General features: G+C 36.4%; 3 protein-coding genes and 2 long non-coding RNA genes across 5 annotated transcripts; 2 read left to right on the forward strand and 3 right to left on the reverse strand.

Moving 5' to 3' along the window:
* Nucleotides 1–1,184: 1,184 nt before the first annotated feature.
* LOC130996044 (uncharacterized) lies at nt 1,185–3,996 on the reverse strand. The gene is made up of 3 exons (XR_009092372.1): nt 3,829–3,996; nt 2,042–2,108; nt 1,185–1,436 (listed from the first exon to the last, which is right to left on the reverse strand). It is a non-coding gene; the product is annotated as an uncharacterized LOC130996044 (long non-coding RNA).
* A 7,371-nt stretch (nt 3,997–11,367) lies between these two features.
* Nucleotides 11,368–14,172, reverse strand: LOC130996045 (uncharacterized). Its single transcript, XR_009092373.1, has 3 exons — nt 14,012–14,172; nt 12,225–12,291; nt 11,368–11,619 (listed from the first exon to the last, which is right to left on the reverse strand). It is a non-coding gene; the product is annotated as an uncharacterized LOC130996045 (long non-coding RNA).
* A 29,179-nt stretch (nt 14,173–43,351) lies between these two features.
* On the forward strand, nt 43,352–45,390 carry LOC130996048 (dynein light chain 1, cytoplasmic). Its single transcript, XM_057921551.1, has 2 exons — nt 43,352–43,852; nt 44,899–45,390. Exons 1-2 carry the CDS (start codon nt 43,616–43,618, stop codon nt 45,052–45,054), a joined length of 393 nt encoding a protein of 130 aa, XP_057777534.1. The 5' UTR covers nt 43,352–43,615; the 3' UTR covers nt 45,055–45,390.
* A 529-nt stretch (nt 45,391–45,919) lies between these two features.
* LOC130996047 (F-box protein SKIP28) lies at nt 45,920–47,665 on the forward strand. The gene is made up of 3 exons (XM_057921550.1): nt 45,920–45,995; nt 46,070–46,409; nt 47,030–47,665. The coding sequence occupies exons 2-3, from the start codon at nt 46,083–46,085 to the stop codon at nt 47,573–47,575; spliced, it is 873 nt and encodes a 290-aa protein (XP_057777533.1). The 5' UTR covers nt 45,920–45,995; nt 46,070–46,082; the 3' UTR covers nt 47,576–47,665.
* On the reverse strand, nt 47,572–51,144 carry LOC130996046 (glucan endo-1,3-beta-glucosidase 3-like). The gene is made up of 4 exons (XM_057921548.1): nt 50,812–51,144; nt 48,268–49,521; nt 48,065–48,092; nt 47,572–47,960 (listed from the first exon to the last, which is right to left on the reverse strand). Exons 1-4 carry the CDS (start codon nt 50,873–50,875, stop codon nt 47,801–47,803), a joined length of 1,506 nt encoding a protein of 501 aa, XP_057777531.1. The 5' UTR covers nt 50,876–51,144; the 3' UTR covers nt 47,572–47,800.
* Nucleotides 51,145–72,089: the final 20,945 nt, after the last annotated feature.

A 72,089-nucleotide genomic window follows, 5' to 3' on the forward strand; every position in this document is an offset into this window, starting at 1 on the left:
CAATGCTGGGGCTTAACGAATATTATTATGAACTTACGGCATAAGTATGTTCGTCTGTACATTCATTTGTTTTTTATATGAACATATAAATGAACATTAGTATTTCATTTATTGTTAATACGAACACACCAACGAACGTTAGTACGTTCGTACATTGATATTAATATTCGTCGATTCCCATATTTGGAAAATGATGAATTGATGGGATTTTATAAACTTGAAGAATTCGGAATAATCTGGTTCATTGGTTTGGGTGAGATGAATTAAGTATACCTGTATTTATTCAGTATTCTATGTTCACACCGATGTTCATATAGAGCTATATTTAATCTGGTCTTTATTCTTGATATAAGAAAGTGGTATCCATTGAAGCCGACAAAACATATTAAGTATAACTATATTTGTTCAGTATCCTATGTTCACATCGATGTTCATATATATATGATATTCATACCACTTTGTGTTCGGTGTGTTTTAACAATATAGCCATTTCTCGCACTATACTTAAATTAAATATTAGTTGTACTATTGAACTTGGTTTCCACAAATCACGATAAATGGTATCTACGAATAATAAAATTCCCATATACTCAAACAATAATATCATATGATTTATTCCATATTTAACACTAGGCGCATAAGACCATGATATCGTGAAAAATTAAAGCATGCATATCATTATTGGGGCGACGTCAGTGGTTAAACAAATACTATTTAATATTATGCAGGTTACATAATCGCATGTAATCAATTACATTTTATGTGCAATCAATTACATTTTATGAGATTTTAATATTAATTATTAGTGTAATGTGTTGCTATCATTATAAACATTAACGCACTGCTCATCTATTCCTCCCTACACAGGTATAATTAATGAAAAAATCGCCGCCATGTTTTGCTAGAATCCGAATCGCCTAAGTTTTTAATATACATTTGCAGGGTATGCTTCAAAATAATTGCAAGTTTCAGATGGTGTATAATTAATTTACATATAGGATTCAAAAAAGTTACTATATGTAAAAAAAAAATGTGCCCATATTGTCACAGCCCGCTCTAACTATGGATAGTTAGGCCGAGTGATCCACGACTAGGGATGGGGTTAAAGAAGAAGGGGAAGAAAAAGGGGCGTCATTTATAGCCGTAAAACTTACTCATCTTAATAAAACTCGTCATTTTTATTCATTAATACTCAATTGAAAACAGTCTATGAAAGACAACATAAAACTTAATTAATATCATTAATCAAGTTTTACATCATATGAAACCATTCTCTTAAGACTCAAAGTATGACATAACATACTATAACATCAACAACATCTTGCAGCGGAAAGTAGCTAGACATATGTATGAAGACATATTCTAGACAGGTTAACTATTTATTAACAACCCTGGAGACTCCGCTCATTGCAGCACCATCATCACATCAGCTCAACCTGCACATTTAGAAAACATATGCAGGGCTGAGTACAAAAGCACTCAGTGGGCACGTATGCCTAGGTATAAAAATACATGCTTCAAAACTATAAATTGTCATGCCATCATAATCAGTACAGCAAGGGAGTTTTTCGCTAAAAAGGCCCAAGCTTACTAAGTTCATTTGTGATTCTTAAAGTTCGTCTGATCAGACTAAGTTCTTTTGTAATCTATCATATCTGGAACTTTGTGCCGGAGAGGTGGCCACCTCTCACGGTCACTTGACCGGCCAACCCACTAGATGACTCACGGTCACTGGTGTACACTAGTCCTGGCAGGATAGCTATCAACTGCTCAAGACCCGAATTCGATTGCATCATTGGCAAAGCCAAAGCAGATAGATATCATACTAAAATTTAAACATTTTATGGCAAGACAATACTTGAAATAACTTTAACTCAAATATTTTGTAACGAAATAACTTGCTCAAATGTAACATTAAACTCATTTGATAGATATATATAAAACTGAAATTAACAGTTAAATCATCTCATGCATTCATTCGTATAAGAGGCCTACGACACGCAGGGGATTTCTATATACGTATAGTAAAAGTAATGCCCACCTCGTTGTGTCTCTGTATCAATGAGTAACGTCACTCTCTCCCTCAAGTCGTTACTTCCCAAAAGGACCTTCATCGTTATGAAGAATTGGTGAGAAGTTATAAAAGAAACCTCGATTAATAATCTAATTTCTTTTATGAAACATTAGTATCTCTAATGTTCATCTCTCTTGATTGTTAATCAATATAACAATTATTATCTCTCGTCATTACTCATTAATTATAACATCCTTATGTTATAATTAGCAGCGCTTCAATTAAAAGAAATATTTAACACATCGAAAAGTCCACTTTCTTAGCAGATCTATTCGCTCTCATCTCGTCTAATTAACCAATTAGAAAGTTAAACTTTCCATTAGGTATGTATTTGAGTCACAGGTCAACAAGAATTGACTATGCTCAAATTCTAATTTCACTAAAAATTTCGACATGACCTATTCATATATAATGTCAGCCACGAGATTTCAACGCGTGAATCTCACTACGTGAACTCGTCTCTCGACTCAAAACTTAACATCTTGACATCTTTTCAACGCAAACCAAACAATTCAAAATCATCAAAACTCTTTATCAGTAAACTATCATTTATACTCGACACCAATTGTTCGAGTGTCAGATACCAACATTTATGTGCGTTAATCATAACTCTCATACCAATTGATCTCAAAAACTCCATGAAGTGTAGTTCACTCTAAAAATGGTAGTTAACCAAAAAGGTTAAAGGTTTTTGGAGATATTGCTCTTTTAGTGCAGGCTGTCAAAGATTGACAGTTTCTGCCAATTTGGTTTAGGCCATTAGAAACCAAGGCAAACCTTAATAAAATTCCATCAAATTTAATCATCCAAAACTAAAGGTATCCTTGAAGATTTGGTTAAAATTTCACAAGAGAAAACGTTCATATGATCTGCCAAATAAACAATGAAACTCATACACTTTTACTGTTGGACAAATATGACAGCAGAACAGGGCATTTTTGAAATAATAAACTGCTCTGTTTCAGAGGTCATAAAAATCGAAATCTTATGTTTTTAGAAAAGTATTGAAGTCTAGTTTCGTTTAAAAAAAACGGTGATGCAAAATCCTTCATGGATTAATAGATATAAACGTTTTTGTGAAGTCTACCAATAGTTGACAGATTCTGTCAAGGATTTTTCAAAATATCTTTAAAATAGCAAACATCATCCAAAAGACATGAAATTTTGCAGCAACGAAATACACATATCATAGATAAACATACTAAAATTTCAGAGCCATCAAGCAATGAAAACTCATCGAAACATAAGCTTGAAACTGCTGTAAAATTTTGACAGAATTCCAGTTTTAATTTCGTTCAACAATTATCATCCATAAATTGTAAATCAATTAGCATGCTCATGTGATATCGTAGAACACATATATGCAATAATATTCATCATGCAACGTCCCAAACTTCACGAATTTAAATAATCATATTCTAAAAACTTATACAATTTTCGTGCTTGGAAAAATACGAATTTAATATATATCGATCCTAGCATACCCCTAAGCACAAATATCAAGTCAAAACGATCAAACAAAAATCGAAAGACAAGCTAATATGTGAAAAACGGGGCTGCCCTCATGGGTTTCATAGCTACGGTTCGTTCCGTTCTTACTCTCTTCATTAAACATGCTCGATATCTACCCAAGAACATCATACTAAAATTTCACGACGATCCGACGTCGTTTCAAAATAAAGTCGAGAATCGACGTTTTTCGACGTCGACGAAAATCGAAAAGAAAACCATCAAAACGTAGGTAGAGATCTTACCTACTTAGATACGTGATCGAAAAGATGATCGGCGCTCGTCTCGGTGCTCAAATCGGAGCTCAAAAGCTCAAACTTCTCAACAATGGTGTTTGCGTGAATTCTAGTGTGTGTTTTGGGTGTTTGTGTGTGTGCTGCGTGAGTTGTGTGTGTGGCTGCGTGAGTTAAGTGAGGGGAAAGGGGTTTGGGGGGTGGTCAAGGGTAGGGTAGGTAGATATTTAGCCGTTAAATATCTCGTCTCGTCTCGTTTTAACGACTAACTACCCGTACTCTTCGTTACTCGCCCTCTCAACCTCTACTCACTTTCATTAAACTCGTAACTCTATATAAATATAGAAAATACAAGCTCGTTCTCGAAAATCTGATAAACGAGATCTGCACGTTTATCGAGAAATCCCGATTCACTATTCACTCGTCGTCCAAAAATAAAAACTTTCATTATTGGACTCGTATCGAAAAACTAAGAATATTTCTCGACGACGTGCACGTAAGATTTTGAAAGTCGACAAAAAGACGAAATAGCAGTATTTTACTATTCATCATCAAAAAGTCAAAAATTTCAAAAACGTCTTAACGGACTCAGATTTCACTTCCGAGTTCACCGTTCTCATTCAAATAATTATCTCGAATTATTCAAATACTCAAACTCAAATACGGATATAAAATCCCACATCATCAAAAGAACATCTCAACATCTTTAAAATATAACAACAAAACTTCATATAACTCTTCATCTCTTTACAAAGTAAATCAAACAAGGGATCTAAACCCTAATTACTCAAACTCAATCAATTAAACACGTCATCAAAAGCCCGGGTATTACATACCCTCCCCCTTAAAATAAATTTCGTCCCGAAATTTGTACCTCCTGTAAATGTTTCGGGTACTTCTCTCACATCTTATCCTCAAGCTCTCTTTCCACTTCTTTCTAAGTATCATATCTCCATTGGACCTTATCCAATGCAATCGACTTATTTCTCAATTGTCGAATCTTATGATTTAGCATCATCTGAGGTCTCTCTTCATAACTCAAGTCTGGTTCTAAGATCATTTCTTCTTAGTAAACCACATGGTTTGGATCGAAAATATATATCCTCTCAATTGTGACACATGAATCACGTTATGCACATTTCCAAAGCTAGGTGGCAAAGCCAACCTGTACGCTATTGGACCTATCTTTTGCAATATCTCGTAAGGACTTATAACTCTGGGTCTAAGCTGTCCTTTAACTCCGAATCTATTCATCCCCTTTGAGGGTGAAACCTTCAAGAAAACTTCGTCTCCTATCTCAAAACTTTGTCTCACATCTTATAGGCAAACTCAATTAGTGGCAACACATTCTCCCGATGTACTCCTCTATCAAGGATAGTAGTTCTTATCATATCTTCTATCGTCTGCTATGCTAAAATTCATCCTTGTACCCAACTCTTTCTGTAAACTCATCCAAAAACGTGATGTAAATTTTGGATCTCTCTCTGAGGTGATCTTACATCGGTACTCAAAACAATCTTATAATCTCACGAACGTACAATTGTGCTAACTTATCTGGTCCATACGCGATTAGGATCGGTATGAAATGTGCAGATTTTGTTAGTCGATCTACAATCACCCAAATTGTTGTATTTCCTCTTTGACTTTTTTCGGTAAAGCTATCACAAAATCCATCGCTATATGATCCCATTTCCACTCGGGAATCTCCAACGGTTTTAACTTCCCATAGGGTCGTTGGTGTAATGCTTTCACTTGCTGACAAGCTAAGCATCGCTCTACAAACGAAGCTATGTCTCATTTCATTTCGTCCCACAAAAATCTATTTTTCACAACCTGATACATCTTTGTGCCTCCTGGGTGGGCGGTGTAAGGCGTGTCATGAGTCTCACTCATGATCGTATTCTTAAGTTCATCATCGCGGTGAATGCATATTCTCCCCTCAAATAAGATAGCATTGTCTGATGTTTTTTTGTAACTCTTGAGATCTCCTGCTCTTATCCTTTCTCGTAACTTGTTCATTGTCTCATCTTTCCTTGTGCTTCAATCACCATTTTCCTCAAACTAGGCATCGTCGCAACAATACTCGATATCGTCACCGGTGGTTTTATCATCTCTATCCTCATCTTGTCAAAGTCCTTTATAAGCTCATCCTCTCTCATGAGAAGACATCCTAACTTTGACGAGACCTTTCGGCTCAATGCATCGGCTTCTACATTGGCCTTGCCGGGGTGATAATTAATGTCGCAGTCAACATCCTTTACTAATTCGAGCCATCTCCTTTGCCTCATGTTAATATCCTTATGCTCGAAAAAGTATTTCAAAGTTTTGTGGTCCGTGAAAATCTCACATCTAACTCCGTAGAGATGATGTCTCCAAATTTTCAGGGCATGCACAACGGCTGCAAGCTCTAAATCATGCGTTGGATAATTTATCTCGTGGGGTCTAAGTTGTCGTGATGCATAGACTATAACTCTCCCTTCTTGCATCAAAACACATCCTAGCCCATTCTTTGATGCATCTGCGTAGATGGTATACTCTTTATCCATTTCTAGGACTATCAGCACTGGTGCTGTAGTCAATTTCCTTTAAGCTCTTATAAACTCTCTTCACACTCCTCTTTACAATTGTACTTAGCTTCTTTTCTAAGTAATTGTGTCATCGGTCTTGTTATCGTGGAAAATCCTTCAATAAACCTCTGATAGTATCCTGCTAAGCCTAAAAAGCTGCGAATCTCGTTAGGCGTAGTTGGTGATCTCCACTCATGTACAGCTTGTACCTTGGCAGGGTCAACTTTAATTCCTTCGGATGATACAATATGTCCTAGAAAAGTTACTTCGTTCAACCAAAACTCGCACTTGGTGAATTTGGCGAAAAGCTTCTCAACTCTTAGCGTTTCCAACATCGTTCTCAAATGTTTTGGCGCTCCTGCTCATTCTTCGAATAGATGAGATTATCATCTATGAAAACTAGGACAAATTTATCCATTTATTGATGAAAACTCGATTCATGTGATCCATGAAAACTACTGGTGCCTTCGTCAAACCGAATGGCATAACTATGAACTCATAGTGTTCATACCTCATTTGAAAAGCTGTCTTAGGTATATCATTCTGTCAAAATTTGAACTGGTGGTAATATGATCTCAAGTCAACTTTCAAGAAAAATGCGTTCCTCGTAATTGATCAAACAAGTCATCTATCCTCGGCAAAGGATATTTGTTCTTGAGTGTCAATTTATTCAGCTCTCGATAATCTATGCACATTCTCAACGTGCCATCCTTCTTTTTGACAAAAAGGACTGGTGCTCCCCACGGGGATACACTAGGTCTAATAAAACCTAACTCTAGCAGTTCTTGTAGCTGAATCTTCAGCTCTTGTAGCTCCTTAGGCGACATTCTATAGGGTGCCTTCGACACTGGTGCTGATCCAGGTTCTAGGTCGATAGTGAACTCCAACTATCTTGTTGGTGGCAATCCTGGTAAGACCTCGGGAAATACATCTCTATGTTCCCTTACCACTGCTACATCCTCAAAGTTTTTTTTTTTTTTTTTACTTGATTCTCCTTCATCATTCAAGTAAACTAGGTAAGCTTGTGCTCCTTTCTTCTTTACCAATTTCGACGCCTGAAGTGCCGAAATGATTGGAATTCTCTTCTTTCTATCAATGTCGTGAAAACATGTCTGTTCCTTCCCAGGTGGTTGGAAAGTTATCTGTCTCTTCTTACAATCAATTGGGGCAAAGTTCTCTGCTAACCAGTCCATCCTTAGAATAATGTCTACGTTCCACATAGGCATTAAGTGCAAGGTTCTTGCTTTCATCTTTAGTGATCCTAACTCAAGCTCTAAGCTAGAAATCATGTAAGAAACTGTAGTAACTCTTCCTACAGGAGTGATTACTCTCAACTCGGGACTAGCTTGTTTTGGTTCGAGTTTGAAGGTAACATGCTTCAAACAATTAAAGAATGCGAGGTTCCTGTATTAAACAATATTCTAACTGGTGCATCCAATAACCTGCCCATACCTTTCAGGTTTCCCTGATTTTTCTCTCGGGCTGCTTCCGATTTAGCGCAAAGGCTCTCTGATGCTGTGGCGGCTGTGGAAGTTGTTGTTGCTGCTGCTGCTGTTTCTGTTTCTGTGGACATTGCGGTTGACGCTGCTGTTGCGGCGGTTAGGGATATCCCATGATGGCGCTCACGGGTTGAGCCGAATTCTAATTGGGCTTCCCTCCCACTATTTCTTGTTGTCTACCCGGGCAGTGTGACGAGTAGTGACCAGCTTGTCCATAGTTGAAGCAACTATTAGCCCCAGCTTCGCAAACCCCCAAGTGCATCTTGTTGCACTTGGCGCACGACGACGTCCTCTGTTGTCCTGATGACTGTCCAAGATATTGTTGTTGATGGACATGTCCTTTCCACGGCTTTTTGTTGCCATGTGCTTTGTCTTCCCACTTTCTCTTTCCATTACGTCCTTGAGGTACAGTCTGTTGTCCTCAAGGTGTTTTTATCTGAGTCAACGGCAGTGCGGGTGACTGCAGTACTTTCTCTGGCTGTGAAGCCAACTCCATATCCAAAGGCTCGATTCAAAACCTCGGTGTATGACAATGCACTCTGACTTGCCAATACTACTTTAAAGTTCTGCTTTAATTCGGCACATAAAAACTCAGACATCTTCTCATCAGTATCCATCTTCTGGTGAGCAAAACGTGATAGCTCACAGAATTCTCAGTTATACTCTACAATCAATTTCTTTCCTTGCATAAAACTTCGATAATCAACCTCTCGCTGCTTACTGTACCCCTCGGTACATACTTCTCAAGAGTAGCCTTGAATTGTTCTCAGGTGTAGTTTACCAGTTGCTCGGGTGTTAAAGTCCTCTGACGTGCCTCTCACTGGTCTTATACATCAAAAGAATCTACTAGGATAACTCAAAAGTTGTAAGGGTTCAACCCTAGAATGACATCAAAACAAATTGTTCAAGAGACTCAAATGAATGACCAAAGGGTAGAATGAAGTAACTACCAGGTCGAACAAAAATGACCTAGAGTAAGAACCCATCTGGCTTTTCAACCAAAAGTTGAAACACGTGGGTTTATAAACCCAAAACACGTCTACTGAGATTTGGATCATGCGGACTGGCCAGGTCCAACATAATCACTCCCCAGTCACACGGGATATACTATCCCGAACTTGGATATTCTGTATCTTCTAAACCCTCAACATACTATACATAACAAAACTTAAGTTCGCACCAGCAAGCTAAAAGCTTAAACTCAGGGTCCTATGTTCTATACTCGTGTTCCGAATGCTCAACATTTTCAACTCTCCTCTCATGTTGCGGTAGTGGTGGCGGAGTATTATCCCGCCTATCCCTCACATCACACTCTTGACGACATCTTTGAGGCATTTTGAAATCACAAAAGGAAAACTCAACTCGACCAACGCTCTAAGCATCCTCGAAACTCAAGTTCAATTTACGAACTCAACTTTAAGGAAACCCTCACGGTAACCTTAACATTCATCTGTAAGGCAATAAGCACTCACGAAAAGCTAACATAAAGACCACTTGAGTCCACAAAATATATCCATCAGTAGAATGCCTCTTTATAGAGGACTTACATAAAGGGGTTATATAAACCCTACGAAAACCATAGTATCTATCGTAATGTCCCTTCTAAACCGACACCATTAATAGTACTATGTCTCGGTCTGGACCTCCTACGGTAATTGCTACCAGTTAACTCATCTAGTTGCTACTTTAGCACACTAGGAACATCCATCTATTTAACATCAGTAGGGTACTATATTCGCATGCTCATCTATCATCATGTCAAAATCTCAAGTATCAGTATCTCCTAAGTAAGTTATATACATCGCAAAGTAATTGAAACTAATCAAAAACGAGGGTGTACCACTCATACTCTCAAGATCATCCTTAGCTCCAGCCTACATCGGCTTCTCTTCTCATCCTCATCAACTCTAGCCCTCCTCGGCTACTTCTCATCCTCATTATCGTTTATCATTTTATCATCTTTGGTAACTGATACTCAAGAATCGACTCGATATCTACTACACTCTTCTGGAGTCCCTGGTAGAAAACAGGCATCTGGTCAATATAATCGCATAGAAAATCTGGGTATCTGTAACAATTCTCATCTCCTGTGGGTCCAGCGCTCAAAACGACACGTCCCATCATATTGAGAGGCTTTCTTCCTTGCTCAATCCTACCACTCGATTGGTAGCACGGGGACTAGGTGCACGATGCCATCCAGTCTAGTAACAACCATAAGGCTTTCATCTTTTCATAGTCTATGAACATGTGTTTGAAAATCTGCTAGGGTATCTCTGTACCACATACTGTACGCCTCGTCCTCGTATCCGATCTTTCCTGAGTTCGATCTCACAACAGTCCACTTTCGTGCAGTGCCAACAGTCCTGGCCAACCTATAAGGAGAACTTAAAGGTGACTCTAGGAACTAACTCTACTTGGCTCCAGCAACAGAAATAAACAAAACATAACTTAGCAAAACTCCTATTAAGTAGTACTGTTATCTTAAAACTCAAGCTCAAAACATCTAAATTCTCATCTCGTCCCGTCTTTACTTAGTAGGGAATCTCTCTAAACAATGATATTAGATCCCTTAATCTAAATCATCGTGACTCAGTAAGACAACTCAACAATTCTCTCTCAAAGCCATCTCCAAAGACTATGGCTCATGATACCTCCTCAAGTACCATTAAGGTTGCGTGAGCAAAACTCGCGTCACAAAATAACTCAACATATCGTACAATATCTCATTGCAGCATGCTAATAACTCATCATTAATCATGCTATTATACTCAAGCTCATAACTCAAACTCATAACTCAAACCAACAAGTACTTAAAGCAATTGCTAATTCTCTCAAGCTTTAGCTCTAAGTTCTCATTTCATCCTTCTACTTAGTAAAAAAAATCTCTCTTAACAATGACATTAGATTCCTTCATCTAAATCATCGTGACTTATCACAACTGCTCAAACAATTCTCATCACAAAACATCTCAAATACATCACATCATAACTCATAATTATGCATCCTCAATCATATAACATCATATGATATAAACGCTCTCATGATTCATCATGTAACATCAACATATGCTCTTACAACATAATAACTCATTATTAATCATGTTGTCATCCTCAAACTCAAACTATGCACCTTTAAAGTGTAACATCATAACTCATCATATAACCTCAACATCATGCTCTTCAAAATTTAACGTCAAATAAACTTTGAAATTTTACATACCTCGTTGAGCCTGGTGTGATGGTGCGCTGAGCTCACGGTTGTTAATAACTATTAGTCTAGTGACTCATTCTAGACTAAACTCAAGACTTCTAATTCAGAGCTTTCCTTCGCTCTGATACCACTCTGTCACAGCCCGCCCTAACTATGGATAGTTAGGCCGAGTGATCCACGACTAGGGATGGGGTTAAAGAAGAAGGGGAAGAAAAAGGGGCGTCATTTATAGCCGTAAAACTTACTCATCTTAATAAAACTCGTCATTTTTATTCATTAATACTCAATTGAAAACAGTCTATGAAAGACAACATAAAACTTAATTAATATCATTAATCAAGTTTTACATCATATGAAACCATTCTCTTAAGACTCAAAGTATGACATAACATACTATAACATCAACAACATCTTGCAGCGGAAAGTAGCTAGACATATGTATGAAGACATATTCTAGACAGGTTAACTATTTATTAACAACCCTGGAGACTCCGCTCATTGCAGCACCATCATCACATCAGCTCAACCTGCACATTTAGAAAACATATGCAGGGCTGAGTACAAAAGCACTCAGTGGGCACGTATGCCTAGGTATAAAAATACATGCTTCAAAACTATAAATTGTCATGCCATCATAATCAGTACAGCAAGGGAGTTTTTCGCTAAAAAGGCCCAAGCTTACTAAGTTCATTTGTGATTCTTAAAGTTCGTCTGATCAGACTAAGTTCTTTTGTAATCTATCATATCTGGAACTTTGTGCCGGAGAGGTGGCCACCTCTCACGGTCACTTGACCGGCCAACCCACTAGATGACTCACGGTCACTGGTGTACACTAGTCCTGGCAGGATAGCTATCAACTGCTCAAGACCCGAATTCGATTGCATCATTGGCAAAGCCAAAGCAGATAGATATCATACTAAAATTTAAACATTTTATGGCAAGACAATACTTGAAATAACTTTAACTCAAATATTTTGTAACGAAATAACTTGCTCAAATGTAACATTAAACTCATTTGATAGATATATATAAAACTGAAATTAACAGTTAAATCATCTCATGCATTCATTCGTATAAGAGGCCTACGACACGCAGGGGATTTCTATATACGTATAGTAAAAGTAATGCCCACCTCGTTGTGTCTCTGTATCAATGAGTAACGTCACTCTCTCCCTCAAGTCGTTACTTCCCAAAAGGACCTTCATCGTTATGAAGAATTGGTGAGAAGTTATAAAAGAAACCTCGATTAATAATCTAATTTCTTTTATGAAACATTAGTATCTCTAATGTTCATCTCTCTTGATTGTTAATCAATATAACAATTATTATCTCTCGTCATTACTCATTAATTATAACATCCTTATGTTATAATTAGCAGCGCTTCAATTAAAAGAAATATTTAACACATCGAAAAGTCCACTTTCTTAGCAGATCTATTCGCTCTCATCTCGTCTAATTAACCAATTAGAAAGTTAAACTTTCCATTAGGTATGTATTTGAGTCACAGGTCAACAAGAATTGACTATGCTCAAATTCTAATTTCACTAAAAATTTCGACATGACCTATTCATATATAATGTCAGCCACGAGATTTCAACGCGTGAATCTCACTACGTGAACTCGTCTCTCGACTCAAAACTTAACATCTTGACATCTTTTCAACGCAAACCAAACAATTCAAAATCATCAAAACTCTTTATCAGTAAACTATCATTTATACTCGACACCAATTGTTCGAGTGTCAGATACCAACATTTATGTGCGTTAATCATAACTCTCATACCAATTGATCTCAAAAACTCCATGAAGTGTAGTTCACTCTAAAAATGGTAGTTAACCAAAAAGGTTAAAGGTTTTTGGAGATATTGCTCTTTTAGTGCAGGCTGTCAAAGATTGACAGTTTCTGCCAATTTGGTTTAGGCCATTAGAAACCAAGGCAAACCTTAATAAAATTCCATCAAATTTAATCATCCAAAACTAAAGGTATCCTTGAAGATTTGGTTAAAATTTCACAAGAGAAAACGTTCATATGATCTGCCAAATAAACAATGAAACTCATACACTTTTACTGTTGGACAAATATGACAGCAGAACAGGGCATTTTTGAAATAATAAACTGCTCTGTTTCAGAGGTCATAAAAATCGAAATCTTATGTTTTTAGAAAAGTATTGAAGTCTAGTTTCGTTTAAAAAAAACGGTGATGCAAAATCCTTCATGGATTAATAGATATAAACGTTTTTGTGAAGTCTACCAATAGTTGACAGATTCTGTCAATGATTTTTCAAAATATCTTTAAAATAGCAAACATCATCCAAAAGACATGAAATTTTGCAGCACCGAAATACACATATCATAGATAAACATACTAAAATTTCAGAGCCATCAAGCAATGAAAACTCATCGAAACATAAGCTTGAAACTGCTGTAAAATTTTGACAGAATTCCAGTTTTAATTTCGTTCAACAATTATCATCCATAAATTGTAAATCAATTAGCATGCTCATGTGATATCGTAGAACACATATATGCAATAATATTCATCATGCAACGTCCCAAACTTCACGAATTTAAATAATCATATTCTAAAAACTTATACAATTTTCGTGCTTGGAAAAATACGAATTTAATATATATCGATCCTAGCATACCCCTAAGCACAAATATCAAGTCAAAACGATCAAACAAAAATCGAAAGACAAGCTAATATGTGAAAAACGGGGCTGCCCTCATGGGTTTCATAGCTACGGTTCGTTCCGTTCTTACTCTCTTCATTAAACATGCTCGATATCTACCCAAGAACATCATACTAAAATTTCACGACGATCCGACGTCGTTTCAAAATAAAGTCGAGAATCGACGTTTTTCGACGTCGACGAAAATCGAAAAGAAAACCATCAAAACGTAGGTAGAGATCTTACCTACTTAGATACGTGATCGAAAAGATGATCGGCGCTCGTCTCGGTGCTCAAATCGGAGCTCAAAAGCTCAAACTTCTCAACAATGGTGTTTGCGTGAATTCTAGTGTGTGTTTTGGGTGTTTGTGTGTGTGCTGCGTGAGTTGTGTGTGTGGCTGCGTGAGTTAAGTGAGGGGAAAGGGGTTTGGGGGGTGGTCAAGGGTAGGGTAGGTAGATATTTAGCCGTTAAATATCTCGTCTCGTCTCGTTTTAACGACTAACTACCCGTACTCTTCGTTACTCGCCCTCTCAACCTCTACTCACTTTCATTAAACTCGTAACTCTATATAAATATAGAAAATACAAGCTCGTTCTCGAAAATCTGATAAACGAGATCTGCACGTTTATCGAGAAATCCCGATTCACTATTCACTCGTCGTCCAAAAATAAAAACTTTCATTATTGGACTCGTATCGAAAAACTAAGAATATTTCTCGACGACGTGCACGTAAGATTTTGAAAGTCGACAAAAAGACGAAATAGCAGTATTTTACTATTCATCATCAAAAAGTCAAAAATTTCAAAAACGTCTTAACGGACTCAGATTTCACTTCCGAGTTCACCGTTCTCATTCAAATAATTATCTCGAATTATTCAAATACTCAAACTCAAATACGGATATAAAATCCCACATCATCAAAAGAACATCTCAACATCTTTAAAATATAACAACAAAACTTCATATAACTCTTCATCTCTTTACAAAGTAAATCAAACAAGGGATCTAAACCCTAATTACTCAAACTCAATCAATTAAACACGTCATCAAAAGCCCGGGTATTACACATATAGGTTCATAACAATTACTATGAAAATATCTTTGTAATCCCTTTCCAATGGTGAATTGGACATTGTAAAAAAAAAAACAGTGACCAAATACTTGTAGAAAAAAAAATGACCGTATATAAGTAAATCTCAAGGAAAACATAACTAATAAGACGGTTATTTTCTGGATATGCATAGGATCAAATATATATGCAGCCAATATAATTATTTCGCATCAAATGCCCATATAAAATATATGAATATTATCATCATTATTTCAAGTTAATCAAATTTTTGCATTGGATGCCTTTATATAATTGCGATAAAATATCACTAATTCATAAGTATTGTTACACACTTGAAAAATGCATGGCCATATAAATCGATTGTAAATTTACTATTTGTCGACGTATAAAAGAACTCTTCAAATTATCTTAACAGACATAAATGCTTGTCCATATTAACGAACTTCATAGTTTTGTCGAAATATTAAATAGTCCAAACAAATGCTCGTACAAACAAACGACAATGTCAATATATTTGTTAAAAATTAAACATGCAAAGTTATTATGAAAGTTCGTTAAAAATGTTCGCACGACCGCTCAAATCCTAATGTCTTCTGTATTATCGTTCTTCTAACATGTTCATGCAAGCGCACTGTTTTGAGCAGAGCAGAGCAGAACTCCGACTGCCAGAGCAGAGCAGACCGCGAACGGCCAGACTAGAGTGTAGCAGCGTTTAGAGATTTTATTTTAATTGTCTTCTCCAAAATTCGTTAACGCTGATTCTGAAGATGAAGTCACCTACATTCAGTAAGCTGCTCTGGTCTGTTCGTCCGAGCTCCGATCTGCTCTGCTCTGGCATGGCGTTCCGAGCTATGATCTGCACGGGCCCCGAGCTTCTCGGCTCAGGTACGGCCATCAAAGCATAGTTGGGGTTTTTGGTAAACCATAAGTCCGAATCATTGTTCGTGAGATAAGCAAATTACCATGTTAAAGAAATCACATGTTCATATACACGAGCATACAAATTTCAATAGTCCATCTGTAATTCACAACATTCATTAATTAACCTGTGTTTATCTATATTGCATTTTCATGTTCACACGAACTTCCACTCTTGTTCATACGGTATCTTCATGTTCGTAACTTTAAGTCATACGAACTTCAAACACATGTTCACAAAAAATTTATGTCCATATAAGTAATGTTTATACTTAACCATATCATACCTATAAAACACCAACAAAAAATCAAACCATAATATCTCGTAACTGTCTCATAAATTAGAATGAATTGTCTATGTAAAAAATCAACCCATAATATCTCAAAACTCTCTCGTAGATGTTATAATTTATTATCACCATATAAGAACTCCATCAAATTTTGCTGCATTCTCTGCCAATTCGGCCTCATATGTTGCAGATGACTCACGCAAAATATCATCTTTATACTTGTTATTCTCCCACGATACAATCGTTGCACAATATCTCACCCTCAGCAATCTCAGTTGATGTCCTGATGCATTAATTAATCCAGTACTCCAATTCTCAGATGTATCTCCTTCGAAAGTCTCCATATGCCTCATCACATACAACCCAACATCCTTTGAATCGACGCTGGATGACAAATTAAGGTCCACAACTTTTACAGTCGATTTTGAAACGGATGCCGAACTTAAAGGTTCATTGTTGTTGGTTAGAAACTCCACCAATAATGACCGCTAAAATTAAAGTAACAATGTATTATAAAACAAAATTTTTCAAAAAATTTACTAAACCATTTCAGATTGGAAACTTACCATAATAGAACACAAGTCCTTGTAGTTGGAACCAACAGTATGTTTCTTGACGACAACAGAAGTGTCTATGATGAATATAACCTCCTTCGGTAGGTCAATACATAGAACATATGCCCGGTCGTCGGCAAAAATAGGGAAAACGAACTGGCAAGGAGATTAACAAAAAATGACATTTGATTGCAAATAAACATTAAGAGTAATTACAAATCATTACCATATCAATAGAGCCAAGTGCATTTGTTTGATACAAGCGCAGCTCACGATCCATTCCCTCGAAGAATAGACTCCACCGTGATATATATGACATTCCAGTCTGGGATATGCAATCGATCTGTAACTCAATATATAAAAAAAAGGATACAAAAAAGTCCATCAACATTCCCATCACAAAATAAAGTAATATTTTAACAACGAATACTTACGTATATGTCTGTCGAGGTAAAGAACCGCGTTGGTTTATTGGAAGAACCAGTTGTAGAAAAATGATTCAGGATCGTGGACCATGCGTTAACTATCGATGGTTGGACTACAGCCCCTATTCGGAGACAAACTAGATCGAATCTACACAACTCTGTGTCCTTGAACATGAAAATAACCTTCCCTCTGAATAATAGGTTAAACAAACAAGTTAGATATATAACATACAGATGCAAATTTGTCCTTAATATAACTTGAATTGTCAAAGTACGTACTCCGCAAGAAAATCACTGTATAGACAATACATGGCAATGGCTTTCTCTCTAATGCTTAGTGGTGTCGTACAGCAGGGGCGGTTCTGGGGGCGTGCGAGGTGGTCGATCGAACAGGGCCCCGAAAAAATAGGGGCCCCAAAAATATAGATCCATATATATTATGTATATATTACATAAAACCTATAAAATCAATAAATTGTGTAAGGTAGTGCAGTTGGGAAGGGCTATTTTCTGGACTTTGTTTATCTGTGATCGAATCCTACTTGTAGCAAATTTTTGCGATTTTTTTTTCAGCTTCTTTTTTTCTTTAGCGATTTTTCATTTCTAATTATTTTTGCGATTTATTTATCATGGCAACACGAGGCACATTATTATTTTCTGAAACTTTTTTTTTCAGCTTCTTTTTTCTTTTAGCGATTTTTCATTTCTAAAGATTAACAGCAAGGTAATTTCTTTAAAAATTTTAAGTAGATCAACACTTTGTTAGTGAATGACATAATTTTTTATTTATTAAGTGAATTCGTGGGACGGAAGAAAGTATTGTTTAATCAAATATTTTTCTTCCATCTTATCTTTTCTTTCAACGATTTTTCAATTCTAGAGATTATCAAGGTAATTTCTTTAAAACTTGTAAGTAGAGCAAATTTCTTTAAAACGTGTGAATGACATAGTTTTTTTATATATTTGTTAAATAATTTGACAAAAAAATATATTGTTTAATCAAATATTTTTATAATACATTTTTTTCTTAATTATGAATAGAGGACCCAAATTTAAGAAGTCGCACAGGCCTATGTTTCCCCAGCCCCGCCCCTGTCGTACAACATACAACATTATCGATATTGTTTGCTCTGTAATGCAATTTCCTAACAGGAAAGTCCTTCCTCACATAACCATAGATTGGTGATTCTCCTCCTATAACCTTTCATATTCATTAAAAAAAAACACGTGTTCCAATGAAATGAAAACATAAATCACTTCATAGTTAACTTGATTATATGAATTTAATAAGAGCTTTTATATTTAATCGTACATTGGATGGTGGTTCAGATGAATTCTCGTCCAACGGACAAAGGGCTGAACGCAGCCTATTTCCATATCCTGCCTGCTTTTATAAATCACACATTATGATTAAAATACAAAGCTTTATATTGATATAAAAAATTAGTATAAAATTTAAGTTGTGAATCCTACCGTTTTAGATGGTGTACAACAATCTTGGTTCTTTTTGTTTCCTATGTTAGCACCATTGTAGCTCACCTGATTCATACTCGACATAATTTTAAATTCAAAACTGTATTTCCCACGATATATTTAAATATATTCCAGACCGAAGCAACTAGATCCGGACTTGTATACTACATATAAAATTATAAACATACAACTCACAGCAAATAATATATAATAATATTAGTTCAAAACATACCTGTACAACACCTTGCTTGCTCGACGAGGGAGGCGTTTCAAACGAAACTGGCACCTATTAAGAAACAGGAGATGTGGCTAAGTTAATAAATTATTGAAAGAATTATGCTGAAGACAATACCTGCGAGATTTATACCTCACTCGGAATAACAAATTCTTCGTCCGCAACAGATCGAAGCTTGGGATTTCTAATTTATTTGTGTCGACAATCTTTGGCTTGCATAATGCTTCAGCCGACGTAGCATCCATCCATGCATAGAACTCTTTTGGGTATGTTATATCGTCTTCCAAATCCATAATAACTGTTGGTTGTTTCTCTTTCTTCGGCATTGTAATCTCTATACGAGCCCCAGTCAGTTTAAACACTTCACCCAAGCTGTCTCTAAAGAATTTTGATCCCTTCTCCTTTGTTGATGCACTGTTTGCAAGAATGCCCAAACGAGCCATACGATCAGATATAAACTTAGCATCCTCCCTAAGTTTTTTCGATATACTGTAATCATCATCAGCTCCTATTTGTTCTTCGCACTTTTCTGGGTTCTTGACCTTCACACCATACCTATCTGGCAATGTCAGCGGTCCACGTAATCTTCCAATTCCAAATCTTTGTTTCGTCATCTCTATTCGTTGACGTTCACGTAGATCACTGCTTGACCAGTTCATCAGAATAGGAAAAACTCTCTTAGTAATGGTGCCGGTGATGTTGATACGATCTACATAAAAAAGCTGCATCAAACAAATTCCAAGCATTATATAATATAAAATATGATTATTATCAGTTAAATAAATATTCATATACATACTCACCACCAAAAAAATCGAGGGCCCTGTATACATCTTGGTCTCATCGCCACCCCAGGTATCTCTATTCTCAATCAGACTTCGCACCATGTATTCTGCCCAGTCCCATTGAACAAGTTTGTCAACATCACCAAGTGTATTCAATATATGAGGGTGTACCGTGCCATTCGAAAAGCTTTCAAATATGGAGAAACACATAGCGATCATAAAATGTCGCTTAAACCAAGCCCCTCCAGTCTTGCATTTCAGCATTTCGTTGACTACCAAACCAATCTTGATCTTATCTCGATTCTCAACACGAAATAGAGAAACCCACTCCTCAAACAGTTCATTACTCGTTTGTCGGTCGAATCTTTTGATCCTCCGAAATCCTTTGGGTATACCAAACACACGATATACATCATCTTTCGTAACCTTTACTCGAAAACTAGTACTAATCTCAATTTCACACGTCTTTGGGTTGAAACTGTTTAAAACCCAATATGCAAGACGACCAGGGAGCTCTTTCACCCTCAATTCAAGGATGTTACCAAATCCTATATCCCTAACTGCATCCTTCTGAGCAGCATTAAGTTTCAGCAACGCATCGTGGAAAGAAGCAAGGGTTGTTCGTGTATTCAGAGATAAAACTTTATTTCTCGTTTCAGGCTGTACAGACCCGACTTGTTTGCTTGAGGCTACAGATTGTATGACAGGAGCATCATCGATTATAATCAAATCAGACATCGATTTGGACGCTTGGTGAAATTTGGTACTGGTCTTCGAATGGCGTTTGTAGTAAGATGCACTATTGTCTACAAAAGTTTGTAAATATATTTGAACTTACAGCGACCTCAACATCAAATCCGATTTGTTAAAAATGCAGATGAAAGGATATTAATGAAAACATACCCCTGTTTAGTTCAATCTGAGATATACGACTAGCAGCACGGAAAGAAACTTTTTGTTTACCTATATATACATATAGCATACAATAATTACAACAGAGTATAGAACACATGATTATTGAATTGAAAAAAAATTTATATCTAAACATACCACTTTTCAACAGCCTGGACTGCTGATTAGAAACCACCTTCTTTCTTTTCTTTTCTGGTGACATAGAGGAATCACTTGTTGTATCTGAAGATAACAAAAAAACATCCCTAGTTACTATCAAGGCTGAATAATATTCAGCAAAAAAAATATTAAATACCTCGAACTTTTACCTGGTACAATAACCTCATTGCCATGAGACGATTCCATAACTATGACAAATAATATAGTCAGTATTCATAAACAAACTTGTAAAATTTCACATCAATTTAAATATAAATTTCAAAAAGTACATTTTTACGGATCATTATGGACACAGACTGAAACAGAACAAGTCAAACTAAGCTCAACAAGCATCGCATCACACAAAAATGAGTTCAAATGTGCTCATAGTATCATATGGACCAAACAATCTCCAACAAACCAAGAGTTAAAATATGTTGAATAAACTAAAGCTTATTACATTCGTAATTCATTGTGAAATAAAAAGTTCCCCAAACATAACTTTGCCAGTGGTATAGTGCAAAAACTAGATGGAATTCAGATTCACAGACATCAAGATTTAACCTTTCATATAGTTATTTTTCGCAATGGCGTCTACCTTACAACAACATCCTTTTTCCTTAACTCATTAGGCGAATTGTCTTAACACATTCAAAACTATTTATCGAACGATAGAATTAATCAATGAATCATCTATCGGATATTAGATTGGATCGAACCCTAGAATGAATTACTGAAACTAAATTTCAACAATTCAAAGTAGTATACCTCAACCAATTCATTGAATTACCTTAATGTAGACGGTGGATGAATTGAACTCCTTGGATTTTTTCGATCGTAAACATGAATTGGAAATCCTTACTCGTAAGAATGGTTCAGTATATATGTCGATTCTAATCTTCTGTTCAGCTTTAGGATTCAGCGAAAACCCAGAAAATCTTGCCATTGAATTCATCTAAGAAAGGAATGTCGTGGATTCAGGGATTTCATAAACTTACCAAAAACATAGAATTTGTCATGACTTGTTTGCCCTTATACATTAATTCAGAATAAATTTCAGATTAGTGAAATTCACGAAAATTATTGCAGTTGAATAATCTGGTCCGTTGATTTCGAGTAATCTGAAGGTTATAAGTTGGTCTTTATTCTTCACCTAAGATAGTGGTTGTTGTAGAAACCAACCCTATATATATATATATATATATATATATATATATATATATATATATATATATAGTGTTTTGGCAGGATTATTATTGTAGTTTTACAGCTTCCGTTACATATTTTTTTTATATTGGAAAAGAGAAATAAAATTTTGATAATTTTTCTATTACACATATAGTATATTTTAATAACTCATTGGTTAAGTATTATTAATTTTAATAGTAATATTTATTAGATTACTATATTATCAAAAAGGGAATTCTTTTTCTATTTTTCTTTATAACCTATACTTAAATTAACATTAGAGAAATGAAATAAATGAATATTTTTGGTAGCATCTCCTATTCGCAAGGGATGGGGGCGTTACATCACCCTTCATTCTCCAAGGCTGATGTCTTCCTCTCATTAGCCCAAACATAAATGCAGGGTTGGAAATTTCCTGGACGTTCTTGGCAAGTACCGAATAAGGCTATCAGTTCTGCGAACGAGCGCAAACATCCTTCTTCTCAGTTCCGAAAATCGCTCGAATAAACTTAGTGCAGGAATCCATGTTCTACGAAGAAGTCCCGAGCATGGCCATTTTAGGATCGTAGCAGAGCTGAAAATTCCTGCTCGAAGGAGTCCCGGTCAGGGCTGGAATCTCGGGCAATCCGAGCAAGGCTGGAGACCCGAGAGTCAGCACGTACGGAAGACTTGAATAACAAAGATAAGCAAGACTGGAACGATAGAGATGGAATATTCCAAAATATCTGAACCTAACCCACAAAATGATCTAGGCGAACGAATCCCTAAACCCCAACGTGTAGTTGACGCAGCCACTCAGGGACGATGAATGACACGTGGCGAGGGATGGTGAACTCGCCGTTACGTCGATAAATGAATTCGTTCTTGGCACAATCAAGAAGAATTCGATAATCTCAAGAGAGAATACTCACAATTTTCATATATCAAAGTCGGTTAAAAATTCGTCCAACAATTAACAGCCATATATATAGGCAAAACTAAACCCTAATCTAATGAAGAAAATAACGTAAAACAAGGAAACTAAAGAAACTTGTTCCGCAAACATTGACAACTCTGGCGAGAAAACCAGCTCTGGAAAAATGCCAACTCTGGAAAACGCCAACTCTGTTCTGAACGTTAGCTCTGCACTACACTTCAGCTTTGCTCTGGACTTAAGCTCTGCTCTAGACTTCAGATCTGCTTTGTACTTCAGCTCTGTTCTGGACTTCAGCTCTGCTCTGAACTTTAGCTCTGTTCTGCTCTAGATTTTCAGTTCTGAAAGTTTGCTCTGCTCTGGCTCTGGAAGTTTACTCTGCTCTGGCAATATATTCTGCTCTGCTCTGAACTTTCTACTTTGCTCTGACATTCTACTCTGCTCTGCTCTGACATTCTGCGCTGCTATGCTTTGGTATTCTGTCCTGCTCTGCTCTGGCATAACGACTCCAGTTCTGGCGAGCTTGGCTCTGTTCTGGCGCGAGTTTGGCTCTGTTCGGGCTGCATCATTCCCCTCTTCTTGAAAAAGATTTGTCCTCAAATCCAAGTCGTCAATACAAATACCTGGATCAAAAACAAAATCTTCGTTTGTTGCAAGAAATGATTGTTGGGCCATAGTTGTTCCCTCGTGTCCATCATTTGTCTTGCCGGGATCAAAAACCAGATGCTTCGGCTCTAACTCTGATATTTCTTGGACCTTGAACATGAAGAATTTGTTGTTGAAAATACCTCCATGCTTCACGTCTCTTCCGAACAGCCATGGTTGCTTCAACCATTTGTATGTAGCGTGGGTGCTTTCGAACAGCCATGGTTGCTTCAACCATCAGCGCTTCATCACCAAAAACTACACTGTTATACTTGTCTATTTGAAACGGAACCTTCACCAACTTCATCAGCTTGGTATCTCCAATATCATGCTTCCATTGCAGCGTAGGTTGCTTGAACAAGATCAGTTCAAACTTATTTGCACCATCACAGCGCTGCTCCTTTTCAACACCCTTATCTTGCGTCAACGCCTTTGCTTCCAAAGTAGATGGAATAGATTCCTCAAGCAGCACTTCCTCACGTGGCTCCAACTTAGGATTAGACTCATCAATGTTGATATCAACCTCTCTATCAACTACCACCAATTCTTTTGGATGCAGACATGCCTCATCTTTGATATCCACCTCGACTTCCACTTCATCCTTCATCTCGTTTGAATTCAAATAGTGGCGTGGCTGGGAAATATTGACAGTGTCGTCGAGTTGTGGCGTTGGCAAAGGCTGATTCTCCCGCTGCTCGCTCTCAATGGGTTAAGTTTGGGTACTCAAAACTTCCGTATCTATAAAAAGCTTGCCCATAGTTGGCAAAATCTCCTCTACCTCCTCTTCTCCGTCTGATCCCTCCAAGTTTGGTATATCGGGATCGGTCTCCTCACCATCAGTCACCACCTCGCCATCATCTCTCACGATCATAACGTGTGTGTTCGGACACTCACTCATAGAATGCCCGAATCCCAGACACTTGAAACACTTTTCATCTCGATAGCAACCATCGGAAACTGTCGGATTGCCCCAATTTGCTGAACGCATACCCTCTGTTTGAAACCGAAAGAACGGCTTGTTGTCATCACTAGGCGGTGCCTCTTTTGTACATTGATTTCATTTTGATGAGAAACCACGAGAAACTGGTTGAGACTTTCTCCAATTACCTGGATTCTGGCGCTGATTGCTGGTGTTGTTGGTGCCATAAAAGTGTCGACGAGCAGTCTCGAAGTCTTCTTCTTCACAAGGTTGAGACTGCCTCCAATTGTGTTGATTCTGGCACTGATTGATGTAGTTGTTGGTGCCATAAAATTGTTCAGCGGGTCTGTCATAATCCCTTGCGCCACTTCGTCTTGTCTCGCTACCATAAAACTGTCGACGATCATTCTTGAGGTCTTCATCCCACTTATCCCACTCTCCTCCAAGATACGATGGATGATGGTGTTTCTTTCGGATTGATGGATTATTTTGTCACTTCATATCCTCACGATCCCTTGCTCCAAGTCGTCTGTGCATTCTGCCATCAAATTCTCGATCTAACCTCTCACGTATAGGCTTAAATGCATCATGTACCATTCTCCGCACCTCTTCCCTGGATACGAAACGCGGACAAACTGATACCAAATGATATGATCATCTCCGGTATTGGTATGAACTTTGCCGGTCCGATCACACAAACACGCACGGAAGACTTGAATAACAAAGATAAGTAAGACTGGAACGATAGAGATGGAATATCCCAAAATATCTTAAGCTAATCCACGAAATGATCTAGGTGAACGAATCCCTAAACCCCAACGTGTAGTTGATATGCAGCCACTCGGGGACGATGAATGACACGCGACGAGGGATGGTGAACTCGCCGTTACGTCGATAAATGAATTCGTTCTTGGCACAATCAAGAAGAATTTGATAATCTCAAGAGAGAATACTCACAATTTTCATATATCAAAGTCGGTTAAAAATTCGTCCAACAATTAACAGCCATATATATAGGCAAAACTAAACCCTAATCTAATGAATTAAATAACGTAAAACAAGGAAACTTGAAAACAAGGAAACTAAAGAAACTTGTTCCGCAAACTTTGACAACTCTGGTGAGAAAGCCAGCTCTGGAAAAATGCCAACTCTGGAAAACGCCAACTCTGTTCTGAACGTTAGCTCTGCTCTACACTTCAGCTCTGCGATCTGGACTTAAGCTCTGCTCTGGACTTCAGATCTGCTCTGAACTTCAGCTCTGTTCTGGACTTCAGCTCTGCTCTGAACTTCAGTTCTGCTCTGAACTTCAGCTCTGTTCTGCTCTGGATTTTTAGCTCTGAAAGTTTGCTCTGCTCTGGCTCTGAAAGTTTACTCTGCTCTGGCGATATGTTCTGCTCTGCTCTGAACTTTCTACTCTACTCTGACATTCTACTCTGCTCTGCTCTGACATTCTCTGCTACTCTGCTTTGGTATTATGTTCTGCTCTGCTCTGGCATAACGACTTCAGGTCTGGCGAGCTTGGCTCTATTCTGGCGCGAGTTTGGCTCTTTTCGGGCTGCATCAGAACTTGAGAAGGACGGGGGTTGAATATGCAGGTTGGGTGAATTTGCAGATCGATGACGATGACGATGAACGGTTACCTGGACCAGATGAACTAACTAATTGGTTAGTTCTGGTTATCCCGTTGGGCGCTGCAGCGTCACTTGTGAATATTGAAGATTATCAGCTACTACCTCGGGAGCTGTCAAAGAATTCTTATTTTAATGGCAAAGATGATCCGATCGTTTCAGTCGGTCTGTGGAACATGAAGCAGGGCAAGGAATCTTCTGTCACCAAATCAGACAACAGACGTATTTACTTCAAATGCAAGCATTCAGATAAGTGCCCCTTCAAGCTCAGTGCATCATCTCAAGATGGATCAATTTGGGGTGTGTATAAGTTTACCAATGAGCACTCATGCGACGGTGATTTAGGGCGCGTAAAGCGAATAAAGGCCCACGCAAAAATCGTTGCAACATATTTAGCACAGAAAATACATGACAATTGTGAGATCTTGAAGCCGAAGGCCATCCAGCTGGAGCTGCAACGTGAGTATGGTGTACACATCAAGTACGATGTGGCATTGCGAGCTCAAAATCGAGCGACTGAGATGGTTTATGGTCGACATGATCAATCCTTCGAGATGCTGCCTAAATATTTATACATGTTGAGACAATTCAATCTCGGTTCGTTGGTGGAGTGGGAAGTTGACCCTGATAGCCGATTCAAACACTTATTTGTTGCTCTTAGAGCTCCGGTTGGTTGTTTCATGTTCAACTTACGGCCAATGATTGTAGTCGACGGCACACACTTGAAGGGCAAGAATAAGGGTATTCTGTTTGTTGCAGTGAACAAGGACGGCAACGAGAGTGTATTCTCACTCGCGTATGGTGTTGGCCCAAAAGAGAACGATGAATCGTGGATGTAATTCATGTCGCGCATCCGACGAGTTTATGAGTAAGCCAATCCACTTTTTTTTTTCAAAGATTCACTCAAGATACAATGCAGCCTTGAAAATCTTAACAAATATAAAGTGGTCAATATTTGCCTATTAACACTCAATATTTTGTCCTTTTATGGGTTGGCTTCATGCTTGGATAGAAAGAAAAATAATAATAAAAAAAAAGAAATAGAAAAAGTTAAAATTGCATGCCTTTATAATACACGACCGGACACATTTAGGGATGGCAACGGGCCGGATCTGGACCGGGTCTGGCCAATACCAGATCCAGATCCGTTTTCATATACCAGATCCAGATCCGGATCCAGATCCGCGGATCTGAAAATTTTGGATCCAGATCCAGATCCGTCAGATCCACGGATCCGCGGGTCCAGATCCATGGATCTAGTGTTTTCAAATTAAATTCAAAAATAAATTCACAAAATTCACAAAATCAACGACGGCGGCGGTGGAGTGCGGCGAGCCGAACTGGAGTGATAGAGGCGGCGGCCGAACTGGAGTGACAGAGGCGGCGACGGCGGTGGAGTGCGGCGAGCCGAACTGGAACGACGGCGGCTGGAGTTGCACGAACTGGAGTGTGTTGCACTGCTGCTGCTGCTGGCGGGCGAGCGAGCCGTGACTCCAGCGGCGGGCGATGGAGGGAGAGAAGGAGGGAGCAAGCGAGCGAGCGTGACTCGGGCGGGCGGGCGAGCGAATCGGAGAAGGCGACCGGCGATGGAGGTGAGGCGGCGTGACTGAGGCCGAGAAGGAGATGGGAGTGAGTCCAGAGATGGAGGTCAGGCGGCGGGGAGTGAGAAGACCGAGAGGGAGAGAAGAGATGAATTAGAAATTAGGTTTTCAAAGTTAATTCTATTTTTTTTAATATATCTAATATTATTAATAAAATAAATATAAAAAATAAATAATATATTTTTAATTAAATCAGATCCACGGGTCGGATCTGGGTCGGATTCGGATCTCAAATGTCAAGATCCAGATCCGTTTTAGAAAATGAGATCCAGATCCGGATCCAGATCCGCGGATCCAAAAAATTGAGATCCAGATCCGTCAAATCGGATCTGGATCCACGGATCTGGACCGGGTCCAGGATCCACTGTCATCCCTAGACACATTGCATGCATTCAAAATTTAAAAGTTAATTCTAAATAGGGTCGACTTTTATACATGCATGAGTGGAAATTTAAAATTAATTCAAAAGTTAAAATTTCCATCAAATTTGAAAAACCAAATTCGGTCAACTGACTTGTTTTTTATTGGAAACTTTAAAAAAATGACATGTGTAAGAGCTCAACATTGATGTTGACATGTAGGGGTAAGATAGACATTTAGGGCATAGAATACTTTGTTTTATAACTTAGGGCATTTTTACCATAAAACTTAAGGAAGTGGGCATTTTAAATTTCAACTTCATTATTATTGGGACAAAGAAAGTACTATTTAACATAATATAAAATAAGTGAAAATAAGTTTATTTAAGAAACATTTTATGCAACTCCAAAAATAACATAATATTTTAGGAAATATTTTTCTTTTCTCCAAGGGGTGACAAGTTTTTATTGGAAAAATTTAAACAGTCGAAGTCAATTGTTATTATTTCCCACTTAATTTTTTAGAGTAATTCTATTCATAGTACTCATTTTATTACTAAAAAAAATTAACACATCCAACTCACACTTAATTCAATCACAACCATTTATATCATACTTCCTCCAACTCGTAAGAGTGTATCCTTATTTTTATTTTGGGACGTCCCACACACAAGAGTGTGCATTTCCTATTTTTGAACGTTACCTCATCACTAACTCTTTATTTTATACTCTAATTTTATAATAAAGTAAATCATTTTCTCTACTCTCAATGCATTCATCTAACATTTTATTAAAACTCGTGCCACCAAAAATTATGCACACTCTTGTGGGACGGAGAGAGTATAATAATGAAACTTTTTATCCACAACATAAAAATCATTAAATATTGCATTAAAATTATGGCAAAAAAATGCACGAACTTTGAAAAAAATAGTAATTTTCACCTGAAATTTCAATTAAGCCAAAAACTACATGAATTTAGATTTTTGTTGTAATTTTAACCTAAGTTTAATTTTCGGCGAAATTAGAGCTTAGTTATTAGTCAGAAGTTCACTTTGATATTGGTCTAAACTCTGATGATGAGAAGTATTTAGAAGCTCACAGGTCTAAAAAGACAAAAAAATAATATATTTGACTTAATTTCAACTGTCAACTAAACTTTAATTTTGTTGAAAGTCAAATTTAGATGAAAATTACAATAAAATTATTAATTTATATAATTTTTTTGGCTTGATTAAATATTCAGACGAAAATTGTACTCCCTCCGTCCACGAAATGAGTACTCATATTTCCTTTTTCGTCCGTCCACGAAATGAGTACCCATTTCCCTTTTTGGCAAGTGTACCTCACACATCTCTTTAATTAATACACTCAAAAAGTGGGACCCTTAAACTATTCACATTACACTCCATACATTTCTTAAAACTCGTGCCGTCCACAAATGGGTACTCATTTTGTGGACGGAGGGAGTAATTTTTTTCTAAGTGCGCATATTTTTTTGGTATAATCCCAAAATATATGCCCATCAAAATTGTCTCACTTTTTATATAAGGACGTAGGAGTATATCATAATCTCTCAAATTAAAATTCCAAGAAGGGCTGGTCTTGGGTGCGACCGTCGCACAGTGTGCGACGGGTCCGCCCCGGCCCGCGCCCGACCCGACCCGCAATCCAGACCCGCAATCCTAAATCCTAAATTATTACATTTGTTTATAATAATTATTACTTTTAATAAGCATGAAATATACATTTGTTCGCACAAATGTATACTTATATAAATATAGGTATTTTCCTTCATTTAATATACAGTATTATATTTTCTAAACCCTAAATTCTATAAACTAAACCCTAAACCCTGTAAACTAAACCCTAAGCGTGAACACTAAACCCTAATAGGTGAAAACTAAACCCTAAGCATAAGATATACATTTGGTCGCACAAATGTATACTTATATTAATATAAATATTTACCTTCATTCAATATAAAACATTATGCATATCAATATACATTTATATGAACAAATGTATATATTATGTTTATTAAAAGTAACAATTGTTATACACAAATGTAATAATTAAGAGTATGGGTCAAACCCACGCGGGTCAGGATTCCGGGTCAGGAGGGCGGGTTTGGGCCGGGTCGACCCGGTCGCACACCTGTGCGACCGTCGCACACCTGTGCGACCTGTGCGACCGTCGCACAGGAGAATTAGCGTTCCAAGAACATAAAATATCCTGAAATTGCATTCCTTTCGAACTCTGAATCCAAGATTTCGGTATTGCTCCTCGACGGCATCATTGTGTTGCCGGCTGTTTGCAATCTTGTCTGCGATGGCCTAAAACATCATTAATTCTCAATCAAAGTCAACAAGAGATGATATGTCGTTTGTGTCTTGGTCAATGGTTGAAGCTTCATCAACATCTCACGCGCTTGGGCTCCATCAAAACTGCTCAAATTGATACAGATTTGATTGATCTTGATCAATCCACTCCCTTCTCAGACACGTCTCTCTCTCTCTCTCTCTCTCTCCGTATAAATTATGCCTTTTGCATGATGTTGGCCACTTGATTTCTTGCTGGTGGAGAAGAAAGAACATTACAAAATTTATTATGGAGCCGCTAGCTTCCACCAAGGTGTTCTAGACTTCCAGTTTGTTTTTCTTTTCTTTGATTTTTGGGGCTATAGAGTATACGAGATAAAAGACTATGTCAATTAATATTTGGGTAATTTTAAACATAGCCCCAAATTTTCTCATGGTAGCCCCTTATTTAAAAAAATAATAAAATTAATTATGATTGTACTATTATATCCTTATAACCAACATTTAAAATTTATAAAAAATAATTTCAAAGAACACATACAATCTCATTATTTATATAGCCTCAACTAAAATACTTGTAAATAATTAATTTATATAGCCCCAACTCAAAAATTAAGAACATGAAGCGTGAAGAACATGAATATTTTTCTTTTCCTGAGTAATAACCGAAGTCTTCATTTCACCAGCAAGAATTTAATTTTTTTTTCCTCCTTCCGTTACAACCCACAAATTCTCTTTTCCTCTTTCTCTTTGTCTAGCAGATCTGAATATTTGTTTTTGAAATTTTCGTTTTCTTATCATGTCAGGAAGATGCAATATCTACAACTTTGAAACTCTGAAAATCCTCAATATTGTCCATCCCAATTCTTTATAATTACGGGAGTCGAGAGGCATGTCGATTTTTCAGCACCAGCAGCTTCTCGAATGAGAAAACTGCTTTGTGTTTCTCGGGTCTTGTAGAGGTTATTGCGCAGTTTAAGCTGTTGGAAATAAAGCACAAATCTCAGAAATTCCACTTCCTCTGTTTCTAGGATTTAGTTTTTTTTTTTCGCAAATCCTCCATTTATGAAAGCTATATCAATCCCTTGGCGATTTGTCACTGTTTTATTTTGATAATTTTCACTTCATTTGGGCGATTGATTGGGAATTGATGGCGGCAGAGTGGCACCAATTCCTTCAATCAGTGTTGTTGGAGGTCATCTTTTGGTACTTGCTAGTGAAGCTATTCACGCATTCATGGATTGTGCTGCTGCTGGTGTCTAAACTTTGATTCCTGCCCAAATTTGTTCTTTGCCTAGTTCGAGTAGGTTGAATTTTGGGGCTCATGTGCAATTCCTTGTTCTTGTGTCGTGGAGAGATTTAAATTGAAGCTAATCCAATTTTTGTAAACCTTAATAAATCATAAATTTAAAATTGGAGCTATAAGGATATAATTGTAAAATTATAATTATTTTTATTATTTTTTAAAATTAAGGGCTATAGTGAGAAAATTGGGGGCTGTGTTTAAAATTACCCTTAATATTTTTATTATATTTAAAAATTAATTCAGGGCTATAAATTAAAGAGCAAAAATTGAGCTATCTACAAATCATTCCTTCTGCAATTGAGGCCCGTAAATGAGGATGAACAGAATTTCGATATAAGTCCAGCTCATAATGTGGGCTTTAGCCCGCAGAAGGAAGTTAGAAGTTATATTAAATTTAAGGATTAATTGTAGGTTATGGCCTCATCTGAAAAAGTGGCCCCAATTTTAAAAATTATAACAAAATAGCTTGAATTTTGGAGTAATTTATAAAAATTGTTTGAAATTAAAAAAATTAAAAAAATGACATGAACTTTGGAGACATATGTAAAATTAACCTAAACTTTTAATACTTTCAAAACATTCCCATACTTTTTTTAAATATTCTTTCTAATATTTTTATGGTTTAACTTAGGAAATCAAATCATTTTTTATTCTTAAAATTAAATGTTTCTCGATCTCCACCATTTTGTGTTCTCTCTCTCTCATGACAACTCTCTCCCATGCCGCCTCGCCCTCTGTCTCTAATTTCTACTGAGGAGCCGAGCGAGAGTGGCGAAGGCAAGGGCTATGACAATCTGTGGTGTGAAATAGAGTTACCGTAATAGAAAGAACGCAAAATGGGGGAGATTGAGAGAGATTTTTTATTTTTAGAAATAAAATTAATTTGTTTCATTTGAATTTTTATAAACTAAACTTATAAAAAAGTTAAAGAAAATTTGAGCATTTTTTTAAAACATTTAAAGTTCAGGTTATTTTTTGTATTGTTTAAAAGTTCAAGCTATTTTTACAAATTATTCCAAAGTTCAATATTTTTTTCTATATGTTTTAAAGTTTGAACCATTTTTACAAATGATTCTTAAGTTCAGACCATAGCTACAATTAACCCTAACTTTAAAGACATTGCATTACTATTTAGGATGATTCTATTATTATACCCTGATTTTATTCTAATTATGTTTTTCACCCTTAGAGCATCCACAATAGGGATTGCGAAGGGGACATATGTTGGATTTGTATACTGAAAGCAAGAACATTTATACTTGTATACAATGATTCTTGATTTCACTAACTAATCTTCTATCTGAATTGTTCATAATTGCATATGTATGCCCAATTATCTCTATATAAATAGATTATATGGTGTGTTGTAGATCACAGAAGACCATATAATTGGAATAACCATATGAGATATGACATTGATCACAACTGAGATGACTCTAGGACGAGTTGTTGTTTTAGGTTTGCAGTATAGATGAAAGTAGTTTGTCTTGGCTACTTATCTATACTAATACGTGTAAACGTATTGATAGGATCATAGTAAGATATATTTTTTTGTCTGACCTAAGTGAAGAATCGAGATCTCAGTGACTTAACGGGATCTGAATCCTAATAAGATTTCAGGTGTATACATAAATTTGTGTATCATTTTGATTTACTACGGGTGAGAATTACATATTAACTTGATTACTATGTATCTTGGTTGATAGCAATTTATATATGACATTTGGTAATTTGTATTAGGTTACCGTATCCAGTATATGATGATAACATCCCCTTAAGGAGCTCAAATGATTTATTACAGTAAACCATGCATGTTGATTAAGTTTAGGTGTAATAATAAGGTTAAGTGGTACTACTTAAAGATTAATAAGAAATTACTTAATATAAGTTGTCAAACATTAATTAATTAATGGATGTTGAATATCTTAAATACGAGGGGTTCGATAAGTCTAAATACAAGCTCTGACTCATCATTGGCAATAAAGGGGTAAGTCAACATTGATTCTCTAGTGGAATGAATTAATATTTATGAATTAATTCATTTGAGGTCCATCTTTGTTCCTTGTATTTGATCTCTGGGCTGGCCCAAAGACTCTTGAACCCAGTAGGAGAAAAATAGTCCAACTCATAAGTCTGGCCCATATTCTGTATTTGTAATTATTAATACAAATCAACTCTCAAAACAGAATAGACCAGACGAATCACGTAAATTCACATTACAGAGAATTAGGTTTCTGTGAAAGTTGAGCGGCGCCTGTTGAGTGGGAGTTTTTCTCGTGGGAATCTTCAAATATGGACGGAAAACTCTTTCAAAAATGAAGAAGTCATATTTCTGGACAGAACGTGATAGGAGGTCGTTTGAGGGTCAAATCGAGCGTTAAAGTTTGTTGCCTAGTTCGGCGACTTATGATGAATTTCTGCGGATTATTTAGGTATTTCTAAACTCCTCTGTACATTATTTAAAGTAATAGATGCATCCTAGGTTTAATTGATGCATGGCGAATTTAGATAATCCAAGAAACGATTCTCGAGCAAATTGAATATTAATTAAGTTTAATATTCCTTCGGCAAAAGCCCCAGCTCGGCGAGCCCTACACTGATTTCGGGGTGGGGTGGGAGGGGGAAGGGCTTGTAGGTGCGAGTTTGGTGCGGGAGGAGAGAGAGGGTGTGTGGTGCAAACGCACCAATAAAAAATATCTTTCAATTTTCGGTTGAAGTAGAAGGATTACTTGATTTTTTTATTTCATTTTTTTTAATTAATGTAATGCTGAATTTTAATTTCAATGAAATTTTTATTATTAAATTCAATGTTTAATTTAATTTAGAAATGCATTTAAATAAAAATAAAATGAAAAATAAAATTGGAGAGCTCACTGTGGGGAAGTGGCTCTTAAGTGGACCACCTAAGAGCACCTTACTGTGGATGCTCTTATAGCCACATTACTTATTACTACCTCCATACCATTACAAATTAATCTCTCAGTTTCTATAATAGGATGTCTCATGTCTCATTCTTTTTTTGGTAAATAGTTAAGAGACTAATTAACTGATGAACCCACTACCTGCTATCTCTCTTTATACCTACTTTTACAAATATCAATTTATTTCTCTCTTTCCACTCACTTTATCTACCAATTACACATTCCTTAATTTCTATGCCCAAAAATAATGAGATATTTATAATGAGAAGAGAGTATTATGTAAGCCCAAACTTAATAAATCCCACATTTACATGTAGGGCTGGGAATCGGGTCGGGATCGGGTACCCTACCCGAAAAAATCGGGTACCCGACCTCGATTAAGCCAGAAAATCGTTACCCGACCCCGAAAATTAATCGGGTACCCTAATGCTCGACTCGGGTACCCCAGTCGGGTATTCGGGTACCCTAAATTACCCGGTCAAAATTACATTTTTGAGGTCAAATTGTGAAATCGGGTATTCGGGTACCCTAATACCCGAAAATACCCGATTTTATTTAAAAAAGAAGAAGAAGAAGAAGAATCGTACCTGGGGAGTGGGGACGGCTGGCGGCGTCTGCTGGGACGATGGAGGCAACTGCGTGGCTGGGTCGACGACCCACGACGGCGGCAGCTGCGTGGCTGGGAGGCGGGCGGGACTTGGACCTGGTTGGGGACGAGTCGCGAGAGGCCGCCGCTGGGTCGTGGCAGCCGGCACGTGGCGGGTGGGACGACGGAGGCCGGCGTCAGCGCGCCGCGCGAAGAGGCTGGGGGATTAGGGCGGCCGGGAGTTCAGCAGCTGCAGGGCGCCGTTTGGAACAGAGGGAGGCGGGCAGCAGGGAGGGAACAAACTAGGGCTAGAACTAGAAGTGTTTTCAAATTGATTAAATTAATTAAATAATTTAATATATATTTAATAAAAAAACCGGGTAATTCGGGTATACCCGATACCCAATTTTTCCCCACCCTAAATACCCGATCCCAAACCCGAACCCTAATTTATCGGGTATAGGGTACCCGATACCCGATTTTTTCGGATCGGATAATAGGGTACCCTATACCCGAACCCTATCTTCCCACCCCTATTTACATGATAATTTAACAATTTTGAGCTCTCAATTCTACAACACTCTCATTTGTATGAGAAATAAATTTTTCTGTGCAATGAGGAAGGGAAAAAATGACATGTAGCATACAGTCAAACATTCATAATCTTCATTCATATCACCTACAATCCTTGCAAGAACACGCAAGATTCTATGTTGGAGAATCTCAAAAAACTTCTGAAGAGCAATAAAATATTCCCTTTATCCTTAAAAAAAATAGTTCATTTTTATCATTTTGGTATGTTTAAAAAAATTATATCTATTATTTATAGACACTATCCGACAACATATTACCCTTAATATAATAATTTATTTACCTATTCTACCACATGATGGACCCATTTTCCCACTTTAATTGTTATTTTAATTATCCTTAAGGTGGAACCCTTTCTCAATTCATAATACACTCAACCACTTTTATTAAAACTCATGTTGTCTCCTTTAATACTATTTTTTAGGCACAAATGGAGTATTATATTCGTGATGGTTCGAGCCCATATAGGTCATGGGTTGTGTTCAAAAAATTATTAAGTTTTGATTTGATACTAATGATAAGCATGATGATGTACACTTGTAGATTGCAATTCACTTGTTATGGAGCGTACTTTCTATGCTTATAGGTTTCAACATTGAACTAGTGCATAACCCGTCGAAATTCGACGGGAAAGTATTTTAAATTATTATTTAAATTATATGATATTATTTTTGTATAAATAATTATTTATATATAAATTATTTTTAAATTTACTTAATTTGAGGTAATATAGTTAAAATTATATTAATTTGAATCATATTCCTCAATTAAATGTTAACCTTTTGTTAGAATAATAAATATTATTTTTATATAAATTTTTATTTAATAATATTTGGAAAAAGGTATTGATATTGAAGATTTTATTTCATCTGAGCATCATCCCGTCTAAACCTTGTAGGATCATATCATCATCTAAAGCCCGTAAGACGACAACTAACGTTTGAACATCAGACTTTTGAGTACCATCTCGTCTAGACCTTAAAATATAAAAAATGAACTGTTATGCGTCAAATTTTTTTAACATCACTATCTGGAGCTTTAAAAATCAAAGTTGACTCGGGAGATTGTATTATTTGGAGCTTCTAACATCATAACTAACTTGTAAACATCATTTTGTATGGAACTTGAAAAAATCTTGACAAACTTTTATGCATTATTAGTTTCAAATATTATAATTGGGTTCCAAGAATCATCCTGTTTGGAGTTAAAAAAAAATAAATATAACTTGTGAGTATCATCTCATTTGAACTTTGAATTAAGTTACAAAAATTATCTCGTGTGTAGCTTTAAACATCATCTTGTATGCAACTTGAAAAATCTTGACAAATTTTTGTGTATTATTTCATGTGGAGCTTGAAATATCATAATTGAGTTTCGAGAATCATCCCATTTGAAATTTGAAAGAATACAATTGACTCGTGAACATTAACTTCAAATCTTGAGTTTCGAGCATCATTCCGTTTGAAAATTGAAAGAATAAAATTGACTCGTGAACATTATCTCGTTTGAAGTTTAAAAGACTATAACTAAGTTTTAAAAATCATCTCGTGTGTAGCTTAACAAAGTTGATACGAGATTCAAATTGTATTAATTTATTTAGTAATTTAATTGATTAATTTTCATAAAAAGTCTATGTTGAATCCAAATTTTATTTTTAAAATTTTATACAAAATATATTATTTTATAATCAAATTAAATTGAAGAAATAATTTACTTAATCAAACCAATTTCTTTTTTCAAATTAAATTAATTAGACCATGTATTTAATTAAATAAATTTGGTCAAATTAAATTGACAAAGCAATTCAAATTGTATTAGTCTCAATCATTCCGCCAATTAAATGTAGATTTTTAATTTGGAGAGCAAGAGCTTCTTCTTGTATAAGTTTTATTTTGGTGAAATCTTATAAAAAAAAAAACTCAATGTGAAATGAGGTGATTTATATGAATTCTTCACTCGATTGAGATTATTATAAATTTGGTACATGATTAAAGACGATTTCTTTAACTCTAAATTTTTTATTTATGCATTACTAATTTCATAATCTATCTATCTATCTATCTATCTATCTATCTATCTATCTATCTATAATGCACGGATTCGCCGGAAATCAACCCCGTGCAGTATCCGATTCGCGCGGGGGGCGGGTGCGGGCGCGATTCGCGTGGGATTCGCACGGGATTCGCCACCTGGCGAATCCCCCAAAAAAAAAAAAAAAAAATTGGATTCGCGAATCGGGAGTTGTTGGCTGGCAGGAGGCGAGGCGGCATGATCCGAGACGGTTGAGCAGGGCGGCGGGGCCGAAGGCCAGGCGCCGCTGATGCAGACGGTTGAGCAGGGCGGCGGGGCCGTTGACTGGTGGCTTGTCGCTGCCAATTCGCTGGGAGTCGAGATCGAAAGAGAGAGAGAGCCGACGGTTGAGGCGGCTTATCGTCGTCTCTCCGGCGAGCTTCCGCGGCGGCGGATTTCTGAGGGAGAAGAGGCGGATTCTCGGTGAAAACTGAGAGAGAGAGAGAGAGAGAGAGGCAGCGGTCGCGAGAATAGAGAGAGAGAGAGAGATATCCGGTTGTGTGTGTGTGCGTGTGATCTGTGAAGAGTAAAACTTTAGACTTTTAAGTTTGGATTGATTTAATTTTAAATGGGCCTAATTATTTTAAATGGGCCTAAATGTATTTTATTTTAAATGGGTTCATTTATTCTAATATAGCCTTTTAAATTTTAGGGAGCTATAATTGATTTTATTTTAAATGGGTTCTTTTAATATAGCCTTTTAGATTTTATTCTAATTTTTAAATTTGATAGATTACATATAATAAAATATATAAATATATATGTATTTGATTGATTATATATAATAAAATATATAAATATAATAGACGTATCCTTCACGAATCGCACCCTATAATTTTTGAAAATCCGTATCCCCGCACCCGAATCGTATCGCTCCCGCACCCGCCCCCCGCACCTGTGCAATCTAGCTATCTATCTATCTATCTATCTATCTATCTATCTATTATTATTATTATTATTATTATTATTATTATTATTATTATTATTATTATTATTATTATTATTATTATTATTATTATTATTATTATTATTATTATTATTATTATTATTATTATTATTATTATTATTATTATTATTATTATTGCAACATATACATATAATATGTACGCTTTTGATAAATATAAAATTAATAACAAATATACATCTAATCACTAACATTCAATTAAGATCATTTATCGTATATAGATTATAATTTTTTTCTTATTAGATATGTAAATCTAATTTTTATCTAGAAAAAATAAATAATAAAATTTATTAATTTAGATTATATGTAATGTTAATATTATTATATATATATACATTTATTATTAATTATATTTATTATGATTAATGAATCTTTATATAGAATGTAATAGTTAATTAATTAATAAATGATGAAGATTATATATGGTAAATTTTGAAATGGTGAGATTTTAGATATGCCAAATAGGTTAAGGCTTAATCCTATTATATAATAGATGATCAACAAATGTGATACGCTGAATGTGCATGAAGAACAAAATCTCTAGATGTTCTAAAGACTCGTTGATCAAAAGAAAGCATGTTGGGCCTAATATTTATATATTTTCAGAATTGGTAATAGCAATTTTATTGTGAAGAAAACTAATTGAGTATGCGTGTGTGTTGATCTGAAAAAAGGTGAAAAAGAGCACGCGTGACTTTAGCAGCGATGCTCTCTAGGTGAAAAAGCTGGCGACTTTTCTTGGAGGGGCCGATATATTTGACCGTCTCCCACCGGCGCCGGCGACGCTGCCCCTCAACCGGTGCAGCACAGAAAAGGCACCGCTGCTCAGGTACCTTTCTCCGCCTCCCAGCAGCAGCACAGCAGAGGCATCGCCCCTTCACCGGCAACATCTTTTTGAGCGGTGACAGCGGCGCGTCCGTTTCCAGCTTGCCGCAGCGTTGTCCGGCAACTCCAGCAGCAGCAGCGCGGCGACCGGTCGAGTCCAGCAACAGCAACAGCGCGGCGACAGGTGCAGACAGCAGCAGCGCGGCGTCCAGAAGCAGCAGCGCGGAACCCGGCGTTGACGCACTTGGTCCGGCTCCACCTGTCTCGGACCTCCCTAGCCGCCACCGGACTGGAACCTCGTGCTGCTGCTCCGGCAGTCCAATGACTACCTCGCCGGCCGGAGCTCATGATAAGGGAGCTTCAAGAACTCCTCCCTCAAGCTTTAACTCGATGACTCATTCGTCTGCTCGGGCCACCTCGTCGGCCGGAAATCAAGATAAGGGATTCCTAAATCTCCCCTTTGTTTCTGCGAATTTTGAACACCCCCAAGCTCGATCTTCTTCCGCTCGGTCTATATCTGTCACGGATGGTAACAACGAGGTGAAGACTACTGAGGCCCAGGATGCCGCTGGGAATACATCGGCCATAAATCCTTGTGGTGCCGATTGCACGGCAGTTCATAGGAATTCTGTAAATCCTAGCGTGGCAGATAACGCTAGGATTTCTTATGCTAGTGCTACTGTTAAGCGACCTGTTAAACGGCAAGATTTAGCTGCTCATGTTTTTCATGATTTGCGTCCAACGAAGGAAGGAGATCAATTCTCTCTCAAAATTCCTAAGGCTTTATATTTAAAGGAGGTCCAAGCTTTTGAGCATGCACTAACAGGACGACTTCTGTTGGAGAAAGGCGATAAGCCACGTTCAACTATGGAGTTGAAGTCGGAGCTTCAGCAGATTTGGGGTATAAATTCTTACTGGCAACTGATTCCGCTGGGAAAGGGATTTTACACGCTCCGTTATACTACAGCGACTGATAAAGCTACGGCAAAGGCGAAGGTGATCTGGGAGCTGTCAAAGGGTCTTCTTCGGCTCCGAGAGTGGACTCAAAACTTTGATCCGTTCAAAGAAAACTCTCCCTTGGCGAATGTTTGGGTTCGAATTCATTATCTTCCTATCGAGTATTGGAATCCACAAGTTCTCTCTGGAATTGGACGTTACTTGGGCCATCCTATAAAGATCGATGGTGCTTCGGCAGGTAGAGATTTTGGACATTTCACCCATATTCTTGTTGAAATAGATATGTCTCACCCTCTACCTAATACTCTTCTTATTGATATGGAGGATTTTTCTTTTCATATTGAGTTTGTTTTCGAAAATCTCCCTCTTTATTGTGGTCGTTGCAAGATTACGGGACACTCCCCCGATAGATGCCGCAAGTCGAAGTTTGGGGGGATGGGTGAGCAGAATGACACTGTGAATGACAAGGCTAAGCTTACGCAAGTTCACAATGGGCCGCATTGGCAGGCGGCGATTACCTCGAATGAACAGGCTGCAAACCCGGCGCAGCCAGAGTTTGGGCAGCAGGAGGCTGCCCCTTTGAAGAAGCAGCAGCAGGTTGCTCCAACGGATTCTACTTTTGGGAAGACTCATGCTAAACCGGCTGCGGCTTGGTCAAAGGTCGCCGAACAGGCGGTAAAAAAACAGATTGTTGTTCCGGTTCTTCAGAAAGAGGCTGTCGAAACGCGAAATGCATTTCAGGCTCTGGACTTGGAGAATAATGCGGAGAATTGTTTGGATACGGGCGTGGATCCTATTTTTGGACCGTCTTTCGGGGTTCATTTATCTGAGCCGGATTTGTTGGACAAAATACTGGTTCCGATTCAGGGGTATAAAGATGTGATTAAAGATAGTGACTTGGTCATTAACGAGGAGGACTCGGATGTGGAGGAAACTTTGGAGATGGAGGCTCTGGATGGCACGGGTTTGAACACACCGATTATTGACGACACAGCTGTTGCTCTCGAACGTGACCCAACTGTGGACAAAAGCGGGGGGGTTTCGCATGAAGGTAACAAGGATTTGTCCGCTCTTGGCCCGGACAATATTACTAGTCGCATTAGTCGGTTAGAGGAGCAGGTTAGTCAGGGGATGCAATTACTCTCGGACAAGACGACCAAGCGGGGACGTGGCCGCCCAAAGGGCACGGGAAAGGGCATGGGAAGTGAGCCGATGCAAGCAGTTCCGGAAGGTAGCATAAAAGGTCGCCTCAGGAATGCGGGGGAAATGGGCTACAAGCCGAGGAACTTTGTGGTTGATTATAGCAATAGTGATAGCATGAATGCAATGAATAATATAGTTCATAGACGTTGGTCAGATGAGATGGACGACTATCCTGATTTATGGGATCGCTAGTGTCTTCAGGTTTCTTTGTTTAACGATCTCTTTTCGAGTTTCGTGCCCTTAGTCTGCGTTTTGTGCTCTTAAGGGATTCTTTTTACTTTTTCTTTTATAAAAAACCTCAATTTAATAAAATAATTGTGAAGAAAACTAAAAGTCAAGATGTAAAATAATAAATGGGCATTGAATGTATGTTTTAGAAAAAATGAGTATAAGGTCCATATTGTTATTAGAAAATAAATGGATTAGTTTTGCTATTGCCCCTTTATATAGCGTCATGAAAATAAAACAATTGCGACCCATATGCTATGCGTGGGTGATAGAGTAGTAAGGATAATTTGAGAAGCATAGTAATCGAGTTTATAGTTTTCGAAAGTGAAAACCAGTAAAAAGGAATCTTCGTCAAAGGTGGACAAAAATGACAAGGCCCCGTCAGCAAAGCTTCAATCTGCCCGTGATTGTCGATTGCTTTTCTCTCCCTATTTACCATTTCATCTTTACATTCTGCAAATATATTTTCACAAGTATTTTTCTCTTCGTTGATGTGTAGTCCCCTCACCCATAACTAGTTTGTTTCCTTCTCTTTTGTGCATGCTTCTGTTTAAAGGCATTCACTTTTTATGTACTTGCCCCATTTCTCCTACATTTTGATTTGACATATGTATAGTCATATTATAGTACTACATGATTTTACCAACTTTGATAATATAAGAATTTATATTTTTTTTAGGGAAAATGGGATACACCCAATTTATTATTGTAAAGATAAATTTTATTTATTTTTATAAAAATATATAAAATGAAGTAAGACCAAGTTCTTTTCGGCACGAGAATTAAAAAATTGGTATTTTTATGTTAAGTGTGGTAGGTGAAAAGGTGAATAAAGAATAAATTTTTTGCTACTTTTAAAAATTGGTCTTGCTTCGTGGGACAGACCAAAAAGAAAACTTGATCTTGCTTCATGGGATGGAGGAAGTAATATCCGCTATTAAATTATCCTTCATGACACAAGGGCACAAGTTGTTCGTGAATTCTTACAACAAGAGAAAATTGAGTTTTTGTTTTTTTTTTATTTATTTATTTGGGGAAGGGAGGGCGGTGGGGTTTGAACCCTAGATTTCATTGTTTATAGATATGACTTCGCATCGCTTGGTGTCCTCGTAGGGATAGAAAAAATTGAGTTTTGATTTCTCTAATTCTTTTATATAGGTAGTTATAAAGGTGAGTATAATTTGTATTTGGTAGGGTATTTTTTAAAAAATCATTAGCGCTATTTTTTGCGTGAGGATCGGATGAAAATAGCATTAGAAGTTTTTGAACGTTCTATTTCGTTGTAGAAACATTGCAGAAAAAAATGGGTTTCTATATTTGACAAGTAATTTTGATTATATATAGATATAGATCCAGAAATAACAATAACTGCACTTGATATATTTGACCAAAATCAACGTACACCAAGCCCAACTGATGATAACAGCAACACCAATATGGTGAGCAGTCTTGGTCAAAATAAGTCCTTTTTGTTTTCCAATAACACCCTCGCCAACCCCAACAACATTGTCTACACGGAACCATAAATTATTCAATTCAAATGAAATAAAAATACACTTCCTAAAAAGAACCAAAAGTAATATACACCCAAATTAAGTCATTGTATTCGAGGTTATTGTTTGCACTTTGCAGCAGAGATTTCCTTTTCATGTCTTTTTCTTACATAAACTCAAAACACCTCTTCCAAATACATATTTTCTCTTTCTTGGACACTGTACCAATCAATACTCTCTCTCTCTCTCTCTCTGTGTCTGAGCTTTGACTGACCACATGATTGAAGAAAATAGATGAAAAGATCATCATCATCAGGTTGAAAATTGAGATGCAGGGAGCAGAAGAAGAGCTGGAGAGGAGAAGCAAGTTCTTGAACAGTTTGATACAGAAGAAGAAGAATGCAGCTGAGCAGAAACAGAATCATGATCGCATGAATGTGCGTGTGAGGGCTTCGGATATGCCTCTGCCTCTGCAGAATCACGCCTTCAAAACTGCTAGAGACATTCTTGATTCCATGGCTTCTGTCAAGCTCGACAGCAAACGCCTTGCTCTTTCCCTTAAAAAGGTCCCTTTTCTTTCCTTTTGTTTCTCTAACTTTTTCCCATGTAGAAAGATTTAATTTTTTCCATAAAGGGGTTTCTTATTTTGTGAAATACTGAATAATTTCATGGGCAATTCACTTTATATCTGCTGTTGTTGGTGTTATGATAATCTGTGGGGTTAAAGGAAGTATAATATTTCATTATAGCGAGTTACTATTATGTAAATGAATAGTAAAGTTTGGTGTTATTTTGTGGTTGTTGTTTGTGCAGAGTTCTGGGAAAAGCTTGAAACATTCCCTCAGTTGCAGTAAAAGTTATCATTTCTTTATTTTATATTAGGAGAAGGTGCAGTAAAAGTTGTTTTGACTCTTCCCTTTTTCCATAGAAGACCAATTTTCTTGAAAGCAGCTTTTGCTATTTTAGCATTTACTTAGTTCAAAGTTGAATAATTAAAACATGCAAGTGTATACAAGATGATGCTATTTTAGATGTGTATGATGGTAACAATACATTCAATGATGATATCATTAAAAGCAGTACTAACATATCTCTAAAAAAAAGCTCCTAATTCGTCATAAAGCTTGACATGATTGCTTCCCAAATAGAAATTTCCAGTAGTAATATTGGAAGAATCTAGTATCTTTTCTATGAATTCACTGGTTTAGGAAGTAGCAAATTCTGAGCTTTGTATGCATTAGAAATGTTGTTTGGTGCTTCCTATTCCCTTTGATCAAGCTTGCCATTTCTCTAAATGCATGTTTTCATCAGCTGCTCCAAGTTTTGTAAGTTAGTATACCTCATTAAACCAGAAAAAAAGTAATGTAAATGTCACAATTTGAGAGATGAATTAGTACAAACTAAATGTTAGGTTGTAGTTGAGATGAGTTAGAATTTGGTCATCCAATAGCAGAGATTCCAAACCTGTGTATTTATACTACACTCCCACTCTGTTCTCGTGCTGTTTCACATAGTAAAAGATTCAGCAGAATTTCACAATGTAGATAATACAAAGCTTAAAAAACAGACAGATTTTCCCTTTATTTCTGAGAATGTTTTGTGGTATTTGCAGGAGTTCGACTCAACATATGGTCCGGCTTGGCATTGCATTGTTGGAAGCAGCTTCGGCTCATATGTGACGCATTCGCTTGGAGGCTTCTTGTATTTCTCCATTGATAAAGTGTATGTTCTTCTCTTCAAGACTGCCGTCGAGCCTTTGGAACAATGATCTACCATTTCTCTTATCTTCAATCGACCTTCTTGCTCATACAAAAATGTAGTTGGATTGAGGGGGACAAAAAGACCAAAGAAAAAGGGCAAATTCATCAGTAGAAATGAAAAAAGGACATGATTTTGGTTGAATGTAGTGCGATGCTTTTTTGAATGTGTTAATGAAGTTGCTAGTAGATTTTTTTTTTTTTTGTTTAAATAAATTTCATTTTGGATTATTCTAAAAGGGTTCAAACTAAGTTCATATGTACCAGGAAAGTTGAGAGAGATAGTAGGAGTCAAATTATTACATATATCATGGTCGATTCTAATGAGAACATAAACTTTTTATTTAGTTGTCTTGCTTGGAATATTTCAATTAAGACAAAATCACACATTTATTTAACAGCTTTAGATATCTTACGTGATGACTCTATCCTGATGCAGCTTTCCTCCTGCAAAAGCCTCCATTAAATATTTATGGCTGTAGTAAATCATGGTCAACTGCAATATATTGTCATGAAATTGACCACACGAAGATATCAGTAATTAATATACAAGTGATTAGGGATTATCAAATTCACTTTCAAACTGAAGGATCAAATTAGAATTTGGCAAAAAAAGTTCAAACCAGACCTAAAGATATACTCTATCTATTCGTCTCACAAAAATATAAATATTTTTATTTTTGTACATTCCACAATTCCTTTGCTTTTTATTTCTACTTTTTATAAAGTGATTTTTTTTTTCACTCACAATACACTTTTATCTAATATTTTTTAAAACTCGTGTCACTCTTAAATATTCATGTTTTTGTGAGACCGAGAGAATATTATTAATTTATTAGTGAGAGCCCAAACTGCAAGTAATTTTACAAGTAGATTAGATACAGATAAACATGCGATGATGTGAATTGTCATAAGCCGACATCGACATGCATTTGTGTGAAGCAAACAAGTGGTCTCAATTCATCACTCCTCATCTATTTAAGCTTCCTTATCACGTAACTAATTCCATTTATTTATTTTGTCAAGAATCAAAGAATTGATGATGGCAAAGCAGGAGGAAGAAGAAGAAGAAGGGTCATCGCCAAATGAAGCAATTTTCTTCGTATTGGCTTATCTCCCTGTGTTTGAGCTACTGAGCATGGCTCGAGTTTGCACATCACTGAGAGATGCCGTAAAGAATGACAGACTGGCATGGCTGAGAATGGTGGTGGATCGGCCTCTCAACCGCCGTGTCTCCGATGATCGGCTCGTCGAAGTTGCTTCCATGGCGGAAGGTAGGCTTCAAGCTCTTGTTCTCATCAACTGTCTCAACATCACAGATGATGGCCTCTTCACACTTATCCACCATAATCCTCTTATCACCAAGGTATATTTTCTCTATCTTAATATCATGTTGCTCCCAACTCTTTGTCCAATCAAGATCAAAACAAGTATATATATGCATAAAAAGTGGTTGGCTGATCTTCGTTCCTTCAAATCACTTCTGTTTTCCTCAAGGAAAAATATCCCAACGTTTAACAATTTTTCCAAAAACGCCCCAACATTTAAATTGTAGTAATGTTTTGGTACCCAATTTTTAAATAGTGTGATAAAAACGCCTCGAATTGATTTTTTTTTTTTTTTTGGCTTGAAAAATGTGGTCAAGTGTACATTGAATTAATCTTGATAGATAAAAATAGTATGACTAATCATCTGTTTACGCTGATGAATTGAAATTTTGGGATATCTTAAGTCATTGATTATTTCTATCATTTAAGCTATTTTTGCATGATTCTTATCCCATTGAAAGACTGAGATTTAAGAAATCCTACTATTGATGATAAAAATAGTCAATCATACAAAATAAGCGTCCCCTAAAGTGAAGAATACTGTTGATTTGTGAATTGTGAATTTGGGGCATAATTGTACATTTTCACTTTCCTTACTAAGTTTTGGGAACAATAATAATGAAAACAAGGAACATCTTATTACATCATAAATTGGCAGCTCCACATACCGGGGTGCACGAGCTTATCAGCAGGAGGCGTGGTGAGAGCAGTGCAGCTGCTCACCAAAGACAACCACAGGCTGCGCAGCCTCAAGATCAGCGGCATCTACGGCGTCCGAAGGGAAGACCTGCAGACGCTACGCGGTCTAGTCGAGCACAACGTGACGCGACAAGAGAGAGGCAAGATGTTATACCACCACCACAACAAGATAGAGAGTGATGATGATCCTTGTATTGATGTCGATATATGCCCAAAGTGCAACGATGTGAGAATGGTTTTTGACTGCCCTCGACACCTCTGCGAATGCAGAGGGTGCGACTCGTGCATCGTGAGGTGCATCGAGTGCGGTGTGTGCATCAAAGTTATTGATCAAGAAGCGGAGGCTGCTGCCTGTGCAGATGCACTGTGTTTGACATGTTGGCTTAAGCTGCCAAAATGCAATTTCTGCAATAAGCCATACTGCAGCCTACATGCCAATCACCAATATATACTCTTAGATTCTCCAGGATTTATCTGTGCTACTTGTCACTCAAAATTCAATTGAAAACACACACAAAGCCCAGATCATGAATCATTGAGAAATTGATTTTTTTTTTTTGTTACACAAATGAATGAATCAATACTTTCTCTGCTACCCTCCCAGCTATGTTACACAAGGAAATTCTCACCCCTAACTCTTCTAGTCTTCTAGAGAGAACAAAATCGGGTGTGCCGGACTTGTGTTGGGATTTTGAGTACAACTTAGACGGAGACATGAATGTGGATGTCATTACAAATACGCAGCAGTCCAGAACACGAAACCGAGTAGTACTAGAGTGTGTCCGAAACAACCTTTGCTGCACAACGAGCGTGGATGACCACCAGAAACCGTGGAATTGGATGATGGAGCGACCGATGTGGTGTTTGTAAATGTGCCGTTTCTTCCAGCACTGCATGCATAGAAAAATTACTAAAGGAAAACTTGAAAGCAGCAACAACCTTTATATGTTGCAATTAACAAAATTAATTGTATCAACTAGCAATTAACTTGTACCTTCCAGAAAAAATGCAAGAACCATGACCTGCAAGATGCCAAAGTTAACCTGTTGTGAGATACTCAAATCATAGATATTTAGTTACATGAGCTTAAATTTAGTTCTCTTGAATTTTGTCATTACTATTGCCTAAATCTTATCATGATCAAATGTATCTGGAAATTTCCAATATAAGAAGAGGAAATTATTTTCTTTGACGTACTTGGGTCCGTTGTGGTGATGGTAGCTACGCCATTGAAGTTGCAGGTACCGTCACCCATTGCCATCCGGTGATAATATGCATCAAAAGCATAAGAAGCGTGAGTAGCCACGGTATCAGGTTCGTAGCATGGCTGCCCCTGCAATAAAGGAGAGCAATCTACTTTGCCCGGTCCACATGCCCAATCTAATGCTGCCTGTAACATCTTCTTGTCAGCACCTTCCCTTGCAACACAATAAGTCTGATTTGTAGTATCATTTGCCAACACGGTCCCTGAGCCGGTCAGGCGCAGTTTATAAACTGGCACCCCATTGCCATCAAAGAGCCCCCAGCTCTTCTCCGAAAGGGGTCCCGGCCTAAGATCCTCATTGTATAGTTCGTAAACATACGTACTAACAGCAATTCCAGGATGCTTTGGGGTTCCCGTGTTGTTGAGAATGTGCCCGATGAGGTTACTGTTGTAAGTGTTGGCGTTGTCTAAGGTGGCATCCGGCTCGGATGAGTCACCCTTGGAAGGCCAACCTGACTCAGTCACCACAACAGGAACATTAGTGAAGTTCAGATATGATGTTGCGAAATACGCCGCATCAACAACAGCATCAAAGACATTGGTGTAGTGAAGGAGCGTGTTGAGATCAACGGCTTCCTTGGTTGGAAGAAGGGGTCGGAAAAGAGCATAGTCCAACGAAATGGCACCACTGGCTTTCATGTAATCATAATACGGATAAATGTTTAGCATAAGATAAGAGCCTGTAGATTGCAAAAACTTGAGCAAGGGCACCATCACAGGTTCCCAAGAGCGATTAAAGAAAGCTTGAGAGGGTGGAAATGGGTCGAGGATTATGGAAGACGAGTGTGGAGTGGAAACTTTTATGTGGGAGCCAAGATTAGAAGCCACGAGGGCAGAGTGAATAAAATTCATTGCGGAAACGAGAACTGGAGCAGCATTTGGAACCGTGGTTAGAACTTCAGAGCCAACTGCTATCGCAGTTATGTTGGTGGCAGGGACGTAAGCAAGAATATTGCGAGAAACCCAATTCGCTGCAGTGGCATTAGACTGCCCGATGCCTAACAGTTGATCATTAGGCACGGATACAGTTACGTGTATACCAGTATTAGCAAGAGCTAGTAGCATTGCTCTGTCGGCATCATAAAGCCTGACATACCGGATTTGCTGAGCCTTCAAAAGGGCCACCACTTGGGTCGGATCTGGCATGTCGGAGAGGGCAGTGCCTATGTTTACGCCGATGAAAGCAGCTGCAGATGAGGAACCAACACATTAAGATGATTTCTGATTGCTTTATAGTGTCGAATCAAAAATGGATCTAATAAACACAAATCTTGTCATGACTGCTGAAGTTGCTTGGATCTTATATAATCACATTTAGCCTTATATAGAGATATATTACCATGCTTAGACAACCATTCTAAATTTTATAGTACACAGTTTAAAATGTAGAATACCTAACTAAGTCATAGCTTGTGAAGGTAAGAAGCCTATCACATGATATTGACTCTTACAGAAAGGACAATCAACCCATCAAGATAGCTTCAGTTCAAAGAATTAGAGTTCCCGACCACCAAAGAAAGTCACCAAACGACAACAATTTCAAATTCGAAACTCAGCTTTGCTTGAGATTGGTTCAGACTTCATATGTATTAAGCATTCTGCAGTATGTCTATCTCAGCCTCAATCACTCCCTTATCTCTACTAAAACACATCTATTATACGTTAAACAAAAGCTACCATTTTATATCAACCGGAGGAGTTTCCATTCCACGATATATTAAATGTCCCAAAAACTGGATTCCTTAAGAGTAACTGATTTATACATGTCTCTCAATAGGAGCAGATGAAAGCCATTAGGTGATGATCTATCTAAAAGTATTTACCAAAAGAATGTTGCAATTATTACCTAATAATGCACCAAACAAAATACAAAACTTGAAAGCAGCTGACAGACAGTTGTGGAAAGCACTATTTATTAGCCCATTTTATTAAACAAATTACAATATCTCAAGGGATCCATAATCACATGGCTAACATGTCAGATTCCCAACTACTATTAAAATGGGACAGTCGAAAGCAACAATAAGTTGGGATACAACATGAGTGTCCTGGCCCTCCCATTACTGAATGGGTCTCTTCAACCCAACTGCATTGCGTTATTCACACACACATCAATGAGGGTCTGTGTGTGTGTATAGAAATGTATGGTTAACAAAGGACCCTGTTTATTTGGTGTGGGGTCGAGAGGACCTCATAGAATCTTTGGTACTATAATTCATGTTCACAAGAAAAAACAACATGAGCTGGTTAGCAATAAAGAAAATTTCCAATATGGTCAGGCACAAATTTAATTAAGGATTTTCAGTTTATCATTCAAAAAAAAAAAGCAATCTTTAAGTGTAGAACAAGATACCCCTAACCCAAACAACAATAAATCACAGCACCTAATCACACAGATAGAAATGCAACTACATATGAGCTCAGTCAGAAATCCAATAAAAAAAAAGAACTTTTCAAATAAAATATAAATCACCTACCTTCTTCATCAGCGCAAGTAGCAGAAATGGCCATCAAGAAAAGAGCAAGAAAAAATAACCCCATTTCTTGAAACGTTTCTGTTCCTTCAACTCGAAAGCTTCAATCTTGGAAAACCAAGAGCCAAGTGCCCACGCTATTTTAGCAAAAAGCTCAAAGAAAATAGGCGGGCGAGGGGGATTTGCAATGGCTACAACTGTACTAAAGTCTTAAGTGAGGAGAGAGAGATAGAGAGAGACTGTGTGTGGAAGGGGGGCTGTCTGTAGAGGAATCATTTGTATGTTTTCAGCAGTGTCGAATCACTGTGTTGCACTTTGTCAGAAATCGACGGTCAATATTCAATTTTATTTTTATACTTTCTTTTTTTATATGCGCTCGGCATGCGTCAGGCTTCAGCTGATTCAACATGTTTTTTTTTTTTTTTATGTTGATTGAAATTGATTGCCCATTTTAAAGTTTAAACACAAAATTTCTTTTTTGACCTTGGGGCATTTCACTGTCAGTGTGTCACCCATACATGCATCTCGGAACGCTTCTACTCGAGCGCTTACTCGAGCAGAGCGTTGCACTCGAGTAAGGCGTTGTGGGAAGGGCTTACTCGAGGCCTGCTCGAGTTTTCGACTATACACGAACGAGAGAGATAATTGGCGCGTGCTTTGCACGCGCCTAAATTAAAAAAAATGTGTTATTTAAATTTGAGTAAAATTAATTTTTAGGATTTTTAATTTAATTTTTAAATTAATTTTAGTATATTACTCTAATTTTTAAGATTTTTAATTTAATGGAATTTTTAATTATTAGAAAAATGTGTTATTTAAATTTGAGTAAAATTAATTTAAATGAAAAGCATAAAAATCAAAACTAAAAAAAATCAAGTAGGCTATCAAGTAACCCCAATGCAGCACTACTTACTCAATGTGGTCCCCCACTATCAAATAGGCTATCAAGTAAGCTCATTGCAGATGCACTACTTTCCTTTTCTTTTCCTTTTAACAACACAATATATTGAGTTATGTCAATTGAATTACTAATAATTTTGTGGAGATAATGATTGAATTAACTTAGTATCACGATCCGATGCTTAGAGCATCCACAGTGAGAGTGACCTGATAGCCGACCTGATAGAAGGGGGACCGCATTGAATCAAGAGGTCACAGTGGGATGACCTGATAGCTGACCTGATATTTTTAATTTTAATTTTTGTATTTTTCATTTAAAATTTAAATAACACAATTTACTTCAAATTTAAATTGCATTAATTTTAAAATTCTAAAAATTACATAAAAAATTACATAAATCTTAAAAATTTAAAGACATATCCTAAAATAACACGTTCCGGCGCCGGTTGGGAGCACATTTGAGCAAGCAATTGTTTCTGCTCCTGGATCTCATCGATGATTGCCTGCGCTACACTGTCGGAAGAAGACGACGAAGTATCATCGAACTATTCCATTTTTTGAAGAAAAATAGAGAAAAATTGAAGGAGAAATGGAGGAAGATTGAAAGAGAAAATTATTTGTGTGTGTGAATGAAGAAATGAGTGGAGGTATGTGTAGAAAAAAAAAGAAAAAAAAAAGGAGAAAGTCGTTGGAGATAAAAAAAAATGGGGTGAACGACTACTTTGGCCGAAAAATTCATTTTTTTTAATAGAGGCGTGTTCAAAAACGGAGATCAGGCCAGACTCGAGTCCCTTGTGGCTGCAGTGGGTGACCCGATCTTGGGGGTGACTCGAGTCCCCTCCTATCGGGTCCCCACTGTGGGTGCTCTTAGTTGTCGGTTGCCATTTCAAACAATTCATAGCCCTGAACAGCTATTATTAGAGTAAATTATGATGCTATTAACTTACCTGCTATGTTAGTAATGTAACAATATTTACAAGTAACATGCAACGAAATTGGAAGAACAAAATTAGCTATCTCTTTCTCTTGCTAAAAATAACATGCGAATGTGCCACGGTTGAATAAACTAATCTATCTGTCCACGAAATAAAGCCCTATTTTCCCTTAAATTTTTGTCCACCAAATAAAATTTTTGTATACTATTTTACCCTCATTCTTTACCTATAATTACTACTCTTTTCCATTAATGGCCCCACCACAAATTTTTAATCCACTTAATTACCCACCTTAATTATAGGCCTAATTAAATGAAAGAAATATTGGGTCATTTTTTGAAACTACCGATTTGGCCCAAGGACTCTCGTTTCATGTTGAATTTGTATGTTCATCATTTATCAAGATTTAGATATTTCCATGAAACCCTAGCCTCTACATCATCATTCTCCTGCTGTCTCATTACCAAACCCTACCATTCTGTCTCTCGTCTTCACTCATCTATGGATCTCTCTGAATCTGACATTTTTCCATCTTCATCGATGGAAGGGATTGTGCAATCCTATTTGTCTATTATCCTTAAATCGGACACGATGGTGCCAGATTGTGAATTCACGGCCATGGATCTCTTTAAATCTCAATCCACGGCCATAGATGTCTCTGAATCATAGACAATGGTGTCGGAAAGTGAATTCACGGCCATGGATCTCTCTGAATCTTAATCCACGACCATAGATGTCCATGAATTGGAGCTGATGATGCCGAAATCTAAAGTGGTGGCCTTGGATCTCTCTGAATCGGAGATCTCTAATTTTTCCATGTACGAGATCGAGAAGTACCTCAAGTATGTCGGAATCTCTTAATTCATTCTCCCCGACGCTGGCTACGAAACATGGTTAGCAATCGGGGTCATGGTTGATGACGAACCACTGCCAACATCTCTTAGACGAGAGAGGTCGGAGGCTGAGCGAATCTCCTACCTGAAAATTCTAGGGATCTTCTTCCCTAGTGTTCTATCTCTCATATAATCAGGTGATTCCACTCTTATTTTCGGTGGGATGGTTGGTGATGCCTTTATCTGATTTATGTGTTCATTGCATGTTGGGGGATGGTGGTAATATCTTATTTGTCTCTGTCAGGATCTATTAGGCCATTTGTGTTTCTATGATGCTCTTTAAGGAAATTTGTGTTTCTATGAGGCTCTGTGAGGCCATTTGCGTTTGTATGAGTCTCTGTGAAGCCATTTAGTGCCCTGTGAAGACATTCTTAATGTCTGAGGGATTTACGAAGTTTTGATAGGCTCTGTGCTTACATTCTTAATGGTTAGATCAGTTTATACTACACTTGAACTTAATGGGAGTATGTGCTCGTGCCCTATGATGACATTCTTAATGTTTGAGGGTTTGTTTTAATTCAACCACCACTGGGTCTTTATTTCCCTAGTTTTGGAGGTTGAGTTTAAACCATTGTGAGTGCAACAATAACAAAATAATGATGTCAATAATGCTAAAATTTGTTGAGACAATTAAACTTACAAAAACTGATTTGCATTGCAAACACCCCAAAAAAATTGTTGCATGGTGTTTGTCTCTGTAAACCTTACCCTACTCTATAGCTTTCTATTCACTAATACCCACATGATGCAGCCCTTCTATTAGATCTCCCGAGTTGTAAAATGCATCTTCTTCACTTGACTCCAACTATAGGAACTCTAGACTGTCCCTTACAAGCTTTTCTTCAACCTGATTACATTCTGGTAGAATGCCAAGTCTTGTGAGTCTTTCTTTGTTCATGTGATGAATTTTCTAGTTATTCCCACCCTTAGCTTTGATTATCTCATGATAGCAGCCTTGCACAGTAAGGAAAACACTGTTGAGCTTCTCTAGTGGGTATTCTTCGTATGCATCTTTCACATTCTTTAGTAGCTCCTCCATATCTGTGGCTGGCTTCTGATATTTGAGTGTCTGTATAGCTCTAAAAAACTTTAGATCATTAACATTTGTGTTCGGCGAATTAGGCCTATATAAAGCCATTTTCAACGTGTTTCTATGTTGGTGAGAATTTAATGGAGAGTGAGTAGTGGATAGTGGAATGAATTTATGGCTGCATTTATAAAGCCTTTAGAAGGGTAGTTAGAGTTTGATTGTTCCTCCAAACTTTTGGAAGGACCCTTTGTACTTTTATCTTCCTTAAATGAATGAAAATTTTCCTTTGGCCTCCAAAAATCTCTAGTGTCAATACAGTAAAATGGCAACCTGAATTTGATTATTGTTTGCTTTTAAATTTAAAAGCAAAAATTAAAACTGATTTAAAGATAAAGGCGAAAAAAAAATCAAAAAATTGAAAGATAATTAAAGGAAAAAAAAAACTGAAAGGTAAAGTAAAGGGAAAAAAAACTTAAATAAATTAAAGGAAAAAAACGAAAATAATTTACAAATGCTAATAAAAATAAAGCAATGAAATAAAGGCATCTTCTAATGAAAGAATAGTAAAAGTAATTTACTCCTCTAACTTTTTATAATGGGATGTCCCATACAGATGTCTCATTCTTTTTTTGGCAACATATTCTCTATCTCTATACCTAATATTTAAATAATTTTCATCAACTCCACTTTTTCCACTTTCTACACATTTCTTAATCTTCGTGCCCAAAAGTAATGGGACAGAGGGAGTAATATTTTAACCACTGTCTTTTTATATCACTCACAACACCTTTATCAGCTTTCTTAATTTTCTGTGCGAGCATGAAATGGAGCTTTAATTCATGGACGAAGGGAGTAGTATATTAAAAACTTGTAGTATCAATTTACAAAGCTCATATCTTGTCTTGTTTGAACCACTCGCGCACTATTCTTCGGCCAGTTTTTCTTCCTTTCCACCAAGCAGGGGCGAAGCCAGGAATTAAGTTATGGGGTTCGGGGGCGGTAGGGATGTGCAGACCCAACCCGAACCCGCCCGGACCGACAGGTTCGGTCCGAATCAAACCGACCCAAGACCTATGTTCAGTCCGATCCGAGTCAATTTTCTTGGACCGAACTTTTGTCGGGTCGGTCCGGGTCGAAATCCGGTTGAACACGGACCGACCTATGTATTTATAAATTAATTATTTTTTAATATACTCCCTCCGTCCATGAAAGAACTTCCTAGGATTGAGTGACACTTATTTTAAGACAAAATATTGTTGAGTGTATTGAGAGTGGAGAAAAAGTAGTTCAGTGTAATGGGAGTAGTGAAAATGTGTTATAATTAATATTGGGAGTTGTGAAAAGTGAAAAGTGAAAAGCAAGAGTAATTATAAGTGGTGGAGTATAGTCCAAAAATAGATAGAAAGTTTTTTGTGGACGTCCCAAAAAGGAAAGATATGAAGTTCTTTCGTGGACGGAGGGAGTATTTAATATTTCAAATAGTATTAATAAAATTTAAAATTCAGATTTCTAACCCTAAAGATTGAGCTGTGGATTACGAATGGTGGAACTATGATATTGATATGTGCTGGTATCGTATTTATTATGTTTTATGCATGAAAATTAAGTGCGAAACAAGAAAAAAAATAATTCCGACCTCGGCGGGTCGGCCCGCCCGCACACATTTTTTGGTCTGGGTCGGTCCGTCCTCTCAAATTTTTGGTCCAGCAAACCTGGCGGGTCGGTCCGGGTCCGACCCGCTGCACACCCCTAGGGCGGTAGCCCCCATAATTTTTTTTTTGGCATTCTGTATATTTAAGGCATTTTTTTATTAAAATACGAACATAATAGTAATAATAACGAACACCATTTTCATAGATTATATAGTTTCAATATATTAAAAAAAATTGGGCATTCCGTATATTTAAGAATTTTTTTTATTAAAAGACAAGCATAATAGTATTAATAACAAACAATATGTTCATAGATCATATAGTTTCAATATATTACAAGCTAGAATCAATAGTAATAAAAGACAAGCATAATAGTATTATAACAAACAATTTTTTTAGGCATTCCATACATTTTTTATTAAAAGACAAGCATAATAGTAATAATAACAAACAATATTTTCATAGATTATATAGTTTTAAATAATACAATGATCCTTAAATTAAGTATATATGACGGAATATAACAACCAAATACTCTTTTATAAAAAAAAACATTTATAATAGGTATAAACACACACACACACACACACACACATATATATATATTAAAAATTTATGTAAAAATCTCAAAATTTGGGAAATGGCTCCACCCCCCTCCCCCCGGCTCCGCCCCTGCCACTATGGTTCGTCCGATAAAATACCATTTTTTGCTATTAAAAATGTTATTTGTATGCATTAAAAATGTCATTTGTAATGTAACATTTATTTTTATATAAAGTATTATTTAAAAAAAGTATCAATTATTGTTTAGAAAAAAATTACTACTTCCTCCGTTCCAACTTAAATGGTGCGTATTTCTTTTTAGCCGTTGCAATTAAAATGGTGCATTTCTATTTTTGGTAATAATTTTACAATACAAACAATGTGGCCTCACACATTTTTACACTACAATCTTATTCTCATTAAATCTCGTGCCAAAAATAAGTGTACCATTTAAGTTAGGCGGAGAGAGTACTATTTAATTTGTTATTGATAAAATTTAATTTATTATTAATAAAAAATTCATTTACATAAAATAATTGGATGGAGCATAATGAGAAGAATAAAAAAAAAGAATGGGATAAAGAAAATTGGGCCAAGGTGAACAAAACAAGCACGTGTTTAACCTAAATTGCATGGTGAGGCCTCCATGACGGAAGACAATCTATTTTTGGAATGGTAATTTTAAGTGAAAATATATACTACTATTTTTTTTTTCTGAAAACTTACTTATTATTAATATTATCTCCGTTCCATTAAAAGTAACATGTATTTCATTTTAGGTCGTTTCATTATAAGTGACATATTCCAATAAATAGAAAAAAATAATCTTTAAAAAAGTGTGAGTCCTATCATTTTTCACAAATTTATACATTTTTTAAAATTTTTGTGTCGAAAATTTTTGAACCATTTATAATAGGACGAGAAGAGTATTAATTAATACTTGCATTCATCGGAAAAAATGATGAACCTTGGTAAGACATTCAAAATAAAATTGCCCTATTCCGAAAACCAGCCAAATGCTACGATGGATGTTGAACTTTCTTTTAATCTCAACTTACATATTTATGTACACATAATTAAATTGCCAAACATGAACTATCTGGAAAAACCCTAAAATTTTCCTGCTGAGGCTCAGCAATCAGCTTGGCTATATTTATGATGAAATTAATTGGGTTGGGTAAATGAAGTGGGCCAATCACTGGATGCCAGGTTCCAGAACACATAGCTGGATTGCATTTACCTCACTTTGCAGTTTGCAGCCTGCACACACAAACACTATTTCTCACTTCAATCCTTTCAAATTCTTTAAATTACAAGTCAGGCCTAGCCTCACATTATAGGGGTGAGCATTCGGTTATATGGTTCGGTTTTTGCTAAAACCAAACCAAACCATATTTTAGTTCGGTTTAAAAAAAAAACCGAACCGAACCGAATTAACCGAACAAACCGAACCGAATTAACCGAAATTTTTATAATTAAAACCGAACCGAACCGAAAAACCGAATTAATCCGAAGAAAACCGAAATTTTCGAAAAAAACCCGAAAAAACCGAAATTTTCGAAAAAAAAACCGAAAATTCCAAAAAAAAACTATAAAATTAAAAAAATATTAGAAGTTAGATATTATAAAATTATAATTAAAATATTATATATATATTATAAATATAATTCGGTTTTTCGGTTTTGTTCGGTTTTAAAAAATCCGAACCGAACCGAACCGAACCGAAAAACCGAAATTTTATGGAAAAAAAACCGAACCGAACCGAAAAACCGAACCATATTTTAAAATTCTGGTTTGGATCGGTTCGGTTATTCGGTTTCGGATTTTTTGCTCACCCCTACTCACATACTAGTTTAACTCCCTCCGTATCTTTATTTTATTCGGCATGAATTTTAATAAATATAAGGTAAATATATTATGAATGGACAAATAATCTACTTTTATTTTGAGTGGATAAATAATAGTGGATCATATTCATAAAATTGTAATATAAATGTTAAAAGTGAGGATAAAGTAAGATATTAGGAGTGAAGTCATATTCAAAAATAAATTGTACAACTTATATATATCAAATCCAAAAGTATCACCCTAATGTTATTTGTTTTAGGGATGAAGCTAAAATTAAAATATAATATATATTACTCCCTCAGTCCCATGAAGCATGACACACTTCTTTTCGACACAGGAATTAAGAAATTGATATTTTGTGTGTTAAGTGTGGTAGGTGAAAAAGTAAAAATGTGAATAAAGAGTAAATTTTTTGTCATTTTTAAAAACGTGTCATGCTTCGTGGGGCAGCCCAAAAAAGAAACTGTGTCATGCTTCGTGGGACGGAGGGAGTATTTGCTTCCTTCGTTCCCCAATTTTATGCCCCTTTAAAAATGACATCTATTATATAATAGGATTAAGCCTTAACCTATGTGGCATATCTAAAATCTCACCATTTCAAAATTTACCATATATAATCTTCATCATTTATTAATTAATTAACTATTACATTCTATATAAAGATTCATTAATCATAATAAATATAATTAATAATAAATGTATATATATAATAATGTTAACATTACATATAATCTAAATTAATAAATTTTATTATTTATTTTTTCTAGATAAAATTAGATTTATATGTCTGATAAGAAAAAAATATAATCTATATACGATAAAGTATTTTAATTGAATGTTAGTGATTAGATGTATATTTGTTATTAATTTTATATTTCTCAATACCGTACATATTATATGTATATGTTGCAATATATTATATTGTGTGTGTGTGTGTGTATATATATATATATATATATATATATAATATTTATATTCTTAATTTTCAATAAAATTAATTTTAAATTAAGTTTGAATTGAGACATGCACGTATATGTAAATTATAAATGGGTCCGGTCATTAATTTACATGTTTGCATAATAAGGCACAAATTCTATAAATTGATTAATTTAAAACAAATTCTTATTTTATGTCTATCAAAATAATTAAAATAGTTTGATTTATTTTTTATAAAATAAATCCATACATTTTATTTATATAGGGAAGAAAAATATATTTTTCATTTCTGCAAACTTTATTTGTTTATGTTCGTCCATTACTATAATAATAATAATAATAATAATAATAATAATAATCTATTCTATAATACGATTAGACCTTAGCCTACGTGACAGGCCTCAAATTCTTTCTTTTCAATCTCAATATCCAACGTGGCATTTGAGAATCCAATCTATATATTCTCATTCTCACCTTTAAAACAAAAGTCACGCCTCCCTCTTCCTCACGCCTCCCTCTTCCTCACCCCATCGCCGTCGTCCTTGAATCCGGTCGGCGTCGTCTTTCCCTTTGCTGTCTCTCTCTTATCTCAATCCTTTTCTCTCTCTAAAGTCGATTGCACACTCAAATCGAGCCCTAATTCCCCCCTTAAACTGCCCGCCTCTTTCTCCCTCTAAATTCCGGCGTCGCCGCCGTCCTAAGGGCGGCGTTGCTCCGCCTCATCTCTGACTCCCTCTTCCATTCCTTAATTAGTTCGATTCTGTTTCCACTTCTTAAACCAATGAGAATTCTCCATTCGAAGCAATTAATACAAGAGCCCTAAGATTTCTTTTTCCTATAACCTGTTGTCGTTCCTTCTTCTAGACTTCGGCGAAATAGTCGCCGCTGAGCTTGCGGTTCGTCCGCCGCCGAGTCACCGCTGAGCCCTGGAGTTCGTCCACCGTGCCATCGACCCCCACCCCACCGACGACTTCTTTGTTTTGATACCTTCATTTCCGAATCTGTCGTGATTCTTCCTACACACCTATGGTAAATATTAAATTAGTTTCCTAATTTAATAACACGTTTCACTATTTTAAATATAGAATGATTATTATTTTAGAAAGAACAAATTTTGGAAAGAATTTTAACAATGGAAACTTATAACCTAGATTTTTAGCAGAGTTGCCAGAGCAGAGGGCCAGAGCCAAGTTGCCAGAGTAGAGATGCCAGAGCAGAGCTGCCAGAGCAGAGATGCCAGAGCCAGAGCTAGCCAGAGCAGAGTTACCAGAGCAGAGTTGCCAGAGCAAAGCTTCCAGAGGAGAGCTGTCAGAGCAGAGTTGACATAGCAGAGCTTCCAGAGCAGAGCTGCCAGAGCAAACCAGAGCAGAGCTTCCAGAGCAGAGGGCCAGAGCCAAGTTGCCAGAGAAGAGCTTCCAGAGCAGAGATTCCAGAGCTAAGTCATTAAAGTCAGAGCCAGAGCCAAGTCGCCAGATCTAGAGTAAGAGCTAAGTCGTTAGAGTCAGAGCCATAGCCAAATCGCCAGATTTGGCCTTAGTTAATTGCATACCTACATTCTTAATCCTCGCTTTTCCGATATTTATAGTTTTAATTGCATACCTAGATTTTTAGTTATAAATTCCTTAGTTGATAACGATTTGCGCTGCATCGTGTTTTTTCAGCCAACACAAGGTACTTTTGTTTTTCTTTTGATGTGTTTAGGGAGCAAAGCAAACCTTTTGCTGTGTAATTTTAGTGCTTCGTATTTGAATAAAATTTGTTTCTGACTTGTGAAAGATATGTTATAAGCCTTTCGACGGAATATGTAAATTATAGTTGATTGGGTCCATATATACCATTTTGAGTTGCCAGAGTAAAGCTTCTAGAGCAGAGCTTCCAGAGCAGAGTTGCCATAGCAGAGCTTCCAGAGCAGAGCTACCAGAGCTACCAGAGCCAGAGCTAACCAGAGCAGAGCTTCCAGAGCAGAGGGCCAGAGCCACGTTGCCAGAGCAGAGATGCCAGAGCCAGAGCTAACCAGAGCAGAGTTGCCAGAGCAAAGCTTCCAGAGGAGAGCGGCCAGAGCAGAGTTGACAGAGTAGAGCTTCCGGAGCAGAGCTGCCAGAGCCAGAGCAAACCAGAGTAGAGCTTCCAGAGCAGAGGGCCAGAGCAGAGATTCCAGAGCTAAGTCATTAAAGTCAGAGCCAGAGCCAAGTCCCCAGATCCAGAGTCAGAGCTACTTCATTAGAGTCAGAGCCAGATCCAAATCGCCAGATTAGGCCTTAGTTAATTGCATACCTACATTTTTAATCCTCGCTTTTTCGATATTTATAAGTTTTAATTGCATACCTAGATTTTTAGCTATAAATTCCTTAGTTAATAATGATTTACGCTTCATCGTGTTTTTTCAGCCAACACAAGGTACTTTTGTTCTTCTTTTGCTGTGTTTAGGGAGCAAAGCAAACCTTTTGCTGTGTAATTTTAGCGCTTCGTATTTGAATAAAATTTGTTTCTGACTTGTGAAAGATATGTTATAAGCCTTTCGACGGAATATGTAAATTACAGTTGATTGGGTCCATATAATACCATTTTGAGTTGCCAGAGTAAAGCTTCCAGAGCAGAGCTTCCAGAGCAGAGTTGCCATAGCAGAGCTTCCAGAGCAGAGCTGCCAGAGCCAGAGCTAACCAAAGCAGAGCTTCCAGAGCAGAGGGTCAGAGCCAGGTTGCGAGAGCAGAGATGCCAGAGCAGAGCTAGCCAGAGCAGAGATGCCAGAGCCAGTGCTAACCAGAGCAGAGTTGCCAGAGCAGAGCTGACAGAGCCAGAGCTAACCAGAGCAGAGGTTCCAAAGCAGAAGGCCAGAGCCAAGTTGCCAGAGCAGAGATACCAGAGCAGAGCTACCAGAGCAGAGATTCCAGAGCTAAGTCATTAAAGTCAGAGCCAGAGCCAAGTCGCCAGATCCAGAGTCGGAGCTAAGTCATTAGAGTCAGAGCGGGATGATGAGGACAGAATCCAGCTCAGTAATTAGGGGACAACGACCTGACAAGTTATAATCTAATAATATCCTTAATTAGTTTAATGGCGAGCATGCGGAATAGATGACCAGACGAATTTACTACTTTACCCCAACTGTAATGCCTATAAATACCTACGATGATGAAATAAAGCACACGCTCTCTCTTTTACTGCTTTAAGAACTCTTATCTTTCCTTTCTCTCTAGAGTTTGAACTAATAAAATTACATATATAAATAAAATATCTAAATTATTAGAGTTATGTTTGTTAGATAGTTGACAATTGGAGTCATGGTTGAATATAATTTCATATTTGATGATGGTCTCTCAAACTCTAGATGATGCTCAAAACTCCAGACGAGATGATGCTCTTTCAAGTTTTAGACGAGATGATTCTCTTTCAAGTTTCAAATAAGATGATGCTCAGAAGTTAGAGGTGATCTGTCAAGTTTGCGACGAGCTGATGCCCACAACTTGGTTGGTCTTAAAACTCCAAATGATACGATGTTCGATAAATCAGTTATGGTCTTTTAAATATCAGGCGATATTATTTTCATAATTAGTTATGCTTTTAGAAGTTCGCAATTATATGATACCTATGTCAAATTTATATGTATTTCTACTTTTTTTTTTCCTTACGCGTCAACTTTTTATAAAATTTCATATGAAAACTAATGGGTATTTTTATGATCTCAACAAAATTAATAATTTAATTGCTAAAAGTTGTTGACATTAATATAATTTAAAATGTATTACTAATTTAATTTAATTCAATTAATTATATAAATAATTTACATAAAAAATTATTTTATATAATTATCATAAGAATAACATAAAATATATAAATTACAAGAAAATATGTACCCGTCGAATTTCGACGGGTAATACACTAGTTGATTTTAGTAAAATGATTGAGTGTGTTGTGAGTAAAATACAATAGTGTTAAAGTGATTAAAGTGGAATAAGAGTCTCATATTTTATAAAGGGGTTATTGCCAGAAAATACATATACTTTGTCAATTTTCTGATTTATATCATGACCTTATAATTTGGCCAAAAAATACATCAATTTTCAATTTAATTGCAATTATAACATGACTTTATAGTCTGGCCAAAAAATACACAAAGTTTCAATTTATTCTCAATTATAACATGACCTTGTAATTAATTTAGTATAATAATACCAAGTTTAATACATTAAATATTTTTAATTTTCTTTTCATCTCATAATATACTATACATAAATACATATATATTTGATAAATATACATCTATATGTAAATAATATATAATATTATTTACTTTTTAACATAGTTTCTATTATATACGTACGTAATTTTTTTATTGGTCCTAATATTTTCCAATTTCATAATTTAAATAAATAAATACTTATTATATACATATATATAATATATTAATAGAATATTAAAATCAAATATATATATATATATATATATATATATATATATATTATGAAATAATTAATCATCTAACTTATTTTTTATAAAAATTAATCAATCAATTAAAAATATTTTATACATAACAATTTAATATAAATACAATAAATATTAATACATCTATGATGAAAATAAATCTAAATAAGGTCATGTTATAATTGAGAATAAATGAAACTTTGTGTATTTTCTAGTCAGGCTATAATGTCATGTTATAATTGCAATTAAATTGAAAATTGATGTATTTTCTGGCCAAATTATAAGGTCATGATATAAACCAGAAAATTGACAAAGTATATGTATTTTCTGGCAATAACCCCTTTTATAAAAGTACGTAGAGTCATTTTTTCAAAAAAATAAAAAATGGCATAAAATTGAGGAACATGCTAAACTGACAAAAGGAACATGAAATACGATGAGAGTATAATGTAAAATAATTTCCGGTAATTTCCTAGCATGTACATAACATGAAATACACTAATATATATATATATTAAACATGTACATAATGGATAATGTTCCATCTCGTTTTGGAGTTGGGATATACAAATACTTATTCAATAATGGAAATCCAACCATCCACCCCCACGCCTCAATCAAACAACTAATCTTTCTGTCTCTTAAACTCTAAGATTTTTGGAAAATGCACATTTTGTTGTAATATTGGTAATTTCCTAGCTAGCATGTGAACACCAAAAACTTGTTCAATTATCTGGGTTTTGCCTAACATATCCAGGATATCTTAGCATAAGAAAGTGCTACATTCGGTCACAAATTTGAAAATTCACAAAATGATTTTCAAATTTCAATTTACGAATCCTAGTCTCCAAATCTCACAATCCAGCCAGCCCCCTGGCGCATCTCATTGTTACGGGCGGATCTTTGAGTGGAAATGGGCCTGTTAGAGTATGTTTACTCTAATTATTTATATTGTTAATTAGTAGACTTGTAACAATAGTCTTTGATACATACAATGTCATATTTTTTGAACATATGGATTAACACTAATTTGTAACAGTCGTTTTTGATACATTTGGTGTTACATTTTTTGGACCTATGGATTAGCACAATACAGTCATTACCTCTCTTATGGATATAATTCATAATTTATATGTTATCTCTCGTTCTTTTATACTTCTTGCGAGATAAGTTTGCGTATTAAGAGATTAGCTTGTAGATATGAGATGAACGAATCCTATATAAAGAAGGAGTTCATCAAGCTACATCTATATAAGGAGAAGAGAAGAACATCGGTTCGGCTACTTTTATTCTCTTGAGTCGTAGCTTTATTTTTGCTAGCTTTTATAATTGATAGCTACAGGGCGATTTCCGTATATTCACTTGTAGTGTTCGTGAGTTCTGCATCTTTACTTTTCCATGTTGGCTTGAGCAAAGTGCATTTATTGATCATATTATTTACGTTATTATTTGAGTTATCGAGTTGTAAAGAGATTAAATGGTGTTCGCCGGTGTTTACGCCTATAAGGTTAGTTTATCTCTCTCTTTTTTTTCTTCTGTCTATGATACTCACGCGCAGACATCACAACCGAAGCAACAGTCGCAGGCGACACCACGGCCACATAAGCTCCCACGTCACAGTTCTGATGCCTGAAAATTTTTTTGGGACAAAAATAAGAAAAGATTGATATGTTGGATATTTTTATGCATTTATCCGAACGATATGACATATTTATTAAAACACTAATACGTTAATATATAAATTGATATTCACCCAAATTAAAAGTATTAAGCAAATTAATCTTTCATTAAATTTGTGGATGGATAAAGTAATTTTTATATATTTAAATAAGAGATATTTGCCGTAAAATACATGAACTTTCAACGAATTCTGATTTTTCCCATAACCTTTAAAATTTGAAAAAAAATACATAACCTTTGGATTTTTTCTGATTTTTCCCCCGAGTATAAAACACCCCAAATCGAAGCTGAGTTGGACGTCTGAATTCCAGCGTGGCAAGATCGCTAGTAAACTAATACAGTGTCGTTTTGTGAGAATCAAGTCAAATAAAAAATTAGGGCTCGTGAAAGGCAGCAACTCATTCTTAAATCCTGCACTTCCAAGGTTAAATCGTGCTCTTCGCCGCTGTCAGTTGCTGATTTCGATTCCAGATTTCTTGTGCAGCTCGCTTTCTTTTATTTCTTTTCTCTCCGCGTAGAATAAAGAGAGAATCTTGGTTTCTTCTTATATTCTTTTTTCTTTTTTTCTTTACATTCTTGTGCTGAGCGTCGACATTTGGGCTGGCTTCAGCTCCTCTGATTTCTTGTACAGCTCGATTTCTTTTATTTCTGATTTTTGGATTGCCTCCGCAAGTGTGTGTGTGTGTGTGTGTGATTTAGCTTGAAAGATGATATGGTTTACTTCCTTTGGATCTCTTTTGTTAAGTTTAGGACTCTTTCTGGCAGACTGCGCCACATTCCCCCAAAATGAAGGTGAAATAGCTTCTCATTTGATACTCAGAGATCTTGATTCTTGATTGAATTGCTCTTTAATTACTATGCATGGTAATTGACTGGTAGTTATTCGATTACTATTTGATTTTATTGAAATGTGGTATACTTTTAATGATTTTGTATTGCTATATCTTGGGTTGTATTTGTTCATAGTTAATAGTATAATGCTATTTGTAAGACTGTGGTTTGCAACTAAATAATTTAAGTGCAAATTTTATGTGTTGGTTTTGTCTTACATTAGAATTTTGGGTTATATTATGTTCAGTTGGAGCTTTAAATTCCTTCAAGAGGGAGATTTTGGAGGATCCCTCGCACATGTTGTTGAATTGGAACTTTCTCAACCCCGATCCTTGCGGTTGGCCTTACATTGCTTGCTCAGTGGCTGGAGATCATGGCACAAAGCTGTAAGATCTTCTGCCAGTGTGTATTAGTAAGAGAGCAAAAGATTCTACATAATGTTGGAGGTATTGAAGGCATTGACGACGCACAGTCGAAGCTTGATGAATGATGGATGATGAGCTGCCTTGAAGTTGCATATAATGGATGATGAGCTCAGGTTGAAAAATCTGTTTTGAGAAGACAAATTCTGTTGAATTACTAAAAAAATCATTCTCAATCTCGAACACTCAGTAAAGTTTGTATTCTTGTTTCTGGTAAATTGAATTGAAACTTGTTTTTTGTTAGCCAACTGATGAAGTGAAGGAGAAGTTAGAAGTAACTATATGACTTTGCTGTCAATTTGCATGAAGAAGAGTTGAGCTTCTGATTAGTCTAATATTAAAGTTAAACAAATTAGTATTCTAGATTTTGCTTAATACAATGGAAATGACGTACGAAATTAGTATTGATGTAGTGACATCAACCATAATGCACTAACTCCAAATTAGTAAGCTTTTTTCTTATTGTTAATAGTTTGAACTTATTAATTGAAGTACACATGAAAAGTAAAGATCCACGGCATTAGTTTTGATGATGAAAGACCAACAAGCTAAATAGAAAATGCAGCAAACTCCTCAGGTTTACTGGTGCGTGTCATGTGGTGTGGCTAATTTACTGATATCAACAATTAGAAGAGCATCAAAAACTAAATCTACAAAATATTTTACTGATGTCAACAATTAGTTCAACAACTAAAAGAGCATCAAAAACTAAATCTGCAAAATACTTTACTGATATCAACAACCAGTTCAACAACTAAAAGAGCATCGAAAACTATATCTACAAAATACTTTACTGATGTCAACAACCAATTCAACAACGGAAAGAGCATCAAAAACTAAATCTGCAAAATACTTTACTAATATCAACAACTAAACTAGCATAAAAAACTCGACATATGCTTCAAATCCCTTGCTCAATTCGCAGCTTGAGACTCTTGTGTTGTAGGGATTTCACTGATTACACTTCTTTGAGATATTGTGGAGCGTTTGACTTGTGTTACCCTCCTCTCCCCGGGCATCTACAAGTTGAAAGCATATAAGGCATCTACAAGTTCAAAGCATTCAAAAAATGGTAGACAAAAACTTACATGATAATAAATGTTTCCTGTGCTCGGATTAGTATATACTCCAGCTCCTTTTTTGGCAAAATTGCGTTCTCTAGCACATGTAGCTCTATCAGAGTTGTTAGCTCCCTTTATGTTAGAGGTACTTGCTTGATTAGCTGGATGTTTCCTCGGTCTACCCCTTTTACCCTATACAAAACACATATACTGTTAGATAATACTAACAATTAAAATTTAAGGTTAAAAGAAGATCAATACCTTTTCTTTGGATGGAGGTGGAACTGCCTCATTCTTACATCCCCTAGTATTGTGCCCTTTTTGTTGGCACTTTTTGCATGTCATCTGCATTCCAAGTCTTCTCAGTTTGCTAGGATTTTTGGGATCTTTTCTTCAGGTGCCCTTCTTCTCTTTGTCTTCGACCTACCTGGCATTCGCCTTATAGATGGAGGCTTAACCTTCACTCCCTCAACTTCTGGCCACATTCTCTCCCCATTCAGAAGCTCCAAACCAAACTGGTAAGTATCTAAATACCTTTGCACAATATAATAATCATGTACAAAATCTGTACAGTCTAACCCCATGAACTGAATAGCACATATTGCATGAATACAAGGGATACCGGTCAGCTGCCATTCCCTACAAGAACAAGTCTTACCCTCCACATTCACAATATATTTATCAACATCTATGTGAATCTCAAATTTGCCTCCTAAAGCAGGATATGGGAGACAATGTCTGCTATCGAATCTCAATTTCTCCACTTCTTTCTAATATTAGGACAAAGTCTATCACTGACCTTAGAGATTTCACCTACCTTTTTCACTTGCCTAACCATAAGCGAACTCCTAATTTCCTCACACATGTGAATTACATGTTTCCCTCTAGCATTTAAGATATAACCATTGAAGGTCTCACTTATGTTATTATCAATCATGTCACTACATACATCTAGTGATAGAAAAGCTTTACAAAACTTACTGACGTCCCTGTTAATGAAGTCTTGAAAAGCCGATATGCTCTCTGCTTTCATCTCTTCAAGGGCCAACTTATATTTTTCCAGATATGTGCATCTCACTGCCTTCCAGAATAAGTTTTTTAGAGTTGACCATTTGTGATCTTTCTTCCAATTCATGTACATGTGCCGAGCACAATTCTTGTGCTCGGCACATGGCGCCAAATTTGCCACTGCATTTTCCAGACCCTGAATATAGTCACATGTAGTTAGTTCTTTAGCAAATAAATGAATTGAAAATAACAAGAAGAAAAATACCTTTTGCTGGTAAGAAATAAAGCACCATCCAACACCATTTCCTATGCCAAGGTCCTCAATAAGGCACTTCAAAAACCAGCTCCAGCACTCTTCGTTCTCAATCTCCACTACAGCCCAAGCTATGGGGAACATTTGATTGTTCCCATCTTTCCCCACAACACATAGTAAGATCCCTCCCAAGTAAGTTTTGAGAAAACAACCATAAACTCCAATGATAGGTCTACAGCCCACTTTAAATCCCTTTCTAAGAGCACTGTATCCTATATATAATCCCTTAAACACCTCCTCATTGTTTAAGAGCAACTCAAACCTGCCCTCACTATCTACCCTTCTACATTCCACAATGTACCTTCTAATTGAAGCATATGATCTTCAATAGATCCTCTAACTAACTCTTGTGCAATGGCCCTTGCTTTGTAAAGTCTATCCTTAAGCACACGTGTTGCAAACCTCTCCCATATGTCATCTCTCAAATCTGGTACAGTCAAGTGTGGTCTAACCCTAAAAATAGGTAAATACCTATTTGCTATCCACCTTGATGTCAACAATTTGTTATCCATTGACTTAGGACAGTTCAAGTGGTCACCCCCTGTAGCGTTTAATCATAAACGATCCATTACAAGCTACTACACTTGCATACACTCTCCAAGGACATTGAGATTTGCAACATCTTGCCTCACATTTAGTGTCAGAAACTCTCTTAAATTGGATAAATCGACCATTTTCAATAGCCCAAGTCCTAAGAGCACTCCTACACTTCCAACCATCTTGAAACCGCAAGCCAAGTTTAATAACTAGCTTCTCGTGATCACATTTTGGATCATATATATTTCTCTTCATCCTAGAGTTAATTGTTAAGGCATCCTCATCAGTTTCTGAAGAATTAACATCACCATCAGAGGCTTCGTACTCAGATATGTTACCCTCATTCAGTTTCTCAAATCCATCAGGAATGTTGATAAGGTCAAATATCTTTGGTATAATTCTGACCTTTTTCTTACTTTGAATGTATTCCTCATCCCCTGAACCTAATTCAAGTTCACCTAGAGAATCATCAGAATCTGAAGCTTTTTCATAAGATGGGACATAATCTAAATCATCTTCACTGCAATAATATCCATCAACACCATCAATTTGTAACACCTCATCATCTAAACCCTGATCATTTTCATTATCAAATTCATTATCCCCGACATAGTTATCTTGCATTATCTCATCATGTTAGGAAATGCCTCTTCAATAGGTACATCAACTATAGGCATGTCAGGATTAGACAGCTCATTACCCTCTCCATTTCTAATTCCCCAATCAATAAACATATGGAGTGCTCTAACTCTAGAAGTGATGTATGCTAACATATCCATGATTTCCTTATCAGCAAACACTGCCCTATAATAATCAGAACCAGGGATCCTGTACACCAATTTCTTCCAGGAACTATATCCTAAATTTTCAACAAAATCCTTAACATCAAAGTACCCAAAAGTATCAGGGTCTAGATCATACATCCCTACTGTACTACCACCAACATAAAAATCTCTCATATCAATTTTTTCAAATCGACCACCATGGTGCATAAAAATAGCAAATTTGTCACTGCAAAAAATCAAATTTATTCTAATTAAAATTCAATCAGCAAACCCTATCGTATTTATACCCTTTTCATAAAAAACAGTAAAAAATTCAAATTTCTTCATTTTTATACTCTATTTTGAAAGCAATACTCTCCAAACCCTAGAAATAAACAGTAAAAAATCATTAAATAATTCTATTAAGGGACCTACCTGTCTCCCATATGAGCTGCGTAGTTGGTATCTAGGACCACTTTTGTAGGCCCCAAGACTAATATGCGCAAACAAAGAAGAATCGCCCCAAGAAGAATCAGCAACTCAAGGAATATTCGCAGCAGAAAAGGAAAAATCGCAGCAGTTGATTTTTTTTTCTTTTGATACCTTAAGCTTGAGAGAGTAGAAGTTTAATCGCAGCAGTTGACTTGTGTTTATTTTGATTCCAAATTTGAGAGTTAATCGTGAGGATAGGCATTAGCTTTAAGTTATTTTTCTTTTTCTTTTTTTGAGAGAAAATCATTAGGAATTAAAATTGGCTTTAATTTAATTTATTCTGCCACCTCACTAAATAGAAAATAAGGCTATTTTCCACATTGGCATTATTATGCCACCTCATCTTTAATTTCACCGGAAAAAGTCGTCGTGGGAAAAATCAGAAAATATCCAAAGGTTATGTATTTTTTTTTCAAATTTTAAAGGTTATGAGAAAAATCAGAATTAGTTGAAAGTTCATGTATTTTACGGCAAATATCCCTTTAAATAATTAATTTAAATTGAAACTAAAATTACAATATGATTAATTAAAGTATATTAAACAAAAGAAAAGGCTAAATCAGAAGAAGGTCTCTCGCTGGCCGCCGGTCGCCCCGCCCCGCCTCCTCCGGCTGCAGCAGTCTAGTGCAGGTGCACCAGTCCGCTCCATCTCCGCGTCTCCGGCCTTCACAACAGCAGGTAATTCAATAACTCAGTCTTCATTCGAATCATTCATTCAAATTAGGGCTCTAATGGAGTATTTTTTTTTACTTTTTTTTATTTTAAAGCCCTTAAATTAATTACTAGTGATGTATCATTTATTCATGTTTCGGATGGTATTGATCCTTTGACACTAAAATTTGAATTTATGCTGGGACCAGTTGATAGTTGCACCAAACAAACATCTTAATGTCGAAGGATTGCAGTAGGTGATGATTTTGACTAGCAAGAAGGAATGAAGTGCTCTAGTTAATATATATCTTGATCCAATTTCGCAGAATTTCATTGAAGAAGAATTTGATGCAATTAGCTTCAATT

This window comes from Salvia miltiorrhiza, chromosome 7 (genome assembly GCF_028751815.1).
Source record: "Salvia miltiorrhiza cultivar Shanhuang (shh) chromosome 7, IMPLAD_Smil_shh, whole genome shotgun sequence".
NCBI lineage: Eukaryota > Viridiplantae > Streptophyta > Magnoliopsida > Lamiales > Lamiaceae > Salvia > Salvia miltiorrhiza.

What these genes read in the sequence shown, in the direction of transcription:
- LOC130996046 (XM_057921548.1), bottom strand. Translation starts at nt 50,875, where the DNA reads ATGGGGTTATTTTTTCTTGCTCTTTTCTTGATGGCCATTTCTGCTACT. An exon ending in TACTTGCGCTGATGAAGAAG is followed by an intron (nt 49,522 to 50,811) that starts GTAGGTGATTTA and finishes CCTCATCTGCAG; the next exon opens with CTGCTTTCATCGGCGTAAAC. An exon ending in TCTTGCATTTTTTCTGGAAG is followed by an intron (nt 47,961 to 48,064) that starts GTACAAGTTAAT and finishes CTATGCATGCAG; the next exon opens with TGCTGGAAGAAACGGCACAT.
- LOC130996048 (XM_057921551.1), top strand. Translation starts at nt 43,616, where the DNA reads ATGCAGGGAGCAGAAGAAGAGCTGGAGAGGAGAAGCAAGTTCTTGAAC. An exon ending in TTGCTCTTTCCCTTAAAAAG is followed by an intron (nt 43,853 to 44,898) that starts GTCCCTTTTCTT and finishes TGGTATTTGCAG; the next exon opens with GAGTTCGACTCAACATATGG.
- LOC130996047 (XM_057921550.1), top strand. Translation starts at nt 46,083, where the DNA reads ATGATGGCAAAGCAGGAGGAAGAAGAAGAAGAAGGGTCATCGCCAAAT. An exon ending in ATAATCCTCTTATCACCAAG is followed by an intron (nt 46,410 to 47,029) that starts GTATATTTTCTC and finishes ATAAATTGGCAG; the next exon opens with CTCCACATACCGGGGTGCAC.